The sequence below is a fragment of the Equus quagga genome, chromosome 2 (assembly GCF_021613505.1).
Source record: "Equus quagga isolate Etosha38 chromosome 2, UCLA_HA_Equagga_1.0, whole genome shotgun sequence".
NCBI lineage: Eukaryota > Metazoa > Chordata > Mammalia > Perissodactyla > Equidae > Equus > Equus quagga.
Genome location: NC_060268.1, coordinates 32,968,693 through 33,029,640, shown reverse-complemented (window position 1 = coordinate 33,029,640; position 60,948 = coordinate 32,968,693). Strand labels below are relative to the sequence as shown.

At 42.7% G+C, this 60,948-nt stretch overlaps 1 protein-coding gene and 1 long non-coding RNA gene across 2 annotated transcripts; one reads left to right on the top strand and one right to left on the bottom strand.

Annotated features, from left to right (window-relative positions):
• Positions 1-2,595: 2,595 nt before the first annotated feature.
• Positions 2,596-29,695, bottom strand: LOC124235969 (uncharacterized). Its single transcript, XR_006887614.1, has 4 exons — positions 28,759-29,695; positions 5,135-5,228; positions 3,647-3,791; positions 2,596-2,826 (listed from the first exon to the last, which is right to left on the bottom strand). It is a non-coding gene; the product is annotated as an uncharacterized LOC124235969 (long non-coding RNA).
• On the top strand, positions 27,667-33,246 carry ACTC1 (actin alpha cardiac muscle 1). The gene is made up of 7 exons (XM_046654544.1): positions 27,667-27,819; positions 28,401-28,551; positions 29,705-30,029; positions 30,690-30,851; positions 30,981-31,172; positions 32,205-32,386; positions 32,921-33,246. The coding sequence occupies exons 2-7, from the start codon at positions 28,423-28,425 to the stop codon at positions 33,062-33,064; spliced, it is 1,134 nt and encodes a 377-aa protein (XP_046510500.1). The 5' UTR covers positions 27,667-27,819; positions 28,401-28,422; the 3' UTR covers positions 33,065-33,246.
• The last annotated feature ends 27,702 nt before the right edge of the window (positions 33,247-60,948 follow it).

Genomic DNA, 60,948 nt, shown 5'->3' with positions numbered 1-60,948 from the left:
TGTCAAAAAAGAATCATTTCAGGGGCTGGCCTGGTGGCTCAGTGGTTAACTTCATACGTTCCGCTTTGGCAGCCAGGGGTTAGCCGGTTCGTATCCTGGGTACGAACATGGCACTGCTTGGCAAGCCATGCTGTGGCAGGCATCCCACATATAAAGTGGAGGAAGATGGCCATGGATGTTAGCTCAGGGCCAGTCTTCCTCAGCAAAAAGAAGAGGATTGGCAGCAGATGTTAGCTCAGGGCTAATCTTCTTGTTCTTCTTCAAAAAAGAATAATTTCAATATTTCAATGGAAAAAAAATCAGTCTGCAATGCTAATAACTTGCTTGGTGCAGATATGATCTGAGATGCTTTTTCTAATATCTTCTCTTCATATTATTGGCTGTTACATTAAAGTGCAGATAGCGCCGAAAATTCTGGAATGCGTGCACAACGAGAAATGCATTTGGAATACCTAAGACTTGGCCCCTTATCTGAGATTCATTTCTTCCTCTCTAGTTAGAAAGGACTGATTACTGAGCTGCTGAAATCATGAGCAATGTTGTTTTTTTAATACAAACTTTGTAAGTTGATTCAGTAAAGTGATACTAGGACAATATAAAATAAAAGTTGATCAAAATGAAGTGTGGGCAATTTGAAAACACTAGTAGAATGTGGGTAGTGGCTTTTCTTATTTCAATTTTTAGTTCTAACTGCCCAAAATATCTACCAAAATTAGTGTATCAGAAATAAGACCACATGCTAAAATAACATCACTTTAGACCTCACTGCTTTATACGTAAATGTGAGGACTTTTTTAGCTGGAATGCTTAATAGAAGAAAAGAATGGTCTGTTAAATTTCCGGCAGTGATCCGTCTGACTATTACAAGACTATAGAAAAAGTCTGCCTAAATCCAGCGATCTTTCCTAGTCTGTTGCTCATAAAGCTGTGCATTCTCCAGTTCAATTGAATTCAGTTCAATTCATTCGGTTCCTGTCACACTTTAAAAACTTTTTAATGAGAAGATAACAATTAGCTTTGATTCCTGCCCCACTTCCGCACAATCTTTTTGGTTTTGTGGTTTTGTTTTATTTCTGAAATATTAAAAAAAAAACAAGTCCGAAATGCATCTGATTCTCTATTTTAGAAAGAATTAGGTTTCTAGAGATATTTCATAGTCATATCTTTTACTAGAATTTGTCTTTTTGCCAGTTTTCTCGTTTATATTATGAAAATATTACCCTTATCTATTTCTGGTTTGATGGTCTGTAGCATATGCTGCAGAAACAGCATATGTCTTTCTCTTTTCTTTTATCCTAAACAAATGTTCCCTGCTGTGTGACTATCCACATAACCATGGATTTCCATACAACTTAAATATTTTTTAAAAATGCAGTTCTAGTAAAATTCAATAGCAAGAAACCCCAAAAAAATCCTATTAAAAAGTGCAGAGAGGGACTAGATAGACTTTTTTCCAAAGGAAACGTACAAATGACCAACAGGTACATGAAAAGGTCCTCAACATCACTAATCATCAGGGAAATGCAAATCAAAACCACAGTGAGTTATCCCCTCACACTTGTTAGAATGGCCATCATCAGGAAGACAAGAGATAACAATCCTTGGTGAGGATTCGGAGGAAAGGGAACCCTTGTGCACTGGTGGTGGGAATGTAAATTGTGCAGCCACTATGGAAAACAGCAGGGAGGTTCCTCAAAAAATTTAAAATAGACATACTATATGATCCAACAATTCTACTTCTGGGTATATATCTGAAGGAAACAAAATGACTATCTTGAAGAGATATCTGCACCCCCATGTTCATTGCAGCATTATTGACAATAGCCAAGACGTGGAAACAAGCTGTGTCCACCGATGGATGAATGGTACAAATATATACATATATACAATGGAACGTTATTCCGCCATACCAAAGAAGGTATTGTGACAACATGGATGGACCTTGAGGGCATTATGCCAAGTGAAATAAGTCAGACAGAGAAAGACAAATACTGCATGATCTTATTTATATGTGGAATCTAAAAAAACTGAACTCATAGAAACAGAGAACAGATTGGTGGTTGCCAGAGGCAGGGGGTAGGGGATGGGGGAAATGGGTAAAGGTGGTCAAAAGCACAAACTTCCAGCTATACAATAAATAAGCTCTGTGGATGTAATGTACAGCATGTACGTTACTTTCAAATCTACAATATTTAACCATATTATTTTCTATAGTTAACAATATTGGAGATTTGAAAGTTGCAAGAGAGTAGACCTCAAAAGTTCTCATCACAAGAAAAAAAATTTGTAACTATGTGAAGTGATGGATGTTTAAACTTATTGTGGTAATCGCTTTGCAATATATACATACATCAAATCATCATGTTGTACACCTTAAACTAATACATATTATATGTCAATTATAACTCAATAAAACTTGGAAAAATATAAAAATGCAATTCTATTCCCCTCAGATCAATTTCGACAAGTTCTAGTTATGAGTTTCATTTCACCAAGTCCACAACACCTAGGAGATAACTCCAAGATCATTGAGTTTATTGTCCACTATTGTGTGGAAATTAATGAAGACCACACAAATGAGAACAAAAGGAGGCTATATATTCAGAGCTGGCTATAGCAAGGGAATCACCCACCTTCACTGGCATTTGCCCGAGACTCAGAGGCAGGCAGGGGAAGGGAAAAGCTTTATAGTATAAGAAAAGAGATGGCTTCAGGAGTGCTCTGATTAAAGGCTGTTGGCACGGGGAAGCTGGTAGCAGGCTAACCGGAAACACGGCATCTTATGTGATCGGTTTGGGGAGCATATTTGGCTTTCTCTGGTTGGTCCTGAGTTGGAAGAAGGGGAAAAAAATAGGGAAGCTGGCAGTCATTGACCAAGTCCTGATCATTCCGGGCTGATTGCTACAGAAGTCGAGATTTGGCCTCCTGGGTTGGTTGTTGCAGACCTTGTGGGTTAGCTTCATATTGTCATATGTGGTCTTACCATTATCTGTTTGCAGGTTCAGTCTCTCAAGTGTCAGAATTTTGGCTTAATAGCAGTTTGAACCAAACTCAGGGATGGCTAGATATGGGCTGGACTTACCGGGACATGGCATAGGAATTGGGGCAGCTAACAGAGCATCCTGACGTCTGGCAGCTAAATTCTACACAGTAGACAATAGGCAAAGTAGAGTGGGTGGAGAAGTAGATGGAATGACCCCAAAGACCTCCTTCAACACTAAGAATCTCAAAATTCTGTGAGCTAGTTGTTGAGAAATGCAGTCATGTGTGCCCAGTCTTTCACCTCCTGCATCGTCACCTAAGAATGGGCCTTGGCCCTGCAAGACTTCCTTACCGAGAGACAAAGAGCCCTCACGGCCTGTGCTGGCCTGATTGCTGTGTGTGGGAATACTTTTTCCTGTTTTAGACTTAACGTGTACTCCTTTGTTCTACATAAGCCTCTGTATCATATGGCACCTGGTCATCCCCCCTACTGTATCTATTCCTGGTGGGGAGGGAACAGGGTGCTTCTTTTGCAGCACAAGAGGAATGCATGCAGACCATCGCCCTCTGAGACTGGCTGGCTGTGGGGGACCAACACCCCCTACTGAAGCTGATCTTGTTCTGTCTCTTCTCTGTGTGAGTAAAGTGTTGTTCCATCCAGTACCTGTGTGAGTAGTGTCTTTCTTGGTGACCTCAAACCATGGAGTGTGTTGACATCCCAGGACTGCTGCTCCTGGCGGAGTGAGACTCCCCCACTGGAAGTGATAAAAGGCGTCACTTGCTTGACATTTGTCATCAAGGAAATCTGGCTGTAGAAAGAGGAGATCCAGACATGAGAACAGAATTCAAGAGGAGGATTTAAACCCTAGATTCTAGAATGCTACCAGGTACATAGTATGTAGAAGAATGAATGGGAGGACTGAGACGAAAACAACCTTATCCTGCAATGTATGAGGATAAAAACCAGTTCTGTGTCTGGAGATAAGGTTACAAGGATCAAGCCAGAACCCACACACTATTAATAGAGCAATGATATGAAATCCTACTTGATGCTGAGCTACTCTAAATTCCTCATGGTTAGAAATAAAATGGCCCCCAACCACTGTATCTGAGACGAAAGCTGCCTGGCAGACAACATCCTAAGCCACAAAGTCTCCTTTACGCCTAGTGCCCACCTGCCTGCAGGAGACCATGGGGATTGGATTTTTCATGCTGTTTTTCTTCCAATCGCTCCCCCCTCTCTCTCCTATATACACACCTTTGCCTCCTCTTCAGTCTTCCTGTGCCTCCAGGACAACAGCCAGTCCTCCAGTCCCCTCAAACCTCTTCTTCAAATGCCTCCTCCTTCCACCCACCTTGGTCCTTAGCTCCACCTAGTTTCTCCCTGAGGTCTTCTGCCCCCAGCTCCTCAGAGGTCATGTGCTCCTCCTCTCACACTCTCCCAGAGGCCTCTTTTTCCTCTTGTCACCATTGCTGCCCTTCCTCTTATAACAAAACTCCTCTGTTGAAGCCGTAGCATCCTGTATCCTTCCTCTAAACCTGTCATTTCACTGTTTAAACCCTTTGACATCTTCCAATTTCTCTTAAGATAAAGACCAACATCCTCAACAAGGCCATGTAAGGCCCTAAGTGAGCTGATCCTTGCCAACAGCATCAACTGGGGATAAATCAATTTCCACAATGCATATGGATTTATGTTGTAGAGAGTTTATCTTTAACCGAAATGAATATGCTTCCTACCTCCAGGTATAGAGAGCTCCACCCCAGATTCCTGGGCCATATCCTCATTCATCCAACAAGTACTTATCAAGTGTATACCTCACATGGGATGCTGAGGCAGACACTGAGGATATTACAGTAAAAAAAAGTAGGTGTAATCCTTGTCCCTTAAGGAATTCAGATTCTAGTCTAGTGACTCTCAAACTTCAGTGTGAATCAGAATCAACCTGAGGGCTGGTTAAAACCCAAAATGCTGGGCCTCACACCCAGAGTTTCTGCTCCTAGGTCTAGGGTAGGGCTGGGGAATTTGCATTCCTAACAATTTCCCAGGTGATGCTGATGCTGTCAGTCAATGGACCACACTTTGAGAACTACCTTCTACCAAGGCATACTGGTAAAACACAACTAATTGCACAATACATTATTTACTTACTGCAGATGTTGAGGAGAAGCAGAGAGCACTACAGTCTAGGTTAGCAAAGGTTTTCTTGAGAAATCCTTAAGCTCAGCCTTGGGAATGAGCTAGACTTGGATGCAGGAAAAAGGAGAGGGAGTAAGATCATTCTAGGCAGAGGCAGAGGGCCTCTGTGAAGGTTTGACACATTTGGGGGATTGAAAAGAAGGACTTGGCTGGAGCACAGAACAAGAGTGGGAGCACGCTCTCAGCTAAAGTTGGACTCTTTTATCTTCCTTTACCAATCTCCTTAACAGGCAGTGTTTACTCTTGGTCAACTAACAGAGCTTCTCCACCCAGGGTGCACATTGGGATCACCTGGGGAAGCTTATAAAAATAGTCATGTCCAGAAATTCTGATTTAATTGGTCTAGGACGGGACCTGGACTTAGGTAATTTATAAAATCTCCCCAAGTGATTCCACTTTGCAGGCAGGGTTGAGAAATCCAAGATGATTGCAAATTCCATCTTTTGTATCCCTCCTCCAAAGGACTTGTTTCTTGGGATTTTCTTCTTTTCTGGTGAGTTGACATATTCCTGCATACTAATTCCTCGCCCCTCCCCCACTTTTAAAATATACCCTCTGGGGTCCATTGTAAGATGAGAGAAAGCAAGACAAAATTCACAAGTGTTTTCTTCTTTTGAGCAGCCATCAAAGTAAAAATTGAAACAGGAGAGAAAGAGAAAGACTGATTTTAGTCAGCTGGGTAGTACTCACCCCGCAAAATCATTCTAATTTTAAGCTGGGGCCATTGACTTTTTAGGCTATAGAATTTCTACTTTAGGTTGTTTTTTTTTTTAAAGATTTTAATTTTTTTCCTTTTGCTCCCCAAAGTCCCCCGGTACATAGTTGTATATTCTTAGGTGTGGGTCCTTCTAGTTGTGGTATGTGGGACGCCGCCTCAGCATGGCTCAATGAGTGGTGCCATGTCCGTGCCCAGGATTTGAACTGACGAAACACTGGGCTGCCTACAGCAGAGCGCGTGAACTTAACCACTCTGCCAAGGGGCTGGCCCCTTTAGGTTGAATTTTTTTACAATGTAATCTTACTTAAGGTAAGTTGGGTTTTTTTGTTCATATTTGTGGAATTATAAGTATGTAGAGAGAAGGACTATGGTCTTATATAGTCGGATAGTTCCCAAAGAGCCTGGTTTTCAACGACTGAATGAGGAGCTAACGTAGAACTGGTCATTATTGTGTATTTTTATCCCCAGTTACCTGTAGGTTCATGGTCTTTTGCCATCACACTCCTTTAAGGGAGACCAACAATATTATTCATTCTCCCCTCACAGTGTCATTTGAGTCAAAGAATTCTTATTCAGGGAAAGGAGAGAAGGAAGAAAGCCTGAGAGAATGGGAGCAGCCAGAGGAGAGAAAAAGCATCAAGAGCAAGCCTGACTGCAGGAATTCTGCCTGTATGGGAAGAAAAGAGAACCAAAAGGGGGCATCTGTGGGTTGAGTATTGAGGCACTCCACGCATGCTTTTCCTTTTATCCTCACAAATATCCTGTATGACAGATACTATTATTCCTATTTCGCCCACAATGAATCAAGACTCAGAGAATTTACATGACTTTCTTAAAGTCACACATCTTCACTCCATGCTAGACACTGTGTCAAGAGCTTTCCATGAATTATTTTATCAAACCCTTACAACTGCTTGAGTTTGGCACCACTATGGCTTTTTGACAAAGAAACAGTTTTAAAGAGGCAGAATCACTTACCTGAACATACATACCTAATAAGAGGTGAAAGTGGGATTTGAGCTCAGGCAGGACCTTCTCGTCCCAAATTCTGGGTTCCCAACACTATGCCGCCCCACATGCTGAAGCTGGGATGGACTTGGTTCTATATGACTCAAAGCCCCGGCTCTTTCAGTGATACCACACTGCAGAGCAAGAGGGACACATTTGCAGAATAGCGAAAGGAGGGTCAGTCAAGGAAGGACTTAGGAACAAGGAAGATGAGACACTGGAAGACATTGGTTGACACTAATAAATGTTGTCTCCTTGAGGCAACCTATGTCATCCATGCCTGGCTTGGAGCAGAGGGAAAAAGGGAGAAAAGTCACAGCTATTGTTCTTGAAGACTCAAGAGTTGATGTAAATAGATATCACGGGCATGAGAACACAAATGGAAAAGTGACACCATATAAACAGACCCAATTAAAAATGCGCACGTGCTCAGGGCACTGCTAAAACTGGATCAGGGACCTGGAGCCAAGGAGTGTTAGCCTGGGAAGTGAGTATGAGCTGGGGATGGAGGTGGGTTGGTGTGAAAGAAGGGGTGGGCAGGAGAAATGCCTTGAAGATGACTGTGTGAGGAGCAGAGGATGTCGGCTTTGCCAGGATGGGATGCAGTCGAGAACTGAGTCAAGATATGGCAAAAGATGAAGGCAGTGGATGCACAGAGTTGAAAGGGTAGCAGGCCTTGCTGGAGCTCTCAGAACTGTTAAATGTAGATAAAAAACCCTGCATAAGAGGCAGAGGATCAACATTCTGCGAGGGATGAGCAACCACATTCTCCAACCAGAGTTGGAAATGACCTTAGCGGTCACCTAGTCTGATGCCACTCAATGTGTAGTCCTGGGAGCTTGTTAAACATGCGGACTCTCAGTGCCCTCCCACCTCTGAATTAGGATCTACATTTTAACAAGATGCTCAGGTAATTGTATAAACATTGAAGTTTATCAAACTCAGAAGGGGAGTGGGTGTGATAAGAGTTTTTGCCTCTTGTCAAGTGTGCAAAAGACCTATGCTTAGAATGCTAAGAAACTAGAATTTGTTTGAAGAGGGAAGAGGCTTTTTAATGCTTCTTGTTGTGTTTCCTTAACATTGCCAGGTCCCGCCAGAACATTGAGCTTCATGAAGATGAAAGGTGAGCCCTAACACATGGAACAGTAGAATATGTGGCTTAGCATCCTACAGGGCTGACGACAGTGATTTAAGGATACTTCAGCCAGCTGATCCTGGTGGCTGTGACATTATCAAGCAGGAAGTCCCTACACAGTCCATAGAGTAGAGGCCCATGGGAGGAGCTGTCTGAGGAATGAGAAGGGAGCATAGGCCCACGCATTTGTCCCAAGGAGCGAGACCCAACTCCCAAGCTCATGGTGGTTGGTGAATATTTCAACCTGGTGATGGCTTGAAATCAGCTGTGGTGGGAGTATTTAGACCACAGAAATCAACAAACACTGCAAATCCAGGCTTTCTATTTTTCAGAGAGCCAGTTTACCAGCACGCCACCGTGGGAGAGTAGACAGGTCAGAGGAGAGAAAGCCCTGGAATTAGTATGTTATAAAGTGCGGAAGGAGAAGTTCAGGAAAGGAAGGGACAAGTAGAGTCCTCGAAAATGATGCTACTAGAGATATCTCATTCCAAATTCCTGGTAGTGACTGGGGTTCATCCACTAGCCTCATTTCTAAAATTCCTTTTCACAAGCCTGTCTCAAGAATGGGAATTCAAGGAGAATGAAGATTCTAAGAGAACGGGAAAGGTATGAAATAATGTGGAGAATAAAATCATGAACTGACTAGAGAAACATAAAGATGACTGGGCAGGTGTTGCTCTGTGGGATAAAATGTCCCCACAAGTTTTCATCTGCTGGGGTATAAGCCTGGAGAAGGCAGATGGTGGGTTCATCTAAGGTGGGGGCTTTTGTCAATCTCACGAATATTGTGTTTATCATGTTTGCACCCAAGCCAGCCTTTTCTGGTGCCTTAGATTTACCCTTGTGCTCCTGATATTATCATTACCTCTGGTTAAAAACAAGTTCCTGATAAAGAAGTGTGTCATTGGAATGCAGCTTTCTCCCTCTCTCCTTTTTAATTAACTGTTAAATGCATTTAATAAGGTACGTCCCTGAACATCTCTGCTTCAGCCAGCCCACTTTTCTGAGTTTCTATTGAAAATATCTTGAACTTTCCCACCTCTATGGTTTTGCTTTTTCTATGCCTCTTGTTCTGGATGCCATTCTCTTTTCTGTCCTAGTAAACTCTACGCAGACCCCAAGACCAAATACCACCTCCTCCAGGAAGCCTTCACTGACCACTACAGCCGCAGTACCGCTTTCTCCATTCAACAAAGACTGTCCGGACAAAGTCCTTGGGGATTGTGTCTTATACTTTTTTCAAATGAATATTAGGGGGTGTGGTCTATCCATTACAGAGTTCCAGCTATGGAGACTTACAACAGTGAATGGTCGTCTTCAGAAGGGCACTTACTAAAAATAATACCCAATTTGCCCTTCACAAATTGTCTCTCCGCAAATGTCAAGTTCCCCATTAGTCGTCTCAGTATGCCTCCCCTGTGCCAGTTAGCATCCTGCTCTGTCTCTGTTGTTCTAAAACTAGACATTGTGACGACAGCAATGGCCCCACTGCCCCTCCTTTCATCATGATGGTCAGCTCAAGCCAGACTGACTTTGGTTCCAATCTAAATCTTTGCTTCTAGGTGATCAAATTGCGTAAAACCTAATTTAAGTAACCAAGAATAATGTGTATTTATAATACAATAGGCTTACCCTTAGTAGAGTAGAGGGGAAAAAATAAACATCTTGTTAATTCCAAATGAGTCTCTAATTAACTGAACAGAAAGGAAGGTAGTTTTGAGAATAGAGGAAAAGGGAGCAGGGCAATATTCTCCAAGACCCTTCCCGGTACTCTGGGACACCCAGGGGAGCACGGTTGGGTAGCAGGGTGACCAGATCATGTGGGCATTTTTCTTACACGTGTGGGCTTTTTTCTTGAAGAGAGGATTTTTTGCCTCCTGGTGCCTCATGAAATGCTCAGACCATATCACATTACACATGAACGTGACCAGATCTCTAGAAGAGCTTCTAATTATAAACATGGTGTTTATTTTCCTGGCCTCGTGTCATCTGATTTTCTTTTCATTTATGTGAAATAGGAGACATCAGCTTTGAAGACTCGCTGACACTTTAACGAAAATAACTTTGGTTGCGAGTTGGTCGCTTTTTATTTCTGTTTCCACGGATTCCCTAAATCAAAGATCTTAAATTCACGTTGGAGGTGAGATTCGCATCCTACTTTCGACTAGAGAAAATCCATAAATTAGCATAGGATAGAAATCTGGCCCTGACTATGAAGACAGGGGCGAGCCACAAGGCCAGCATAGGTCTCTGATACTCAAGATTTTTCCTTCCTTTGTTGGGCCAAGGTTAAATGGTTTTCCACTGTTTTGACACAGTTATATGTAAGCACCCGAAGCTATATATCCCTTCCTTTCCTTCTCCCAATTTACACATACTTTCATTTTTTTTCAGTGTAACTCAACAGAATCTGGAAATGATTTGTCACAGGATGAGAATCGTTTCTCAGAGCATTGCTCAGAAAATTTATAATCCTCTGGTTGTTTTTCAAGACTGTCAAAGAAGTAACTTGAAAATAAGCAATAACAAAGGCAACTAATTCTTAGACTTTTTTTTTTTTTTGCATCCGAACACTCTTAATAATCAAATACAGAATAAACATTCCTTTTTAAAACAGATAAAAATGAAAATTTCAAGGACTATTTCATTTTTCTTAGCTTCACTGAATCAAAATGGTAACTCATTAGTAGGCTGTGAGGGAGATACAGACACTGGCTCCTGGCCTTCGGAAGCCTAAAAGTCAAAAGGAGAAAAGCACAAAGAAGATATGAAAGACATCTGCCTGAAGCTCATGTGTTTATGACCTTCAATATACATAGAATAAGCAACCTCTATCTGCTTGGAAGATGGGAGCTGGGGAGAGCAGGGCCTGGCTGGGGGGTGAAGGCACAAGAGGGAGTTTATTTTTATGTTGGGAATCAAGTTGGCTCGGCGTTATGCTGGAAAGATTTTTTGAAAGGGAATGGCTTCAGAGATTAGAAGAAAAGGAGAGACAAGATTTGGCAGGAAAGAGTAGAGATGATAGTTTGGGCAGAGGTCTAACTGTGTGATTGGAGAGAGAGAGAACGAGAAAGGGAGCAACAGCCATAGAGATTAGACTGGTAGGATCATCTGGCTAAAGAGGAAAAAATCTTGAAGTTAAGGGATGGAGAACAGCCAGGCAAAGATTATGTTAAGAGGGTCTGTAATGGCAGCTCATTTTAATTTTAATTTGCATTTCCCTATTGCTGTAGAGATTGGGTGCCCTTTTATGTGTTTATTGACTGCTTGGCTATCGTCTTTTGTGTAGTGCCTATCTATCTTTCCCCCGTTTTCATATTGGCTTGTCTTTTTCTCACTGACTTACAAGAATTCCTTTTATAACCTGAATCTATGCCCTTTGTTGGATGTATGTACTGCAAATTTTTTCTCCCACAATGTTGCTTATCTTTTCATTCTCCTAGTAGAATCTTTGCTGCAGCAAAGTTGTTGTCCAATTTATCATTATTTTGCTTTATGGTTAGTGTTTTCTGTTTAAGAAATCTCCATTCCAAAGTAATCAATATATTACCTATTGTTGACGAAAATAATCCATAATGAATCTATAAATCAAAATTGGGGAGAGTATATTATGAGCCAGACCTGAGGACTAGCTTAACCAGGGACTCTTTCCTTCCCCAAGGAAAGAAGGACACCAAAGAAGTGGGGGTGTACAGAGTGGTTGTATGCCATCAAAGAGCATGTATCACATATGATTGAAATGTCCCTTTTACAATAGTCACGAGATTGCCCTTTCAGCATGGTGATTGATGGACACAGCAGGTAGTAGGCCTATTGTCTGGAGCTGGGTGGTCACCGAGTGGGTGCAGCAATCAATCCCTAGCCTAGAGAGAGATATTTATCCTTAAGGAAATGCCAATGTGGACAAAGTTGCATCTTTATCTTAAGGCCCTTTTTTCTTGTCTTTGGGACATAGCCAATGCTTAAAGCAAATAAATAATGCATGTTCAACAGCCACGTTAGTCCCTTTTCGAAAAACAAGGTCAGGGTGAATTAGGTTTACACCAAATGGCTTCCTCATATACTCCAATATATCCTATCACTTGCCATTTGTTTATCACTATGTTATATTTTAGGAACTTAATTTTTTGAACTTGCCCATTTAGATCTATGATTTTCTTAGCATTGATTTTTGTATATGTGTGAGATGGAGTCAAGATTCTTTTATATTTCATATGGTTATCCGGTTGATCCAGCACCATTTATTAAAAAGATCATCATGAGGCTGCCCCAATTGCATAGTGGTTAAGTTCACGGGTTCTGCTTTAGTGGCCTGGGGTTCACAGGTTTGGATCCTGGGCACAGACTTACACACTTCTCATCAAGCCATGCTTAGCGGTGTCCCACATACAAAATAGAGGAAGATTGGCACAGATGGCTCAGTGACAATCTTGCTCAAGCAAAAAGAGGAAGATTGGCAACAGACAGTAGCTCAGGGTCAAACATCCTCACCAAAAAAAAAAAAAAGATCATCACTTCCTTAATATTGTTCAAGGTGGCATTTGTCAAAATCAATTATATCCGTATGTGTGGGTCAGTTTCTGAACTCTCTATTTGTCTAAACTTGCATCAATTATTATAGCTTTGTAATAAATCTTGATATCCAGTAGGGTAAGTCTTTCAGCTTTGTTGTTCTTTAAGGTTATCTTAGCCATCCATAACCCTTTGCATTTCTACATAATTTTAGAATCAGCATTTCCACACACACATACACACTGTCAGTAATTTGATGGGATTGCATTGAATCTAAAAACCAATCTAGGTCAAACTGACAGCATTATAATGTAGAGTCTTCCAGCTCACGAACATGACATATATCTCCATCTATTTAGGTCTTCTTTAACTGAATGCACTAACGTTTTGTAGTTTTACAAGTAGAAGTCTTATACATCTTTAATTGGATTTAATCCTAAGCATTGATGTTTTTTGATGCTATCTTAAACGGTATATTTCAAATGTTATTTTTTCACTTGTTCATTGCCGGCATGTAGAGAAAGTGTTGATTTTTATATATTGTCCTTAATTTACTGACTTCGTTATATTCAATTATTAAGTTAAATAGTTCAACTATGAATCATTTTGTATTTTTTACATTCACTTTGAAGACAGCTTTGTTTCTTTCTTTCCAATTCTTAAATGTTTTATTTATATTTCTTGCCTTCCTGCATTGTTTAGGAGCACCAGTATAACGTAGAATAGAAGTGATATTAGCAGGCATCTTTGTCTCATTCATAGTCTCATGGAACAAGAGATAAAACATGATGCTTACTGTAGGTTTATTCTAACACTATTAGATTAAAAATTTTCTTTCTGGTCCTAGCTTGCTAAGAGTTTTTATTATGAATGAGTATTAACTTTTGTCATATGTGTTTTCTGCATATATTGGACAGATCATATGATTATTCTCTTGTATTCTGTTAATGTGCTGAATTACATGAACTGATTTTTAACTGTTGAACCAACCTTGCATTCTTTTGTTCTCTATGCTTTAGTCTGGAGATATTCTACTGACACACCTTAAAGCTCACTAATCCCTCTTCAGTTGTGTCAATCTGCTTTTAAATTCAACTATCGAGTTATTAATTTGTTATTACATTTTTAGTTTTAGAATTTCATGTGATTCTTTTTAATGGACTCTAATTCTTTGATGAAATTATTTTGCCATTTACTTTCTTAAGCATATTCATCAGCTTTTTAAAAACAAATCTAGCACAGATGTCAGATAACTTCGGTATCTGGATCTCCTGATGGTCTCTTTCCATTGTCAAACTTTTTCTTGTGGGTTTTCAATGATTTGGTCTTGCCAAATACTCCTTTATTATATACCAGACATTCTGTGTGAAAAACTGTAGAGATCATTTAAAGCTCTTGGGTGTTATCCTCCTCCAGAGGGTATTTACTTGTGATTTTGACAGACAGGGTAAGGCCAATCACTTTAAACTATCCTGGGACTGAGCTGGCTCAACGTCTGTTAACTCTCAGTCTGTCTGAACTTCTAAGGTGTAAACTTCTGGGTTTCGGCTGAAAGCCTGGACTGTTTATCAGGGCCACTCTTCCTTGCAGCCCCCACCCCAGCCCCATGAGATTGTTAGTCTCTGCTCAGTTTCTCAGCTTTTGGCTGCCACTTTCTTCTCAGCTTCTGGTCTAGCTGTGCCCCACCTCTACCCTTACAATGGCAAATGCCTCAAGGGGAGAAGAAGCAGCAAATATTGGGCTCAACTCTTTGTTTCCCTCCTTTCTGATATCTTGGTCCCTACTGTCCTCCCTGCCTTGACAGTTCTTCAGTGCCTTCCAAGAAATGTGTTAAAAATGCTTTTCCCAACTTTTCTAGTGATTCTGGATGGGAATATGTTAGCCCATCATAGCCAGAGTGTTTATGCCCTTCTCAGATAAGTGTTCATTGACAATACGGAATCAGAGGAATTCTTCAAGTAGAAATGGTTTTCTATGACACATCACTGTGTCAATAAATCTTAGATTAAAAAGTCTTAACTATTTAGCTGTTTAAATTGAGGAAGTACAACAGGGAGGTCAGAGATGTAGCTATACTTTAATTTTTTTTCTTTGAAATGAAATGATTTGATTACCTTATTTGGCAAGTTGGTTTCTTGAGCTACCATATATTATAATGGTTTAGGTTTTAAACCAGATACCTAATACATTATTTTATCTGTATACTTATGAAAGCTTAAATGGTAGATTTTTTTTTTCTCAAACTATAGACCATTCTACTTGAGCTTCTCCAAATAGTATATTATAAATTCATAAAAAGTAACATTAAGAGGAACACTAGACCAGTCTAAGAAATACGAGAAGAGTAATTACAAAATATGTTCAATTTATATGCATGTGACTCAGACCCCTGCCCCCAAGAGATTGTGATTCCATAGGTCTGAGGTAGAGATTTCCAGATGATTCCTTTGCAGGCAATCTGAAGACACATTTTGAGAAATACTCGTTTATAGAGTTGAAGTTAGATTTAATTCTAGCAATTCCCAATGTCTACTGTTACTCAACTATGTTATATTTCTGTTTCATGAAAACAAGAAACTGATCTGAAGTGTTTAGGATTCCATGTACATTTAATTCTTAATATGACTAGTATCCAAAATAGCTCATATTTATTGCACTAGTATAATAGTTAAATATATAGGTTTTGGAATCAGATTTCACATGTTCAAATTCTAGGCCCATCCTAACTAGCTGTGTGACTTTGGACACACAGTCCAAAGAAGTAATTTAACATCTCTGAACTCCAGCTTCGTGGGAAGAGAAATCATACTTTACAGGCTTGGCTGGGAATTAAATTGTTGTAATATAGGTAATTTGTTTATCAGTGATAAAAGCACTTTCTAAATATTAAATATTGCAACAACCATATGAGTATATGTCATAATTTTTCTTTGCTTTACTGATGGGCAAAGTTAAGTCTAGAAAGTTTGAGTAAATTATTCAAGATCATAGATTTAGTAAGTGGCAGAGGAAGCAACAAGACTCAGGTCTTTATGAACCTATTCATTGGCTCTTAGTCTAAACTCCTTCTTACTATTCAAATATCCCCAGCACCCAACCACGTGGTGGATAGAAATGTCATCTCAATAAACATTTACCTTAGGTCTGTGCCACTCAGAGTATATTGCACAGACCTTCAGCATTAGCATCATGTGGGAGCTTTTCAGAAATACAAATTCTCATGCCCCACTTCAGACTTACTAAATCAGAAACTCAAGGGGTGGGGCCCCGCAATCTGCAGTTGACCAGGCTCTGTGGGCAATTCTGATATAAGTTTAAGTTTGAGAAGCACACAATTAGATCAATGGATCTCGACTTTGGCTAAACATTAGAATTACCTGGGGAGCTTTAAAAAATTTCCCAAATCTCAGGTGCACCCAGATCAATTAAATCAGAATCTATGGAGGCAAGCCAGGTACCAGCTCCCCAGGTGATTATGTGTGGCCAAGATTGAGAATAATGGGCCTAGATTTTTTCTGCTTGATAACCCATATCTGCAAAACGGAGCATCATTGTTTCCTTCCCCATCCCTCACACACTCCTGCCTTTTTTAAGTTCCCACCTCTTCTACATTTCCAAGAGTCCCTTTGGGTATCTCACAGATGCTCAGAGTAAAGTGTAGATTGCTACTCTGGCCACTGCCATGCATTCCACTCTGGCCATCAGTTACACAGCCTTTGTCACTTGGTCCTGCTTGCCAATATCCAGGACTCACAGAGGCCTTTTCCTGGTGCTGCATCTCTGGCTAAACATCATTCGCTTGGCTACGGATCTGGACCAGAGCAGAAAGCTAACTTCCCATTTTCTAAGTCCTGCTCTTTTACTGAGTGCTCCCAGCAGAGGCCCTCAGAGAGGGGACAGCTCTCTTTGTTTTCAAAATAGGCCTTTCAGGTTCAAGGTGTTCACTGCTCCTGGGGTAGCTCAGTTGGGATGTTTTAAATAGATAAGAAGCATCACTTCCCTCCGAGCTTCAGGTCCTCTTGCTGAGTCTGCTTATTGTGCCAGATTCTACCTCAAGTAGGTATAAATTCTCCTTCTGGGGCTCTCCCATCACACTGCAGCTTGCCTACTGTCATCAGCATCCAATTGATCAAACACCCATGAACGTTGACACCAGTTCAGCCTCAATGGCACCCAAATCCACATGCCAGACCTACACTGGGCAAGCCAGTACTCTTGCTATAAATGTAGGGAATGCAATATATTTAGTATAGCTATTTAAATTTTGTAAACAATGGTCACCTGAACATAAGAACTAATTCATTCAGAATCAAACTGATTGCAAAACTGAAAAAACTGGATCTTTCACATACCTTATACTTGATTGTGACACTTTTATATTTTGAGATAATTGTAGCGTTACATACAATTGTTAGAAAACAACCCAGAGATCCCATCCAGTTTCTCCCAGTGGTACCATCTTGTATAACTACAGTACAATATCACAACTAGCACATTGACGCTGATACAATCCATCAATCACACTCAGACAGCGGTTTCAGTTTTACCTGCACTCATGTGTGTGTCTGTGTGTGTATTTAGTGCTACGCAATTTTTTCACATACATAGATTCATATGGCTGCCAAAATACAGAACAGTTTCATCACAAGGCTCCCTCATGCCACCCTGGTGGGAGAATAGGAGCACCACCTGCTTTCAACTGGGCAGGAAATGGGAGATCAGCTCCCCATCAGCCCCAACAACACCGCTGGGCAGGAGGAGTGGAGTACCACCACCTGATCCTGCAAGATAGGTGTTGGGCAGGAAGATCAGCTCCCCATTCCACCCCACTGAAACGGGAGTCGGGGGGAGAGGCAGTTTTCCCATTAGTGTTTGGCTCGGTAGAGCAGATATTGCCATAAAGGCTTTCCATTATGAGGGCACTCTTTTGTTGGTTCTTGTGAGTAGGAGGAACAGACTTTTCTTAGAGTTTGCTTTAGCTATGCCTGTTGGCAATTCCAGGATGGAGGCTGCCATAGCACTCTGTCTGGGATATGTGGGAGGCAATAAGGAAACCTAAAGAATCATCACCATGTTCTCTCTCCAGTCCCAAAGTCCCTAGGCAGTCTACCTTCATCTTTCCTGTTTTGAGTCTTCCTGTGTTTGCTCGTTGTGTTACGTCCACAACGGCAAGAGGGGGACATGGGAGGAATAGGTGCTCCATCTTGGCAAGAACCAGAAGTCTGATCTATACTTGATTTTTAAGAGAAATAAATAGGTATCAGGTACGTTGATACCAGCAATTAATTCATATAAGCAACTTTTCAAAATGTTATAATTTTCATTTAGCTCAATATTCTACACCTGTCATATAATTATGCTGAGATACATGACAAGAATTCGTTTTCAAAATGAGAATATTCTATAAATAGCTTCTGAAGCATCAAAGGAAATTCAATTTTCTCTGTAGTTTTGTGTGAGTGTTTTTAGATGAATTTTTTCCTTCAATGTTTGTTTTACACTTAACCAGAAACACACTACCTAACCAATTTGGCTAAGAGATTTTATTGCACATGGAAAACTTCGAGCAGAGTTAGGTTACTAACCAAATATGAAGACAGCTTTAAAAATAGTACCGCTGTGAAAAAGATCCTAAACAACTCTCAGAGATGCAATGTCTTTCTTCAAGGATGTGGACGTTATCATGTTGAAATCTCCACTGGGTAAGCAAGACAAAAACATGCCAGACTTTCAGTAAGAAGACGTTAAATTAGATTGTTTACTTTCTTTCTTAAATTTATAAAAGTAGTTTATGCTTCTGGAAAAGTATTCAAACAAAACATAAATACCAAATGGAACATGTAACAAATCCCTTTCTCCTTTGGCCTTCAACACTCCCCTCTCTGTTAACAGTTTCAGTGTGTTTGATTAGATTTTGGAAACAGCCTTCAGCAGTTAAAGGTTTCTATGTCCAGGTGAACTCAAAACCTCTCAGTCCCTGGAGACTCTTACGATCAGTCACTGGGAGGTGCCTCGGGTAAGTGGGGAAGAGCTCTCTCTCAGCTCTGTGCCAGCTTGCAATTCATGGAGAATAAGATGTGGCTACCCTTTAAAACACACACGCGCATGTGCACACAACACACACTTGCTGACACATGTACATTTCATATACTTGTTATTTGAAAAGACCCTTTCAGTGGCACCTTCAGTCGTGTGCTTATTCCTGACTTTATATGGAAACCTCGAAGTCGTCTCTACGGAAGAACAGAATGTGGTATGTAGGGGGCATTCAATGAATGCCTATTGAACAAACTAATTATTCCAAGGGGCAATAATATATCTGTGTTTGTGTTCTTCATTTTTTAAAAAACGATTACCATAGCAAATAATTTCACAAATAGAGCACAATATACAAAAGCCTGCTGATTATTATCCCCCAATATTTTCTTAGGAAGCTTCTCTGGCCTTAAGTTGTCCAGTCCCACTCTCTAACTCATGGACAAAATTATGCCAAATTTGTGTGGGTGGGGTACCAGGGAAACTATGAATCAATTAGTCCTTACAGGCTCAGCTCAAAATGCATGGACTGTGAAGCCTTGCCCGAGTGTCCTGATGAGAAGGACTTGCTCCCTTTTTCCAACCTGCCAGCCTTTGTTCAGTACCTCTTTTATGCTGTTTAGCACAGACCTTTGTGGTGGATGGTGGGGTTTGCTAATATTGAACACGGTGTCAACATTTTCTTGGTGTGCAGGCACTGTCTCATTCATTCTAATATTCCTTGCTCTACTGGGTACAATGCCTTCCCCAGAGAAGGCAGTTAACAAATATGGATTGAATAAACCACATCTTGATTTCAAGGAAACCCCAATTAGCTACAAAATTGGATTTTTCCTCTTGTTCATGTATCTACATTTTCACAATAAGCATCACTATTTTGATTCTATTTGGTTAGAAATAATGCTTTTTCAAATCAAAGAGTTTATTAATCTGAAATATTTTGGTAAGTGATTTGTAAAATGAGAGATTAAGGGCACAGCTGCTTTCCCACATAGGTGAACCAAGCCTGAATCTCCCAGAGAAATTGTCTGAAGCTCTTTGTTCAAGATCAGCCGCTGAGAACCGGATTTCTTCTTGGTTGATGCTGAGAATTTAAATAATGTTCAGAGACACTAGGAGGGTAAATGGTAGCTTATTGGAAAGGACACAAGCTCTGACAGTAGGGTACTATGTTTTCCTGGCATCCACATTTCTTTGTAAAGGTCTATTTGCATGTATCACCATCTCACTGTGATGACATTATGAAATGTTCCCTAGACCTTATACACATACCTATATCTAAGGAAACATCCATTCATTCTTAGCTGCTGCCGAAAACCAACTTTAAGGTTTTTAAAACCCTGTCTCCGTGATTGTGGCTGGCTCAGATGCTTTGGAAAAGTGTACTTGATCTGTCCATGTGATGTCTCTATGAAATATAGGAAATAGAAGCAATAAATCTTTTACCCATGGCTGATTCTCTCAGACTCCACACACATGTTCCAGGTGAGAAAGTAGGCTAGCTTAACATTTAACTTTTCATATTGAGTCAGAATAAGGATTAGTTTCCAGAGAGATCAAAGAAACATCTGGCTATGTAAAATTATTAGTTATAGAATAATATTTCAGGGTTGGTATTTAGGCCTGAGGTATGGGCACTTCTAGAACACTGGACCTATTCTACTAAACTAGGCTTTCTGCCTTTCCCATTCCCACTTTTGGTGTCCACATCCCTAAGTTGGGCAAAATGAGCACAGTTTACCTAAGGTGTTCCATTACCTGGTGTGACAGCCAACTCTCGGCCCTGATAACAGTATGTATATGTATTTCTGAGTTATCCTTTTCGGTTTTCTATTCAGATAAAAACTCACAGGAAGGGTAGGGGGGTTGTAGGTCGCTCCCCTCCTCACCATCTCCTTACCCCCTCTCCTCCTCCCCACCCACCACCTTGGGCCAGCAGCTTAGTGATGTGATCCTTGGCTGCACACCAGAAATGACTGATTCTGCCAGTCTAAGGGACCAGTTTGGTTTAGGGTTTCAGGGCTTCCTTTCTGCACCCTCAGGAGTAGGGCTCAGGACTCTCCTGTCATTGGGCAGAGGTCGCAGAGAGCACATGGCTCTACCCATTGGTGGAGAGAGGAACCCAGCGCGAATCTTTTGTCGCAGTTATAATTATTGAGCTATAACATTAAACGGCAACTAGAACCTCTCCCTGGAAAATTGCATGTTTAAATTTGCAAAAGAGTTAACTGAACAGAGGACACTCTTCCTAGTCACCCGTAAAGAATGTTCTCACCTTACGTCTAGCCATCCTTGAAGGTGTTTCTTTGGTGATGTAACCCCTTACCCTGTTATATCCTTTGGGTCATGCTCAAGATGGTTCTGTTCATTTTTCAAAGCCACATCATGACTTAATGGCTCATTCTTTTCTCTTCTCTGTTCTCAAAAGCTGACTCTTCTCTTTGAAATGCCATAAGCACCCAGACCTACTTGTTTATGTGAGTGCCAGCATTTGCACTCAAGTAATGGCTTGAGAAGGCTTTCCAGTTGGTTTTATTTTGGAGGCACAATCTCCATTTCCTTCCTCTGGTTAACACAAGGGACTGCTTTAGGCAAAGCCTTTATTTTTGTTATTTTCTAATTTATGATATTAAATTAGAGAGTGTGAGGGTAAGATGAATTGGTTACTTGTAGTCCTAACCAAGAGGAGTTTGGAAATACTGATCACAAATTAGCTGTAAATACGTTCCAGAAAATAACTTTCAGACGACCCACATGGAGACAAAGCCTTCAGCAATATATTTATATGGTTTGGTTTTATGTTAGTGATAGATCTCTGTTTTTAGTTTGCAATTTTGAAAGAGTTCAACAGCTGAGTTGGAAACTAAAACCTGCCCTCTAAAATATACAAGTGAGATATGGGGTATAATCCCAAAGGCAGAGCCTGCTCCTAGTTTGGCATTCTTTGGTTCCAGTTGTTGACTAGAGAGAATTTAGAGTTTAATAATAAAACCAAGAAATGCTTTTAATGCAAATTCCTTGCATTACATTTGTCTCTTTGAAGAACAAGTGGACATTCTTGCAAACTACCAGAATAGGAGGCTATTTTTCTTTTCTCAGCCCAGCGGCTGTAAGTAGATATGGAAGCCAAGGCCTCATGAATTTTATGTCACATTTAATTTTATTTTAGGAAGGTTAAAATACAGGGCTTTAAACACTCAACCAGACATGTCGTTTTCTTTGTACTTTTCTGTACAGTGTTTCTTAGTTTACCACAATAAGCACATATTATTTTATAATGTGTAAAATGTTATTTTAGATTGCCAGTTATACTCACCATGATGCTAAGAGGAAAATAAACATGATACAAGACTTTACAGGCAATGGGTGCTTTCATTAAGCAATATACGCTTACACTGGGATGGAAGAAACCTACAGACATATGCAAATCATCTTGAGCTCTTGTCACCTGTACAGTGATCACCCCAATTTCAATTTCAAATATTCTCTCCATTGTCCCCATATGTTCATTCTTATCTATCTATCTATGCATCCATCCATCCATCCATCCATCCATCCAATCATCCATCCATCTATCCATTGTTTCCTCCCACAAAAGATTTATGGGAGCATACAAAGCTAGATAGACAAATAAAATTTAGAAGCAGGAGAAAAAGAAAAGTGAAAAATAGAGGTGAGTAAGTACGATAGATCATAATGATTTGTATTGGGCTACAATTCTAAGACTTTTCTTAGCCACCACCAAAAGAAAACTTGGTTGGTCACTAGATTCAAGATCAAAACAAACCAGTTGCTTGGTAGAAATGCTGTTGTTCTTGGTACTAAAGCCAGACAGGAAATTCTTCTAAGAGGCTCATAAAGAAGACTGTGTCTTATGATGAACACCCATGACAACATCCTTGCAACAGAGGTGGTGACTTATTTCTTACACAGCCCGTCAATATAGGCTGGTGACATCGTATCAAGGAGAAATTCTGTAAAAATGAGTTCTGCAGCCAGCAGTCAGTCCAGCTTCATCTAGAAGTTGACCCTGTTGACCACAGACACATATAAAGTCTCAGGATAGTGCATGGCCCTAGTAAGTGCTCAATAAATATTAGCGATTAGTGTTACTGCTCCTATTATTGCGTGTCAGATGTGTGCCTTCTCTTTAATGGGGAAGAGATGGGTCCACATCATGTAGGTGAGCAAAAGTGGCCAGGAGGAGCATCTCTGAGCTCACAGCTCTCACCTCCCACGTAGGCCCTCTGGCACTTTTGCAAGCACTAAACACACTCAGCCTTAGGTTGGGCAATGCCACGTTTGGGCTCTCCAGGAAAGGAAGGCTTGCTCCAGGTAACACTTGAAAACTGAAACTCCATAAATAGAGTTAACGCCAGTGTGGGGAGCAAGCCAAATCTGAGCTAAGAGGAATACCTTCCAAGCAGAGACCTGTGAGCATTTCTTTCTGGAAGGACAAACTCCTTTTAAGGAATTAAACAGGCTATTAGCAATCCTTTGTGATTTCCCAGACTTACCCCAGGATAGAAGAGTGAAAATTCGGCCTTTAGATCTTTAGGCCCACGTGACTCCAGGATCCAGAAGGACCTCCCTCTATGTTCTGCTCCCCCAACCCCCTTCTTTCTTGCCTTGTCCTCCTTTTCTAAATCTTATTAAATGGTTCATCACAGTTGGTCCTATCATGTCAGAAGGCGGTGACCGCCAGAATCTGCCAGAACAGAATCCATCTGGGGTTGAGATACCCTCCCCGGGTTAATCTCTTTGGTGGTTACATGTAAAACATGGGACAGCATGTGGCAGAGATTAAGCGGGCCTGGGTATTGAATTCCCAGCACCAGGATGTGTGGGGGCCTGCATCCCTCACAGTCACGTCACTTTCTTCTTTTAATGAAAACTGAAACCCAGCTCCAGCCAGAGGGCAGTGGGAGTGAACAAATGTTTAGGGAAAGAAAATAGAAATGTTTCAGAAGGCTGACTCCCCCCACCCTTGGTCTCTTCTAGAAAGAGCCTCTCCCTTCCTCCCAGCCTGTGGGATGCAGGAGGGGCTGCAGGAGGAGATGAGGAGGGCTCATGGGGAGGAATTAAGTGTGGCTCGGTCTGTTTCTGGCTTCTCTGTAAATACTGCGACACCTCCGAATGGAGGAACAGCTGAGATAAGTGACTGCTAATCCCCCAGTGCTGGGAGGAGGCCTGGCGCTCCCTTCCAGATCCCAGCAGATGGTGGATGAAACAGGCTTCCCTCGAGGCAAGGGCAGTGGGAACTGTCCCACCTTCTGTTCCTTCAGCTTGCCCCGCACGTCTCCCTCATGGCCTGTCCCTGCCCAGAAAGGCCTCGCTGGCCCTCAAGAGCCCTGGGGACACGCCCCTGCTTTGCCATCCCACCGGGATGCTCAAGGTCAGCCAAGCTGGACTCTGGCCAGCCCTGGCAGCTCGGGCAGCATTCAGCAAAGCTCTGTGGGCCTGAGGAAGAACAGCCGGGCAGTGCCGCCAAGTTTCTCCCTCTGAATCACCTGGGGAAGAGGAGCAATGACTTACAGAAAATGCAGATTCAATCTTACAGGGGGAAACCTGGGAATCTGCATTTCTATTAGGCAACTCCGGTAATTTGGCTGCAAGCGGTTCTAGCATTACACTCTGGGACACAGCAGTCCAAGCAGACTGGAAGGTGTTAGGGACAGGGCACAAAGTCAGGGCCGGGGTTTGAATCCTCACTCTTCCATTTGTTCATCTGTGTGACTGCGGGCAGAATAGGCACAATGGTTCCCCACCCCACAGGAGGTGACCCAGTCCTTCTCAACCTGCAGGACACAGCCATTCCTGCAGTCGGAAACCAACTTAGTCACAATTTGCATCAAGAAATCTAACTGGGGGGCCGGCCTGGTGGCATAGTGGTTAAGTTCGTGCCATACACTTCGGTGGCCCGGGGTTTGTGGATTTGTCTCCTGAGCACGGACCTACACACCACTCATCAAGCCATGCTTTGGTGACGTCCCAGAATACAAAATAGAGGAAGACTGGCATACGTGTTAGCTCAGCAACAATCTTCCTCAGGCAAAAAGAGGAAGACTGGCAACAGACGTTAGTTCAGGGCCAACCTGCCTCACCAAAAAAAAAAAAAAATGTAATTGGGAGATTGGTGGCACAACAATATGAATATAATTAACACTACTGAACTGTACAATTTTAAATGGGTAAGATGGTAAATTTTATGCTATGTGTACTTTACCACAATTTAAAAAAAGGAATATCTAGAATGCACCAGAGAGGATAAGCCATTTTTATACAGTTACATAGACACAGAAGTCAATCTCATTTTTCAAATTAAATGGATCCCTGAATAATTTTGTCAAATGAAAACCAGTCATTGAATTTTACTTTCACATTGATTTATATTTTGAAATATATGTAAAATAAATAGATAAAAACTATATAAAAAATAAGGTTTGGAGTTTTAAAATGTAGAAACTGAGCAATGTTACAATGAACAAATAGCAAACCGTCATAGATCTTTAAGTGAAAAAAGTGTTCCTTCTTACCATAAACATAAAGCCCATGAAAACACATTTGCTCTAAGTGGAAAAAATGAAATTGTTTTAAAAACCTTTTAAGGGTGAAGATTGTTTCATGAAACTGGTCTCAGTGCTCCCCTGACCCACCCACCCCCACCAGGGCAGACTGATCCCGAGGCGGGTGGGCTGGAAGGGGTCTCCTGAGCCTTGGAAGTATTTGCAAAGGATTCAGGTCAATAACATGGTGTCAGTGATAAGCTAGACTTTCTAGGAGTTCCCTTTGCATTTATGGCAGCCAACATGGGAATCTGCCATCAGCCGCTCCCCAGTAGAAACCGTCTTTCTTCCACACAACTGTTCATGAATTTCAGCCCTACTCTACTTTAAAAACAATGAAATAAACCTTCCTCGAGGACGCTTTCTCTGAATCATCTTTTGGATCCCTCTTCTTGTGACTACGCCAGTGATTCCCTCCCTTTCCTTCCCAGCATGTACCATAAGTATCTCTGACTTTTCTATAACTGCCCTAGAGGATGCGTCCTGCTCTATTTTGTTTATCACTACATCTGTGACTAGCACAGTTGTCGTCCCATAAATATTTGCTGAGTCAATAAATGAATGAAATTGACCCAATTCTTCAAAAGAGAGAGCTATGGCTGCCTCCAAAAGTATCATTATTACTGAATCATAATAGTTACAATGTGCTTTCTATCTTGTATGTGGCTGATATCACTTGTCTCAAATTATTACAATAATTGATAACTCCTCCCCCCCCCCCCCCCCCCCCCCCCCCCCCCCAGAAAAGAGTTACTGTGTCCTTCTTCAGAGGGGCAACTTGGGGCTCAGGAAAGTTAAGTGATTTGCCCAAGATCAAATGGACAGTAAGTGATAGAGGCAGGATTTGAACCCAGAGCTGTCTGGCTGTAACACCAGTCCCGTTTCTCCTTTGCCTTGGTTCTTCTGCCTCTGCCTGAGTGGAGGCAACTCTGCTCTTTGTATCCCTTCAATAGGCATCTTCACTGTAAAACGCCCGCTGTGTGGTGAGAGATGATCCCAGCCAGGGCCCTCAGTGGCCCCATCACCCTGCTGCCCCCACAGTTCCTTCTCCAGACCAACCCAAACATGGTTGGGGAGTTCAAGGGGGAGGGCTCAGCATTCCCCAGTCCAGACCACTATCTAATCAGCAGGCCTCCTCAGCATATCAACCCAAGACCACTCTAGCAATGGATGCCTGTGCCCAGTGTTCTATTTTTAACCGGTGTGAATGGGAAGAAAAACACAAGCACTAAAACCCAAAGCGCCAGTCAAGAACAGAGGATGCAGGGCACCCCAGGGCAAACTAGTGACCTGTGCCCTTCTTATGTCTCTCTGTTCCTTTCTCCCCTCCGCGATTTCGTGTCATCTTTCTGTTCCCTCCTCCAAAGTCCCAAGATCCTTCAAAATCTGTTTCCATGAAGGAGCTGATATCACTTAAACCAATGCTTCTCACACTTGAACATGCATACGAAGCAACTGGGCATCTTGCTCAAGTGCCCATTCCAATTCAGTAGTTCTAGGGCGGGGCCTGAACTCCTGCTTTCCTCACTCATTCCTAGTTGTGCCCATACTGCTCATCCACGGGATGTGTTCATATGGTTGAAGAGGCTGCTATCTTCTTGACAAGAAACATTTGCTCTTTTAGTCTTGTCTCCACCTGGAAGGCCTTTGCTCCCAGTTTACAGATGTCCATCCCTCCACCAGCAAGTGGATAAGCTACTTTTGGCATTTGTGCCTTCATTCGGTTTGGCAGCAGGGGATCCTTTTGGAGACTGAAGACCAGACAGAGTCTGAGTTTGGTTGGGCAAACTGGGCACAACATGGAGGAGCGCTTCCTGATAGCCCCCTGGGGTAAACTTGCCCCTTCTCCAGCAAGATTTGGCCAGGCTCTCACAGCAGCCCTCCTTAGCCTCTTCCCTGGCCAGACCCTGTGCCACGCATGGGCTGGGGACCAAGGTGGCCTTGGTTACTCTCAGCTTTCTACCCTAAAGGAGCACAGCTCAGCTTCCTGAGTAAAATCATCCAGGCTGGTGGGGACTAGGCCAGAAGGGTGCTGTGTGCCAGGTGCCCCTTTCCTGGCCACCCAAATGTGCTGCTGTGGTGCCCTTTAGGCCCAGGAGGACTGCCAGGGCTCTGCTCCTCCAGCTCCCAGGCCTGGAAGATGAGAAGCTGCTGTTGCTCCCCAGCTGCCCGCTGGCCCAGCTGTCGGGACCCCTCAGCAGAGGGCAGGGTGCCAAGCCTTCCCGCTCATATGTGGCTTATTGTCTCTTAGGCTGGCGGGGCTGCGGAGGAGAGCCCACAGCATACCCAGGGCGCACCCCCACCCAGGAAGGGGGAGCGGGTGGGCTGGCGTCACTTAGTCTTCCCCTGCCCCCTACCCTTCCCCGCCTGCCCCTCCCTAGTTCCCTATTTGGCCATCCCCCTGGTTGCCCCCTCCCCTTCCTTACATGGTCTGGGGGCCCCCTGGCTGATCCTATCCCCTGCCCTTGGCTCCATGAATGGCCTCGGCGCTCCTCAGTGGTGCGAAGGCGACCAAATAAGGCAAGGTGGCCGACCGGGCCCCCCACCCCTGCCCCCGGCCGCTCCAACTGACCCCGTCCATCAGCGCACTATAAAGCAGCGCGCCGTGCGCCCGGCACCCAGCGCCCGCCGCCCGAGCCGAGCCGAGCCCGCCCCGCCGACGGTGAGTCAGCGCCAAGCCCTGCGCCCTCCCTCCCGCGCAGCCATCGCCGGGGCCTGCGCTCCTGCCGCCCCGTCACTTTTTTTTTTTTTAAAGACCAAACTTTTCGATTTGGTTCTAAATTCTTTGTCCCGGGTCGAAACAGAAGAGGGGCGAGCGGAAGGGGAGCCTTGCGGCCCCCCACGGGGTGTATGGGGTCCCTCCTTGGCGTGCTTTTCCCTCCACCTGGGGCACTGGCAAGGGCGTGTGGATGGGGCCGAAGTGGGTTCCCAGTTGGTAAAAAGGTGAAAATGTAAAGGGTTGGGGAGGACCTGCTAAGGGCGGACGGTCCCTCCTTGCATTTGGGGCACAGGGTGAGCCTCCTGGCCAGGAAGCCTGGGTGGTTCTCTCCCCTTCTCTACGCACCCCCTTACCCCGGATCTCTGCAGCTTCTTCCTGCCTTTCTTTTTCTGCCCCGAGGGGAAGGGAGATGGCAGGCGCCCCACCCCCAAAACCCTCTCTGCTTGGTCCCCTCCTTTCGGGGCGCAAGAAGGCCAGCCCCGCAGGCACTGAGCGCAGGCTGCCCTACTCTCCTCAACCTGCAGACCCCGCCAAAGCTGTGCCAAGATGTGCGACGACGAGGAGACCACCGCCCTGGTGTGTGACAACGGCTCTGGGCTGGTGAAGGCCGGCTTCGCGGGCGATGATGCGCCCCGCGCTGTCTTCCCTTCCATCGTGGGCCGCCCACGCCACCAGGTAAACTTTCTTGCCCCTAGGGCCTGCTCTCTCCTGGAGCAGTCCCCAGCCCCACTCCACGCCCCTTCCTGCCCTCTCCTCAGCCCAGCAACCTAGGAATGTCTCACCTGACCCTCTTGTTTCCTTAACTCTTTATGTCAAATAAGGAAAAGATGGATTAGCTTCAAATCCAAGCCAAGACAAGCAATACACCACCCTCCAACATACCAGAAATGTACACCTTCCCCGGGGCCACTGCAGAGACACAGCTCTCCAAGGGTCCAACTCCCTGTGTGAAAAGGCAACAGCTTCTGTCCTCCGCTCTTGACCTGCCTTGTTAGTCTTCTGTGTCTTTCTCCACCTCTTAGACACTTCACTTTTTTCCTTGACGTCCCTTTTCAGCCCTGTTCAAAACTTAGAACTTCTCTCAACCAACTAGGACCAGCCCACACTCTTCCTTCTTATTCACAGCCAGTTTACAAGGCTCCCAAAAGATGTAATCCATCTGCTTCCTGGCTGTTGCATTTTTAGAAGCCAGGCGTGACAGAGGTAGTAAGTGACATGTTGAGAGTGACATGCCACCTTGTTTATTGACAGAAATGCCACGCTCTCGGGCTTTGCCACCTGCCTGGCCAGCCAGGCTGCCAGGGAGAAGAGCTGTGGTCCTCAGTGTTGGTGATTGATGGGTACTCCAGGACAGCTCGAGCCGGCTGGATTTCACGGGCAGGGTGATAATGGCATACCAGCCCATCTTTTTATGTTCACTTGATGAATGTCAAAATCTTTTCTTAGGAGAAATACAGTGTGTCATTAATTCAGTCATTCCACAATGTAGTCATTTATAATCCCGGTTGACATGGGTGATGAGCTTAATAATTTCATGAAGGCATTATGCTATTTTTAAAATGAGATGAGGTTCTACTTCTTCCATGAAATAGCTTCATTCCCCTCCCCCTAGTTATAATCTAAACAATAGAATTATACCTCTTGGGGGAGGGAAGGGAAGAAGGTACTAGATTGGTTTTAAATGATATTTCTAAATTGGGGTAAAATCCTATTGTTTCTTATTTCTGGTATTTATAAGACTTGGGCAGTTAGGTGTAAATTTATAAGGCATCAATTATATTTCTGGGCATGGTAGGAGCTTGATTTTCCCATCTTTTTCTTTTTATAGGGAGTCATGGTGGGTATGGGTCAGAAGGATTCCTACGTAGGTGATGAGGCACAGAGCAAGCGAGGTATCCTGACTCTCAAGTACCCCATTGAGCACGGCATCATCACCAACTGGGACGACATGGAGAAGATCTGGCACCATACCTTTTACAATGAGCTCCGTGTGGCCCCTGAGGAGCACCCCACTCTACTCACTGAGGCCCCCCTGAACCCCAAGGCCAACCGAGAGAAGATGACCCAGATCATGTTTGAGACCTTCAATGTCCCTGCCATGTATGTGGCCATCCAGGCAGTGCTGTCCCTGTATGCTTCTGGCCGTACCACAGGTATGTTTGGGCTGTGGGGACAGTCACTGATGAATCTCATTCTCCAGTCATTGACCTTGCTGTGAATCAATTTCCCCAAATGAAAAAGGAATGATCCCACTCCCCAGGAAGGTGTCTGTGCTAAGAGAGCTAACAATAGTACCCTGAGGCTAGTTTCAGGGAACACTTATTTGTGAGAGCTGGATGTTCTTTTAGCCAAAGTATGTGATGCCACATATTGAGGCTCTGCACAATGTATCAGCCTGGATTACAGCAGGCACTGGTATGTGTTCATACCATCACAGCCCGTGGGCAAAAATCCCTGAAGAAAGCCCATATTCCCACCAGGGTCTGAGTCAAAAAAAAAAAAAGAGAAACGTGTAAGTTAGATGGGAGGACAGAAAAACACACGTGGATGCTTACATAATGTGCTAATGGCTGATAAGAGGATGGTCATTTGAAAGTGTCCCGGGGAAATTTTTCTACTACAATATTTTAAAGGATGAACTATTGTGGCTCCACTATGCTCATTTTTATTCTTTGTGTGTAAGGAATCTAATTTTATTTGGACCCTCGCCCAGTGCTAGTTTCTCTTAGCCAAGATTCCATATAGGCTTCGACCTGGCTGAAGCGGCGGTATCCTCAGGGATTTACCTTGTTCTCGTCTATTTCCTCTGACAGGCATTGTTCTGGACTCTGGGGATGGTGTAACTCACAATGTCCCCATCTATGAGGGCTATGCTTTGCCCCATGCCATCATGCGTCTAGATCTAGCTGGTCGGGATCTCACTGACTACCTCATGAAGATCCTCACTGAGCGTGGCTACTCCTTTGTCACCACTGGTGAGTGTGTAATGTGTGTCTCATGTGCCACAGAGTGTCTGCTTTTTCCTTCTGCCAGCGAATCCACCTCCCTCCCCACAGCTGACTACATTCTTCAGAGCTTGACTGTGATACCCTTTATATCTGCAGCTGAACGTGAAATTGTTCGTGACATTAAAGAGAAGCTGTGCTATGTCGCCCTGGATTTTGAGAATGAGATGGCCACGGCTGCTTCTTCCTCCTCCCTGGAGAAGAGTTATGAACTGCCTGATGGCCAAGTCATCACTATTGGCAACGAGCGCTTCCGCTGCCCTGAGACACTCTTCCAGCCCTCCTTCATCGGTGAGTTGTAGGGTCTGGTATGGAGGCACAGCCTGTCCCTGGAAATCTAGGGGTCTCCCAGAGTAAAGTCTATTAAAATCAAGAAGGATTAAGGGGCTCTTGAGTTAAAAGAAGTCATAGCTTGGAGTCCCACACAGCTCACCCTCAGGTCTTGATGGCTCATTAAAGGGACGGTCATCACTGTTCTGTTGCAGTAATATGATAATGGATGACTCATTGACTTCATCTCAAAATAAAGGATGAGACAGAGTAGTAACCGAATAATCCATATCTGCAGGAAAGGGACGATTACCCAAGAGTGCTGACTTATTCCACTAAGTTCTAGCACCAAGTAGCTGGACTTTCCTTTTAAGTTACTTGTTGAATGCAACAACAATCCCTCTCATACTAATAACCGGACACTTACATGTCACCAAACATCCTTCCTAAGGAATGATTTCCAGGAGGAAGCTTGTCAGGATCTTATTTTAGTCCATAAATAAAAATTGCATTAATTTGACTTAAGTGTGTGTCTTATCGTTTTCCAATACATCTCCATACATCTGACGGATATAGCAAGTGTTCACTGCAAACAGGTGCTAAACACAGTTGCTCATTTCTTGGCAGTCTGTTGTGGAGTAACTGTCAGCACTTTTAGAGACACCTGTTCCACAAATGCCCTGCAGTGTATCTTATAGAGGAACATATGTTTCAGAGACAAATGGTGACAGTTTACCAACACAGAGGAGTCCTGTTCTCTTCTCTCTACCGTGGCCCCCTGGCCTGAGTGCACTGTGATTTTTTTTTTTTAAGATTTTATTTTTTTCCTTTTTCTCCCCAAAGCTCCCCGGTACATAGTTGCATATTCTTCGTTGTGGGTCCTTCCAGTTGTGGCATGTGGAACACTGCCTCAGCGTGGCTTGATGAGCAGTGCCATGTCAGTGCCCAGGATTCGAACCAACGAAACACTGGGCCGCCTGCAGCGGAGCACGCGAACTTAACCACTCGGCCACGGGGCCAGCCCCTGTGATTTTTTCTTTAACTTGTTCCTAGGTATGGAATCTGCTGGCATCCATGAAACGACTTATAATAGCATCATGAAGTGTGACATTGATATCCGCAAGGACCTGTATGCCAACAATGTCTTATCTGGAGGTACTACCATGTACCCTGGTATCGCTGATCGCATGCAGAAGGAAATCACTGCCCTGGCTCCCAGCACCATGAAGATTAAGGTAAGAGCTTCTGTGGCTGGGGGGAGCCATGGCAGGTCTTGGTATTCCAGGCGGACCTGCATGCCTGTTTTCTTTCTCCTCACGCTTTGCTCCCTGTCTCCTATAAACTTTACCTTTTAGCTTTTCTAGCACTTTTTCTGATTTTTCTATCACTTTTCCCAAGATAGGAGACTTTAAAAACATTTTCAAGCAGTGGATAAAAATAAACCTTTAAAGGAACAAAACAATCTTTGAGCACATTTTAAAAGTCCCCATCTTTTGAGCTAACCTCCACCATGCATTTAGCTTGTTGCCACATTATACTCCAGTTCAGAAAAGTGTGGAAATTCTAGAGTCTCTGATAATGAAAATGATGAAATAGAGGAAAGTTCGTAAAACTTGACTCAGCCATATTAATTTGTGGCATGATGTAGCTCACAGTACAGTGAATTAAAATCTAATATTTTTTTTCTGTGACTCTCCCCAACATCTTGTCGCTTGCCCTGCTGCTTGGAATGTCAGCGTTCACTGGAAGTTTTTGTTTTCTTCTTGCAGATTATTGCTCCCCCTGAGCGCAAGTACTCTGTCTGGATCGGGGGCTCCATCCTGGCCTCGCTGTCCACCTTCCAGCAGATGTGGATCAGCAAGCAGGAGTACGATGAGGCAGGCCCGTCCATCGTCCACCGCAAATGCTTCTAAGGTGCCTTGTCTCTCAGTCCACCTTACATTCAGGATGACAGTATCATGCTTCTTGGAGTCTTCTGAATCACCCTCCCTCATCTCTCATCCATCATTGTACAGTTTGTTTACACACGTGCAATTTCTTTGTGCTTCTAATATTTATTGCTTTATAAATAAACCAGACCAGGACTTGCAACCGACAAAAGCCTTTCATTTCTTTTTGGGGTAGGCATGGGGTGGGGCCAGTGATGGCTTCCTTCAGTCTGCGAACTCGTGTATTGGTAGCTTGGACACCATGTGCATTGTAATGTTACTGCACCACGAAGTTCACCAGATGAATTAGTGTGACGTTTAGCTGGGAGTTACAATACTAAATTTTGATTTTATGCTTTGGGACAGAATCATGAGTATATTTCACATCTGAAAAGTAGATTAGGTTTAGCTCCACATAAGCAAGAAACAGCCTCGGTTAACACAGTTCTTTAAGATTCGTTGCTACGGATGACACTGAAAATTGTTTTAGCGTATGTTCCAGTTGTTTTTGTAGCTTTGTGGAAACCACATATATATTGGTAGTGAGAAAGTCAAGGATTATTTTCAATAAATTAGCTTCAATTCTCACTTCTTGGACTGTTCAGTTGTCTTCCTCAGGGCTCTGCATGTTAATGGTGAAACACTGAAGCCAGCTGACAGTTAAGCACAGCCATGTCCTATTCCAAATGCCCCCTACACAGATCAAGACCACTGTGTGCGTTCAACACAAATGAGAGGAAACAGCTGCCAGATACTTCTACCTACCCGCCTAACTTGTGGGACAGAGGTCTTTAATCTTTTCACTTCTTTGAAATCTTGGGATCGTGGGCTGAGTGAGGTAAAGGCTCTGAAGTCCTGAGGGGTCAAGGGGAACAGAAAGCTACAATATTCCTTTTACTCCATGCTGGACCTCCTGCAAAGTGTGGTGGGGGCAGAGCTGTGGGCAGCATCCCAAAGAATAAGTCATGCTGTGTCTTTGAGGGGCTCACATACACTACACACAAACCCCAGTGTGCGTGGCCTGGGAGGCTTCAAGGAGACGGACACGGGTCTGGGTCTTGAAGAATAATTAAGAATTAGAGAGGTGAGGAGAGCAGGGAGGAACTCTCAGCAGAAGGATGTGGGGCAGCAGCCGGTATACAAGGCACAGAGCAGGCTGGTGGATGCTGATGGATTTTAGGAAATCAATTTGCAAATGTAGATTTCAACCTGATTGCAGACACTTTAAAATTTTTCATTTTCAAATTAATTGTTCATGAACTGTTGGTGCATTTAAATGGACTTAATTAAACTTTCGTCTATTGATGAAGGAATCGAGACACAGTGAGATTAAGCAATGGTGCAATGTGATACAGCTTGTTTGCGGAATAACCAAGATAGGAACCCAGATTTTCTGACATCAAATCTAATGATGCTTCTAAAACCATCTTTTCTAACTTTAGTCGTAGTCTATCAAGAGTAACCCCATTCTATCACACACCCTTTCTGAGTCTGGGTTCAAAATCTGGAGTACTTTGGGTTCATCAGGCATCTTTAATAAGTTGCCACTGTCATTATCATTCAAGGTCGTAATTGTGCTTTCACATTAATTCTTTCAAAAAACATCTCTTGACCCCTGAGTTCATGCCAGTTACAGTAGTAGGTGCAGGGGACACGAGGATGGGTCAGAGCACATTTTCTGTGCTGAAGGAGTTCAGAGTTTAGAGTTTCATATTTAGCATAGCTGAATGGAAGTCCTTCTCTACATTAAGGGTTAATAATAAATAAATGTGGCGGCATCTTCTTTAGACGAGGATATAAACTTCATTGTGGATTTTCCTTTTTCCCCCCCAGTTATATCCTATAGCACAGATAGATTGGTTCAAAAGCTAGGCATCAACCAAGGAGACAGATTTGGGGCATATATAAGGAGATATGATTTAGCCAGTCTCTCTGTCTCTTTTTTCTCATCTCTCAAATTGAGTACATAGGTTTTATGAATTTTATCTTTTGAATACAGTATTAATACTTTAAGTTTAGACAACTGGCTGGGGTATCAACTGTGGTTCTTTCTATGTATGAATGGAAATGAAATGTGTATTGTTAGTTTTACTTAAAAGTAGGTTTCAGAATCAGCTTCTGATATTTGCATCAGAAGTGGTAAGCATACCAATTCTTGTTGAGTTCTGACATTTTCTCATCTCTGCTTGATGATAGGGTATAAGATATTAGGATAGCTGAATCTTCTAACAATTTTGCTTAAGGAAGGTACTAAGGCAATAGAGTTTTTCTTAAGGCCACCATCAAACGTGTAAAATAATTGAGATGTCTACAGTGACTATGTCTTTGCTTAAGATGCAATGTAAAAAACCCCTTTCTAGATCATAATATTTCTTCTCAATTTATAATGAAAAGAGCATTCTTGTTCATTTCTAACACAAAAACACCATTTCTTCATTTTCTTAACAATGGTCATCTCTAAGCAATGGTCATTATGTAGATGTGTTTAAATAATCAAGAGAGTAGAGTTACAGAGAAAAGGAAAATTACTGAAGAAAATGGAATATTTAGAAGGGTAGAGTTGTTTTACTGTACCCCAGGCCTAAAACGATGTCACTGGGGCGCTCCCTTTCTCTCCATCTCTTCTACGGGATCTGTTATAGACTAAATTGTGCCTCCCCTCGCCCTGAATTCATATGTTGAAACCCTAACTCCTCAGTGTAACTCTATTTGGAGATAGGGCTTTAAGGAGGTAATTAAGGTTAAATGAGGTAACAGGGTTGGGGCCCTAACCCAATAGGACCGGTGCTCTTATAAGAAAAAGAGATACCAGGAGTCTGCAAACGTACAGAGCAAAGAGGAGGTAAGGACACAGTAAGAAGGTGGCCATCTGCAAACCAGGTAGAAAGGCCTCACCAGAAACCAATCCCATTGGCACCTTGATCTTGGACTTCCAGCTTCCAGAACTGTGAGAAAATAAATTTTTATTGATTAAGCCATCCAGTCTGCATTATGATATTATGGCAGCCCAAGCTGACTAATATAAGATTTTTCCACAAATTGGACATGATTGCCCAAGATTTTTCATCTGAATTTATCAGCCTCTGGAGCAAAAGAGTGTTTTCCCCTATAATTCTGGCAAAAGTCCCAGGGAAGTCTCAATCTGGTCAGCTTGAGGACCCAGTCTTACCATCCCCACTACAGGGACTGATCAATATTATTGAGTGGAGGAAGGGTAATTCTCCAAGTGAGGGGGACAAAATGGCATAAGCACCATTTCCAACGAGGTAGACCAGGAAGAAAAATCATGGTCGTTTGTAGGGGAGGGGCCAATTGTTGGAGGACTCCAACTTCCTGTTCAGGAGTTTCATTTGATTTAACAGGCCCTGAGAAAGACTTGAGAAGAGCAAAGGCTGCACTCAAACAAAACTGGGGGCAAGACTGAGAAGCTTTGCATAGTGGTATGTGGGATTGATCAGATTTTTTCTAGACGCCAGTATGGCCCAGGGACCCAGGAACTCAATGTTTTCTGTATGACCAGATTAACCAGGTGTTTAAAAGAAAATAATAGAGGTGAGCCTGTAGCTTAGTGGTTAAGTTCAACATGCTCTGCTTCAGCAGCCTCAGTTCACAGGTTCAGATCCCAGGCATGGACCTATACCACCCGCTAGCCATGCTGTGGCGGTGACCTATATACAAAAAAGTGGAGGTTTGGCAATGGATGTTAGCTCAGGACAAATCTTCCTCAGAGAAAAAAGGAAAAAAAAGTTTATAAAAGAAAATAATAAATCAGATTTATTTTATGACTAACATGATTAAATACTATAAATATTTCCCAGTACCTGATAGGTAGGGAAGAAATTTTGAGTCTTTTAGGCCTAAACCAGCAAACATTGTCTATATTCAACTTAAGGTCTTCCAGGCTCATTATATAAGGAATCTTTCCTTGAGGCAGAGCTTGGCTATTGCTATGGCAACCAACTTTCCATCAGGAAGATACAGGAAAAAGCTCTTGGGGAGATTGCAAAAGTACACCTTTGGTCACTGGTGAGCCTGATGCTAGAAGATGTTCCTTACAGTTCAGTCATTAGCTCTGTGTGCAACAGATGCAAGAAAGATTGATTAGGAAGACAAAGAGCTTCAGCTGAAGGACAGCTCCCTGTGTCCTTGTGATTCTAGGCCCTCTCCCCTGCCTGGGAAGGGGAGCTGAGTCAGGTGCGAGTTAAGCAGGGGTGGTCTGCACATCCCTCAGCAGTGTTGTTTGCTTATTGCTCTGCACTGTTTTACTGCGGCTTCCATGGAAATCAGGGTTGGGGAGAGGAAACAGAAAGAAAACAGACCCAAGGGAAGTTTGCAGTAAAGCCGAATTAAAATGTGGCATTAATCGTAGATGAGAAAGCAGACTTTGGAGTCAAGTGTAAGCAAGGAACTAGGTCAACAGGTTTAGTGTTTAACTCAGAATGATGAAGAATTTTGGAAATACTACTGGTTAGTGACAGGGTGGGCATCATGCAGGCTAGGCATGACAGAGAAGGCATTGTGTAGAAAATTTCAAAGCAAAGCTGCCTTGGGCAAAATAAGGAAATTTTCCCAAAGCATCTTTAACTCTAGGATCTACCCTTGGACTTTTTTTCCAGTGTCTTTCACCCAATGCTGGTACCCAGGACGTTCTCCCTACCACTAGTATCTCGATGACAATTATCTATCCTTTACTTGCATTCCTTGAGAGCAGCCTATGCTTATTAGGGTATCAGTTACCTAATCTATGTTCCTGGGAAAAATCAGAATGTATTTTCCCACTAGAGAACACACTCATAATTTCACAGCAGTTTTCTGTGTATAATTTTGTTATTATACTAACCTGAAGTATTGATGTTGCATGGGCTTTCGGTCACAAAGATTTGAATTGAAATCCTAGTTCTGCCACTGACAGTTGAGTGGCCTTTAAGTAAGTTACTTAGCCTCTCTGAACCTCAAAACAGAGGGGCTGACTAAAATCGTGTTCCCAGAGTTGTCATGAGAATGGGATGATATCAGGCACTTAAGGCACTAGGCAGAGTGCCCAGCACAAGGGCACTTGTGCTCCTAGTAAATGTCAACAAAGTTTATTTCTCTTCTCTCCTCCTTTCTTTCTTTCTAGCGTGGACTTTGGAGGCTGGCTTGGGAGGGGTGGGTAGAGGGAGAAGCGAGCTGTAAAGTTCCCTTTGGATCACACTGCAATGGTCTCTACAGATCCTGAGATTTTCCTGAGCCCAAGAACCAGAGTAGGAAAAATGGAGTAGAAAGCTCAGGAGAGAGAAAACAGTTAAAGGGTATTTGTATGGGGAAGTGAAGGAAGGCAAAGAGGAAACCAAAGCTCTTCCTTGGAGATCTGAAAGATAAATTGAACAGCATTGTGGTGGGGGCAGGAGGAGCAGAGGCTGTACGAGTGTGTGTGCGTGTGTGTGTATGTGTGCGTCCATGTGAGTGTGTGTACTCCCCTACAGAACACAGGTGAGAGCAATCAACAGAGAGCAGGGCTGCTGGCCATGTGAAGAGGATTTCCTTTCAGTTCTTCTGTGCTCTTTGATTCCTACCATCCTCCCCGCTGCCTCTCTTCTTATCCCCGTTCAAGAACCTGGGTTTCCAGTCTTCACTTTGCATCTACAGAATCAGCATAGATGGACAAACAGATGCACAATTGTTTCAAGCAAAGTTGACATGAGAGAATTTGGTTCCACAAGCCAAGTCTTCCAGCTAACTTCTTTCTCACCATCTGGACCCTTGCAAGAGTGGGCACTTAGGGAGAAACATTGTCCCCATCCCACTCCTAGTGAGCTTCCTGGCTCTGTGCCACGTGTCAGCCTCACCAGTTTTGTCTTGTCTTCATTAGGGCGCTGGGTTCTATGTTCTTTGGTCCCAGCTTCTGGTTAATGCTCTTCCAGCCTCAAGGAACAGAACCTCCCTCAAACTAGCTCAAAGTAGGAAGGGATTTTATTACCAATGTTTAGAGGAACTCCTAGAACCTGAGAACGTAAAGCAGGGCAGGGCCCCATAGGAAGTGGGAACTTACAGCTGGAGAGCCATCAGGAGCTGCGGGCATTCTCTATCCCTTCCGTGATCTTATCAATGAACTTAACCATCTCTTACACAACCCATCCCAAAGGAAAGGCCCTCGGCAGACAGGTGTGTTTCACGCACGGCCCACAAGGCTAATGGGATGGAGGGATACGTCTGACATGAGGACTTGTACATCTAAGGGCCAGCAACCAATCAGATATTTTCATCTCTCTAGTTTGAAGTAAGAGGCACAGATAGTGCTGTTAGTTGTTTGCAGCCTTTGAAACTGACACGAATCACATGGTGGCCACGATGGATGGAGAAAGCTACAACCTGCAGAGAGGAATAAGAAAACAGTGTTGTTACAGATTAAGGAATAAACATGAATGCTTAAACGTATCTCTTATGTTTACGGATTATGGGTAGGGGTTGTACATGTGTATGGGTGAGGTGGTTCCTTTATTATGAGAGGGTTTGGGGGGGAACAATACTCCCCATAGGTCTTACACCCTTGTCAGAAATTTAACTCAAGAAAAGATTAGAAACATCTTCGAACTAAAATTTGAATTGAGAGCAACTCTTGCATCACTGCTCCTGGAGAATTGGCACCCGACTCCAAATGAATAAAACAATTATGGTAGGATGTCAGATATCTCTAACCTAGTGGGAAGAATTAGGATAGAAGGTAAGAGTGTGGGCTGGGCTTCTGAAAAATTATTCTATTTCTCAGTAAGTCTGATTCAATATTTTTTTTTCCTGAGGAAGATTGGCCTTAAGCTAACATCTGTTGCCGATCTTCCTCTTTTTCTTGAGGAAGATTGTCCCTGAGCTAACATCTGTGCCAGTCTTCCTCTATTTCGTATGTGAGTCACTACCAGAGCAGGGCTGACAAGTGGTGTAGGTCCGGGCCCAGGGTCCAAACCTGTGAACCCAGGCCGCCAAAGTGGAACATGCCACATTTAACCACTATGCCATTGGGCCAGTGCTCTGACTCAATATTTTAACTGTATCGCTCAGAGCTTTTCTTCATTTTTTTGCACCAGACTAGCTTCTGGGTTTCTGAAACTCAGACCCTGAATTGCCCAGATGCTCATTTATCCATTTTTGGAAACATATCAGTCATAGAGAAAGCACAGATGTCAGGAGTCCCTCCTCAGTGTTCCCATGGTACCCCACGTCTGATGTTGCCAAACCCTTACCACATGCGATCGTAACCACTGGTGCATGTGTGAATCTCCCCAGACCGGGAGCTTTGTGGGGGCAGGGGTCTTTCTTATTCACACGGGTACCCAGTACTATGTGATCAAAGAGTGTTTGTTGATGATGAAGATATTGAAGTTATCATTACATTAAAGATGTTCAAAGGTACATTTACACATTATTCTCAGCTACTCAGCCTAATTAACCAAAAAAGTGAAAAATACGTTGTTTTTTAGTAAACAATAAATTTGGCCCTGCGCCCTCATCCATACTTTTGGGTAAGTAGGAAGTGACTCCATTCCCAAAGCTTATTGAGAGGCTGGCTGGACCTAGTGAATATTTGCCCCCTGGACAGTTGCAAATATAAAGAGCTGGAGTCAGTCATTGGCAGTGTGATGGCCAGATTGGAATGTCCTTTGACCCCAGGCTTTTGGGGAAAGATTTACTTCTCTAGTGTCAGATACTTGGTACATTTTTCTCCCTTGTTCCTCCCTACTACGCCTGACACGCTCACTTACTAGTTCCCACGGGTTGTAAGAAGAGAGTCAGAATGGATGAGAAAGAAAGCAACTTAGGGGCAGTAATTGCATCCCATTGCTCTTTCCAGACCCCTTCCCCAAACAATTCCTTATACGTCTACTTTCTGCAGCCAGTTGATGTCTTCATCAGCACAGAGGCTGGTGTACAGGATATACTTACATTTTGTTGAACTAAATTTAGTCAGAAATAAAATGCTCACATAGAGGGTATTCTATTGCTTCTAGGAGTGAAGTAGACATAGCTTCTTCTTTTAGGAGCTTGTTTCAGGATCTTTGTGCTTCTCACATTGGCTTCCTTAGACCTGAGCAACCTGACCTGGCCAATGGGCTGGGTGCCTGAAATAATACTGATTGTGATGCCAACACTAATATTTAACAATGATCAAGTGCTTGCTATGTGTCCATGCTGCACTGAACCCTTCAAATACATTAGCTAATTTAACAAAACAATGAAGTGGGGTCTACCACCATCCTGATTTTGTTGACAAAAACTGAGATCTGAAGACGCTGTTGGCCTTAGGTCACACTGCTGGTAAGTGGCAGAGCCCCACGTCGGCACTCTTGGGGCTGCTCCACATCCCTGTCAGCAGCCCGGTGGATCTCGTTAGCAGCGAGCATAGCTGGAAACCAGCGGATGTGTTTGCAGCATGAATGCAACCCACTATTAAGGAGTCTCTGAGTTCCTCTCATATTTTCAGTGTTTAGAAAGCAGCTTTAAGAAAATGAAAAAAACAATGATCCTGTCAGAAGGTTTAAATCTAGTTGGGGGAACCAATTGTTTGACTGACTGATTGATTAAGACAATGTTGACTCATTGATGTCTTTCTACTGGGTTCTGAGGACAAAACAGACATGGCCACTGTACTCACGTCGCTTATAGTCCTGTGGTCCATTGTGTATGTGTGAGGGGAGGCAATAGCCAAATGTACAAATACACAGATAGAACTTGATCTCAGCCCATGGAAGGAATGACAGAGGAGAGGAGGATTCTAGTTAGATAAGGATGTCAGGAAAAGCCTCTTTGAAAACGTAACATTAAATCTGAGACCTGAAGAGTGGGAAAAGCAGGCAGTGGAAATAACACCTGCAGAGACCCAGACGTGAGACAGTCTATCATGTTCAAAGATGGGAGAGGAGCCAAGTGGATGGGCAGCGGTGGGGGTCTGAGCGGAAGTGGAGTAAGTGATGCTGGAGAGGTGGTCAGAAGACCCATCATACAGGGCCTTTAGATCATGATAAGAGTTTGGATTTTATTTTAAGTGTGACAGAATGATGCTAAAGGGTTTTAAGCTTGGAAATATAAAATATATATCTTAGAAGCTCATTCTGGGTACCATGTGGAGCTTGGATTGGAGAAAAAAGAGTGGAGGCAAGTAAACCACTGGGAGGCTCTTACATTGACGCAGGTGGGAGATGCTGGGACTTGGACCTGGAGGAAGCTGTGAAGACAGAGAGAAGCGTGGGCAGAGTCAAGATGATTTTCCTAAGCAGCAAAGATGGAGTATACTGGTGGGTTGGATAGGGGCAGGCAAGAAGAGGGAGGGCCCATGGAGGCTGCCCAGGCTGCTCGCTTGAGTTGACTGTGTTTTCGAGGAAATTAAAATGTCAAGGTAATTCAAATGCAGCTCCAGTCCTACATTGCAGAGAGGGCGTCACCCAAAGATGAGGTTTGCTCTGGGTCTTGAACCACGTTAAGGGTTTTCTGGGACAAAGGGAGGGAAACTGAATGAGCAGAGAGTGGTTTTGGGGAGGGGAAGGTGGTGGGGAGACCTGACTAGAGCAGGGAGTGGGTGCTGGGATGCAGAACCAGGTTGATCGGGACCGGGCAGGGTGAGGGTAGAGCATGCGTTTTGAAGACACAGGGGGGTGTGTTCTTGCCTATAAAACACAAATCATCATAAAGCTGTCCTTCAAAGTCGCTGTGAGGATTCAACAGGATAAAGTCGATACTATGCTTACGCCTTGACATGTAGTAGGGCTTTAATTAATGCTCTATAACATAGTTATATGTACATATATTTATATATAGTATATATAATACATATTATACACTATACACACACACACGTGTGTGTATATATTGTGGAGGAGCTGAAAGACAAGTGTGGGAATTTGGATTTGATATGAGAGAACATGTGTTTTTTGCTGATGATGTTTCCTGAGAAGAGAAGTGGCCCATTGAATGATATTTAAAGGAGATGAATTCTGGCATTAGGGTCCTGTATGATCTAGTGAGCAGAGATCCTTACTGAGCGACTCAACAGTCCAAGAGCAACTAGAGGATACAGGGAGCACATACTCCAGAGGCTGAGAACGTAGAGCTTTGTGCCGAAGGAGAGATGGACCGAAATAGCTTCGTGAAGAAAGGAAAAGTATGACTTCATGATACAGCGTTTAAAGAGTTTGATTAAAAATCACCAAGCCCTTACATGACAGGGCCTCTTAAAAAAATCAAAATCAGCTTCCTGAGTTCTCAGTGTACAAAGCACTTTTCACACCACTTTGAGCCTCCTCTCAAGTTGAAGGAACTTATTTTAAAACTGGTTAAATCTTACAGTAAAGGGAGCCATATTCTCCTTTATACCCATTACCCTGGAGTGTCAATTCCATTGTGTTATAAGAACTGGTTTGATTTTAGTACATAAAAGGGAGCTCCGTCACTGAAATATAGTATGAGGATTCCAGTTTTTAAAAAGAAAACCGTAGGTTGGTAGGGATGAGGGATTTAGCAGGAAGAACTTGATGAGTGTTTACTCCAAACATAAATCTTAAAAGGGAGGATATAAAATATTAAATATATATCCAAACTTTAAGAGAATAAAGCATGATATAAGAAGTCAAAAATCTGCTATGATACTCACACGTTGAATTGAAGCCTCCATCAGCCTGGCTCCCCACAGGATTAGAACGAGCAGTGCCCCCTGCAGACATGAAGCATGAATGAGAAATAGTCACCTTAACCACAGAGGTCTTGTTTGTTACCACTGCACAACCTAGCCTATTCAGGCTGTTATCTCCAGCTTTGGACACTCGCTTCCCCAGGATTCCATTTTCTGAGAGTGGGAGGGAGAGTTTTGTTTTTGTTTGGCACATGAACGAAATAGAAAATCTATCTGAAGTTACCGCAGTGACATCTTATTGGTTCAATCTGTGAATAGGGTGCTAAGAAAGTAAAATTGAAGGGTTTCATTCAGGTAACTTTGCTTTAGTCTACGTCCAAAGTTTGCACCTGAACTTGCCTCATCATGGAATTATGTTACCTTATTTTTTTAGAAAAAGCTTCAAGATATAATTTACATACCAGACAACTGACTCATTTACAACGTACAATTCAGCTGTTTTTCAGTAGATTCACAGATAAGTGCAACCAGCACCACAGTCATTTTGAGAACGCTTTCATCACCTTAAAAAGAAAACTCATACCCCCTCGCTCTCCCTGCCCTGTAACCCCATCTAGAAGGACTTTGGTGCATATACCTTCTGATTGCATATATCTTCTCACCAGGGAAGAGTCAAGTTACGACTTTGGTCTTAATAAAGTCCTCTATTGCAAGAAAAATAAGGAAAACAATCAGGGCCTTTGCTCACGGGATTCCTTCTGCACAGGCCTCTTTCCTCCTCGTGGCAGAGAACCTCATCTGCACACAGAAGTGTTCCTGAGACACCTCATGCAAGTTAGACTCCTGCCTCGCCTCCACTATTGGTTTGTTTCCTTCATATTGCATATTATATTATTCTTTGTTTTAGCTGAACTTGATTGAGGTGTAATTTGTATGCAACAAAATGTGGCCATTTTCAGCATGTCATTCAATCAATTTTGACAAATGTAAATGTCCAGTAACCGCCACCCCAATCAAAGTATGGACATTCCATCACCCCCAAGTTCCTTCTTGCTCCTCCAAATTCAGTCCTCTCCACTTCAGCCCTGGGCAACTTTTCTGTCACCACAGATTAGTTTTGTCTGTTCTAGACTTCCATACTAATCACAATTTAAATCGTTTATCTATTCCTTTTCTGTCTCCACAACCAGACTTCTTTTTAACCATGACTTTCTAGCACAGAGTGTCTAGCACAGAGCCAGACAGTGCCAGAATGAATGAACCCCAAATCATCCTATTTACCAGCTTTGATTTTAAAAATTGAACCATCTAAGCATTTGACAGTAACAGTGTGGACTTTATTGTGAGGGTTAAAAACAGGCCTGGTGGCGTAATGGTTAAGTTTGCATGCTCTGTTCGCAGGTTCGGATCCCCAGCATGGACTAATGCACTGCACTCATCAAGCCATGCTGTGGCGGCATCCCACATGCAAAATAGAGGAAGATGGACACAGATGTTAGCTAAGGGCTAATTTTCTTCAGGAAAAAGAGGAAGGTTGGCAATGGATGTTAGCTCAGGGCCAATCTTCCTCAACAAAACCCTCCAAAACACGCAGGAATCTCTTACTCATCTCTTTTGCTTTCTTTCCTTCCCTGCCCTCACCTTTTTCATCAATAGTGTCAAAAGTAGCCTTGAAAAGGGGAGAAGGCCATGATAGGGGTCACATTCCTTTGCCTTTTGGCAAAATGTATTATCATTTTGAATGAATAGATAGGAATAGTTTCATTTATTTGTAATGTTTTGTAACTTTCAACTTTCAGCTTTGTCAGTGAAGATATTTCCAGGAGCATGTTGCAAACCCATGCACTTGATGACAGGATATGAGCTCAACTCCAACCATATCTTTACTTCTGAAAATACACTTGAGATTAGTGTCCTACCAGCAATGTCATAGCAGGTCTGTTGATTTTTGACAAAATATTTTTTCCTCTAATATAATCAAGCCTTGAATCGCATACCTGTGAACTGACATCTCTCATTCATGCACAGAGGAGGAAGGAGTCAAGGTGAGCATCTCTACCTTATAGATGGAGGAGCTGAGGGACAGAGACCCTTTTGTGGGGGTGCTTTTCCTTACTTCCTTTGCATGCATTAATTTCCGGTTTGGCAGCGTGTGCATCCCCCTTCAGCTGAAGTTCTAAATCTCTTTCTCTCTCAACTATCTAGGACACATGAGAATTAACCTACTCATGTAGATTACAGGGCCCCAGCCCTCATTAACCTTAATATTGAAAGAAATACAGCTTTTGCTGTAGGAGAAGTGGAAATGCCTTTCCACTCAGTCCAAATAGCAACATTTGCACGAGCTGAGGAGATGGGTTTTTTAGGGGGAAGTTCATCCATGGCAAACATTCGCTTCCAGTCAGTGAAAATTTCACATACACCATACCCTGGGTTTGTGGGCCCTTTATAAAGCATTGAAAAATTGCATCCCTGAAGTTATTTTATGGTAGATTAAGGTGCTGCCTATTCGGTATTTCTTAATGCCTTTTGAATTAACGATTCCGTCCTGAAATTCTCACCTTCTTCTCTAGCAGGTGATTGATTTGTTGAAGGACTGAACTGCTGACACTTCGTCCTGAATACTGAAGTTGAACATACCCTAGACATCCTCTTTTCCAGACATCAGGCTCTCTGTCTGTCCCCTGCTTACCGGGCCCAACCTTTGCTTTAATAAGATTTAAGGGCTGAGCAAATCTCACCCATGTCCTCATCTGCCCTCTTTAGAAGATGTTGCTTTTGTCCATGACATTGAGTTTAAGGGGACAGCCAACATTGGGGAGATGGGGAAAGGGGGTAGAGATGACAAGATATAAGTTCACAACTGTGGGTAAATTAGAGAAATACCTGAGGACCGGCTTGAGCCTCAGAGAAGGCAAAAACAGGAGGCAGATGGGGAAGAAAAGCTGCTCAGAGCAGTCCAGGCCATGACCTCTTGCTGGCAGTTCAGTTTTTAGAAGCAAATAAACCTGTGTAAGAAAAATTGGCTAACTGGGCCACGTACACAGAATTGGTGGCTTGTAAAGCTCTCTCATTTTGCTAAGCCCTGATGATACCCCACCCAGGCCAAACAAGGGTCAGACTTTCCAAGAAGGCTGGGCAAATTTCCATGACTATTTGTTCTCTTCCATCCCTCCAAAAATAGTCATTATTCTTCTCTTGACCCAGGCCAACAGGCAAATGTTCAATTGCCCGCCAGAACGATTTGACACTATTTAGAACTGTGTTTTTCAAACTGTGGGTTATGATCCATTAAATGAGCTTTGAAATCAATTAAATAGGTTCCAACCAGCATCTAAAAAAAATAACCATGCAGGATAGAGGACAAAAAACATTACAGGATATTGTATATAGTGAGAGTAAATGTTTTGTGAACCTCTGTTTTAGCTTATAGGTATATGTACTAGGTTGTAACATAAAATGCTTTTTTTGTGGATCATGGTGAAAAAAAGTTAGAAAATCACTGGTTTACAGCAATCAATTTTCAGATAGTCCTTAAAAAACATTTTATTAGGGAAAATTTCAACTATACAGAAAAGTCATGACAATACTAAAATAGACCCTGCTTATTGTCTGCTTTCCAAGTCGTCTTTTGTAGATAGTACAATCCTATTCATTTCCTTCAGTAATTTATTTTTATTTCTTTGCTCCATCCTACCACATGCAGGGGCGATTTCAGGCAGAATTGAAGTCATCCTTCCTGATGATTTGAGTTGTGAATATTTCGGGTCAGTTGGGAGCATTCCCGAGAGGCCTCAGGAATCACCTGGGAGAAAGAAGTTTGGAAGGAGAACTGAGGCAAACCCCACAGACGCTGCTTACACAGCCTCTGTGCCTTTTCTGGAAGAGACAGTCATGTCCATCACCCTGTTTAGTTCAAAAATTCCCCTACCCTGTTCCCCGCTTGGAGAATAGAGAGAGGCAGAGCTGGGAGGGACCTGAGAACATCCAGTCCAACCCTATAGATGAAGACACTGAACTTTGGGGGTGGGAACTGAGTTACCCAAGAGAGCCTCTCATTTAACACCGTCTCTCACAGACCCCACAGGCTGCCAGGAGCCTGGCATCAGGGTCACTCTCACAGACAGGAAACCAGGATACAAGAAAGTCAAGTATCTTGCCCAGAGCCTCTGACAATATCATTAGTGATTCAGGAATAAATCTGAAGGCTCCTCCTTTCCTCTGAGTACTTTGCTTCTTAGGGTTGGACCAAGTGAGTCATCATTTGGATGGAATGTGTGTATAGGTGGGAGGGATAGAAAAGGAGGGGAGAGTCATCAATTTCTGATGCCGTCCTGTCCCTTTCCCCAAGGCCACTTCAACCAGCAGTGGCCCAGCTGCATTCTCAATATTGTCCCATCCACTTCTGCATGCTCAGGGCTTTTTTTGCTCCACTAGACCACACCGCTCAGCACGTTCTCAAGAATGGCTCTAGATGGTTCCAGTGGTTACATACAGGACTTGGCCATCATTTCATAAGTTCCAGCTCCATGTGCAGTGTGGAATTTGAACTACAGAATGGGATCCTAAAGAGAAAAAAATTAAACTGAATTAAACAAAAATCTCACAACACTGGAGAAATCACTTGTACCCCTATGTAGAGAGACAAAGCACATAAGGCTAAAGATTAGTGCAGTGAATATTCGATAACTGGTAGCCATTTTAAACTTTCTTTCTTAAGCTTTGGAACAATTACCCTCACTGCTCTCCCTTCCTCTTTGTCCTTCATGACTTGCCCCTGCCAACTTCAAAAAGAAAACAGAAGCCAGAGACTGAAACTCCTTCAATTTCTCATATCAACCATGCAGGTCCAAGTCTTTCCATTAGAAATCAGTCTACCTAAACCCCATATCCCATTCTAGCTATTACTCTCTTTCTCTTTTCATAATCAAACTCCTCAAAAGCGCTGCCTCGTCGCCTTTCCACCCACTCATTTCTCAGCCCACTGCAGTTTGTCACTTCCCTCCACTGACGCATCTCTTGTGAAAGTCTCTGATGACCTCCATGGTGCCTAATTCAGAGAAACTTTTTAACCTCTCACAGCTGACCATTGTCCTTGTTGAAACATCCTCTTTCCAGGCTCTACTCTCTTGGTTTTTCTCCAACTTCTAGCTTTTCTGTAGCCTTTGCAGGTTCATCTTCTACCCACCAGCCATCAGGGAACTTGTCAGGACTGACTTAGGCCATCTTCCCATGCTGTAATCTCTCCCTCAATTACTTGGTCCCTGGTCTTGATTCCCACTTTTATGTTTCAAACTCTTATTTTCAACTCTCTCCTTGAATCTCTACTCACATGTCTCAAAGGCACTTTAAATTCAACTTGCCCAAAACCAAACTCATAATCTTCTCCTCCCAAGCTGGTCTTCTCCCAGGGCTCTTCTCTCTGAAATGGAAACTGTCTGTACAGCTGTGTAAGAGACTCATCTTTACCACTTCTTTCTCCCTCACTTCTCATGGCCAATCTATGACCTGTCCTTCTGAATATAATGCTAAAAATCTCTTGACTCTGTCAAATAAATTTTATCTCCTTCTCCTCAACTTCCTCCCTCACCTTCCCAGGCCCAGGCTTGCCCAGACTGCTGTAATAACTCCACATATCTCTTCTTGCCCCCCGCCCCCAATTCTGTCCCTACACTGTATCAAGAGTGATCTTTTAAAATTACACCTCTGATGAATCTCCCCCTACCATATCAAACCTTTCAATGGCTTTCTGCTCCTTGAAAGATAAAGACCGAACTCTCCATGTGGCCTACAAGACCCTGTCTCCTTCTCCAGCCCTAGCTCTCTCATCCTTTCCCCATCTGCAGCCCTACCACTTTGTACATGCCCACTCCCGCCGCCAGGCTTCTGCACATACTGGTCTCTCCATTTAGAGCTTTACCTTTCTCCCAACTCCTGCACGACCCTGCCACCACTCTTGAACTTATCAGAGTTATAATTTACGTTTTTGTGAATGATTATTTGGTAAATATCTAGCCTTCCTTCAGATCACTAGTTGTATGAGGACAGGAACCTCCTCTGTTTCTGCTCATTCTATCATCTTCAACACCTAACACTAGGCCTGCCATATAGAAGATGTTAAAAATCTTTTCAGATATAATGGAAGTTTCTTTGTACAGTCATGCAGCAGATAAGGACATTTCAGTCAATGACGGACTGCATATATGATGGTGGTCCCATAAGATGAGTACATATAGCCTAGGTGTGTAGCAGGCTATACCATCTAGGTTTGTGTAAGTACACTCTATGATGTTCGCACAATGACAAAATCGCGTAACACATTTCTCAGAACGTATCCCTGTCTTTAAGCAACACACTACTGCACTCCTCCTCAGCCTCCTTCCTTCTTTCCTCCACTCTCCTGAAATTCCTGCCTGTTCTTCTGGTCCATGAGTCTGTGTTTTTTATGCATTTACTCAATATCCATATTTACTAAATATCCATACAGAAAACAAAGGCTATTGTTTCCTGTGTTTAACATTTATACAAATGGAGTCATATTCCACTTATTATCCAGCATTTTGCTTTTTTCATTCAACATTTGGTTTTCAAGATCTATTCTTGCTGATACGTATATAGATTCATTTCATTCATTTTGACTACTAGATAGTATGCCACCAAATAAATCATTTTGATACTTCTATAGTTGAATTTCTGTTTTTTAAAATTTATTATGCTTTTGGTTTTGTTTGTTTTGTTTCCTTTTACTGATAATTATGGACTGAATGTTTGTGTCCCTCCAGAATTCATATGTTGAAGCCCTAACCTCCAATGTGATGGTATTTGGAGAAGCGGCCTTTGGGAGGTAATTAGGGTTAGATAAGGTCATGAGGGTGGGGCCCTCATGATGGGATTAGTGCCCTTATAAGAAGAGACACCTGAGAGCTTGCTTTCTCTCTTTTCCCTCCATTTGAGGACATAGTGAGAAGGTGGCCACTGCAATCCAGGACTAGAGCTCTCAGTAGGAACTCCGTCAGCTGGAATCTTGATCTTGGACTTCCTAGACTGTGAGAAAATAAATTTCTGGTTTTTAAGCTGTCCAGTCTATGGTATTTTGTTTTGGCAGTTTGAGCAGACTAAGACACCGACTTCTATTGAATTGATGTTTTCTCTACTAGTCTGGAAGTTTTATATTCCATTTCTATTCTTTTTATGTTTTCTCTTAAGCATTTAATACACATTTAACTCAACACAATCTAAAGTTAATTTCTAAGTCTTTCCTGTTATTGTTGCCTTGTTTTTATCCCCACTCTGCCCACATTAAATATTTACAGTAGATACTTACTTTTATAAACAAGACTATCTTTTTTTTTCCATACTTTTTTATCATGTCCAACTCTGGGTTTAATTTCCTTCTTGATTGAAAGTTCTTTTTAATTCTTTCAGTGAAGGACTATGAGTAGGAAATCCTTTCATTCTTCTTCTCAAAAAAAATTGCTCTCCCTTTTTAATACAGTTGCGTTACAGGCATAGCAAAATAAATGCAAGGCAGTGTTTACATCTGAATGGAAAAACTACTGGTAGTTTTCTTTAGTTACTTGCATATTCTAATTTTTCTAAGCTGAATATTATTTGTGCAATTTCTCAAAAGTTAAAAAATACACAACTAAACACAATAAGACATGAAATACTCTGATGACTGGCTTATCAAATCAATACCAAATTCTCACGTATTCTGACCATGTTTCTGCAAGATTTCCTTCAGGAGCACCATCAAAGGTGGTGCTGTTGCCATGGCACCATACAAGTAGCCCCCATAGATATTAAAATGGAGGAGTCACGTCATTCCAAGCTCAGGTTTCAGCTGCTCTGGGCTGCATTTATTTGCACAACTTCAATGCAAATGTGCCTTTAATCCTGATTTGTACTTGACATTAGAAATTCTCCTTCCCAGTGGTGGAATGTAATGTCTGACTTCATGCAAGACTTGAAGATAGAGTGTGAAGCAATCATAGCCAGCACCCACTGTACCTGGGAAGCGTGGCTACATCTCCTCTTCGCTTTCAAAGCATTTTTTTTTTAATGCAAATGATGCTTCAGTTGGCGTTGAGAGAAGCATCTGGGCATAGAATGGAAATCCAGAGCACAAGCCAGGTCCTCTCCAGAGTCACCAGATTTCAAAGGACAACAGTGAAAATTAAATTTCTAGGGAGAGATCACAGCCAGTGACATTGAGTTAACATCATTTTTGCAGCTGCTTGGGAAGCTGGTCAGCTGAAGAAATCTGAATTCTGTTCACACAGTACTTCAGTTAGTCAATTAGTCCACTCTGCTATTTTATTTTTAGCAGATTATGTTTGGATTCTTGTTTTCTCTTGGGTTTAGGTTAAAAAAAACTTTTTTCTGGTTCCTATCACACTGCATCCTGCAGATTATATGGGCTCCAAATTAGTTTCTCCTCATATTTGTAGTCAGTAGATTTCTCAAAGATAAAAAAAAAAAAAACAACCAAACCACTCCTGACATCAAAATCCATTTGATAACATGCACTTCCAAACTAGACATGAGAGATTCAACAGAACGCAGACATTTCACCTTGTATTCAGTACAGAAGCATTGTTTTCAGAATTCCCCTATTGGAGAATAGCAATGAATGCTTCAACATGAAAAATAAAACTGAGACCTCCACATAACAGACAGAGGAGCACATACATTTATTCTCATTCCCTTCAGAAATCTCACTATTAAGATAGTAAAGGGATTTTTAAGAAGACATAATCTATAAAGGCAAAGAGAATAGAAAAATGGAAAGCAGATAGACAAGTGATAAAAACTAAGCAGTCAGCTGTAGAAAAAGCTGAGCAGCAACTATTTTATTCAGCAGAAACTCGCCTCCCCTCATCATGTTGTAAAAGTTTAGGAACTGGGAGTGAAGAAGGGGTAAAGATGTAGCTAAAATCAAAATGATTGTTTAAAAGTCTACTTAAGAAGAAATTAAAATTTTGTGTCTCCTTTTCCACTCCATAGAGCCAAGCAGCTACCTTTCCTGTCCCCTGGCAGAAAACTAGATAGTTAGCTTCTGGAGATGGTCTCTAGACTGGGGGAACATTGATCACAGTTGACCATGGGGAGACAATATTGTCAACAGAGTGATTAAGTGACCTTTGCAGGATGATTTTTGAAACCACCAGCTCACTTCTCCCTACTGGCTCCCAGAATGTTGGAAGGCAGGCTGTACCCTCCAGGAAGGAGACTGGAGGATTCTCATCTGCAGATTCTGATCAGCCCAAGAAAAAGATAAAAACCACCAATATTAGGATTTCCTAAGTAAATGACCCAACGAGATACTCTATACCAGGATTTCTCAACCAAAACTACTGACATTTTGGGCAGGATAACTCTTTGTTATAGGGGGCTGTCCTGTGTATTGTAGGATGGTGAACAATATCCCTGACCTCCACCCACCAGATGCCAATAGCACTGCTCTACACTGAAAGCCCACAGTTAGCAGGCCCCTCTCATGCACTTGGAGTTTCCAATCAGTTTCGTGGAGCTTAATTCGCTCTTCAACATGAGTTGACAACCATTAGTCAGATGACACCTGAGGAAAAAAGCCTCTAACGTGAAATATAAAGATCAAAATAAACTTAAAAAAAAGTTTAGAAGAAACACAGACTATATAGGAAGAAGAAAAATCTCAAAAATTATAATTATTATCCTGAGAGAGAGAAAAGACAGTGCAAAAGAACTCTTGCAAATTAGAAATATGACTACAGAAATTTAAAAAATGCAGTGAAAGGGATGCAAGAAAAGTTAAGGAAATCTCCCAGAAAGCAGAGCAAAGAGATGGAGAAGTAAAGAGGAGGTCCAGAAGGACCAATATCCAAGTGACAAATTCTAGCAGGAGAGAACAGAGCCATGGGGTGAGGGTCAGAAGGAAACCGTCGACGACATAATTCAAGAACTTTTCCTACAACCAAGATGCGAGAGTAGACTGAAACAGCCCTCTGAATATCTAGCACAGTAAATGATACAAAGATCTACATGAGGCAAACTATTGAAAGATTTCAGAAAGCCAACAGTAAAGAGAAGATCTGAAAAAGATTCTAAAGAAAAATTTGCATACACTATTCAAGATTCAGGATGACTTTGTACTTCTCAGATGTAACACTGGAAGCTGGAAGACGATAGAGGAATACCTCTATGTTCTGAAGGAAACCATCATGTGACAGTAGATTGAAGTCAATCACAGATGTGAGCGGCCTTTAACATTTTCCTCTCATGTACTCTCAGAAAACTATTAGAGGAGGCGCTTCATCAATACAAGGGAGAACACCAAGAAACAAGAAAACATGATGCGAATGATTCCACACAGAAGAGAAAAACAAAGAATTCCCAGGATGATGGAGGAGTTACAACCCAGCACATCAGTTGTTCATTTCTCCAAGCAGTCCGGATTGGAGAACTTGGAATGTTCATATCAGGGAGAAAAAGTTTTGTACAAAAGGGAGAAATTACGGAATGCTAAATCACTAAGTTGGAAAGAATGTTTACATACCCATCATAATATAAACTCTATCTATTCAACAAAATTATAATATATTTATTTTAGGAAGATGGTACAACAAGAAGGATGAAGTATGTGATGGGGCAAAGTGGTAGTGATGGAGATAAGAGATAAATATAGAATCCTCTTCTTCCATTAGGGGGAGTTAGATGGTGCCTAATACTTGATCAGTCTTTGTGAGGATGTGCTGTGTAGATGTGCACAGATTCTATTTCATAGGTATACGTATACATTGATCTCCTGCAGTTGGACCAATCAAGCATCGGCTTAAGCATTAGATTTGTGTTGTGGCTCTTGGCTTGGCCATTTCCTAGCCTTATGATTTGAGCAGGTCATTTAATCTTTCTAGACCTCAAGTTGATAATCAATAACACAAGAGATTTTATTCAGTGAACAAACAATTATTGAGCAATTTCCATGGGTCCTGTGGGTACAGGGATAAAAGGGACAATCCTTGACGGTAGGGAGGCACTCAAGAAAGCTGATGGGATGTGTACAGAGTGCTGAGAGAGCACAAAAGAGGGATGGAGACTAGCATTTGTTGAGCACTTACCATGTGCCAGGTAACACGTTCTTGTAATGCTCCCAGCCACCCAGTGACAATATTGGCATTTTACAGGGGATGAAATCCATGCTCAGAGAGGCAAAATAATTAAGCCCCAGTTGTACAGCTAGAAACTAGCTACAAAGCAGAATGTAGGCCCAAATCTTTCCTGCTTCCATGTCATTCTCTCTTCAAAAACACGTGCCCCCTATGGGGCACCAAGCCTACACAAGAAAAAGCTTAAGGTCAGAAAGGATTCTTGAGAAGTGGCACCAGAGTGGAGAGCTGATGAGTGGATTCTGCTGGTCATGGCAAAACCTGGATACTACACCTCCCTCTTCTGGATCAGCACCCTGCTCTACTTATGAAGCTTCACTGAGCAAATATTGAAGTGCCTCTTTCATTCCATAGACTGTGTGAGGTACTGAAAGATATAAAGGTAAAAGCAAAACAAAATAAAACAGAAATAGAACCGTTCCTGTTCTGGATAAGCTTACAGCCTGTTGGTGAGGACGATTATCATACAGTAGGGAGAACCATATGCTGGAAATGCCAAACACAAAGGTGCAGGGGACGTGGTTGAGAAGTAGGGGTGTCTTCCTAGAGGGCGTAGCTGGACAGGGTCTGGGGGATCAAGCAAGGGTTAGGAGAAGGTTGCAGGAGAGGCCTTCTGGCAGAGGGCACGGCCTAAAGCATGCCTGAGGCATGAGTGCCATGGCAAATTTAGGAAACTGCAATGAGTTCAGTCTGGGGGCTGGAGTTTACGATTTAAGGAGAAGCTATAAAAGATGAAACTAAAGGGATAAGCAAGAGCTGGTTCATATAAGACCTCACATACCATGCTAAAGAGTCTGGACTCTTTAATTTTCTATTATTAGTGAAGTGTAGATAGGAGAGCAAGGATAAGACTTGCAACATAGGAAGATCACTCTGGTTGGCATTATTTAGGGTGAATAGACAGGGAGTGAGACTGGAGGCAGGGAGGATGATGAGGAGGCTAATGAATTATTCAAGGAAGAAATGTTAAGTGGCCTGAACTAGGGTAGTGGTGGAGAGATGAAGAAAGGCAGATGGATTTGAGAGCTATACAGAGGCGCTTAGCTTCCAAGGATGCTCGCTCTATTCCTGCTAAGGTTTCTGCCTAAATTCCCCTCACGAGAGCTGGTCTGGAGTTCCTGAGAGAAGGGAGGACTTATCTGCAGTACCATTTAGTCCATTATATGCCCTCATTCATGCCATAGCTCTCCTCTGGGGGTTACAGCAGGGAAGGAGGTTTGAGGCCAACGAGTTAGAGCCAACCAGTGGGAAAAGTGAGTGGCAGGCCTTCTCGGCACACCCGAAATGTGGGAGAGGATGGTGCATTGGGGAACTGCACGGAGATCTGTGTGGCTGGAGTGCAGGATTGTATGGGAAGAAGACAGGCCATTGAGGTAGAGAGGCAGGTACAGGCCAGACCTAATGAACTCCCCTTATGGGCTTGCTAAAGAGTGTGACCTACGCAGAAGGCTGTAGGAACCACCGAAGAATTACAGTAGGTTGGCCAGATTTCATTATGGAAAGGCCATTCCATAACAGTGTGAAGGATGATTTAGAAGATAAGTAGGGAGGCTCTTTGGAGGGCCTGGATCAAATAAGTTATGGAGGGAAGAGAGAAATGGAGAATGCTTTCAGAGATATCTAGGGGATAAACAGGTCATAATGATTTGATGCACGGGTGAGGAAGTAGGAATGGACTTCTATACTTCCAGCTTGAGCAAATAGGTTAGATTTTGTGCAACAAGGCTGATGTAAAAATAAATAAGGATGGGTGATGTATTAATTAGGGTCCCAGCAAGGAACACATGGCTCACTAAGCTGGGATTTTTGAAGGGATTTTTTCTTTTGGTGAGGAAGATTGGCCCTGAGCTAACATCTGTTGCCAATCTTCCTCCTTTTGCTTGAGGAGGATGGTCCCTGAGCTAACATCTGTGTCAATCTTCCTCTACTTTGTATGGGCAATGCTACCACAGCATGGCTTGATGAGTGGTGTGTAGGTCCAACCCTGGGATCTTTATCTGGGAACCCAGGGCCACCAAAGTGGAGGGCATTAACTTAACCACTACACCACTGGGCTGGCCCCTTGGAGGAACTTTTTATAGATGTGTGAGCAGGCTTAAGGGAACCAACAAGAGCTATTGAGACACTCAAGTTCCAGCAACAGTGAGAAGCTATTACTACCCTAAGGCTGGGGGCCATGAAAGAAACTGCAGTCAAGAAGAGATGCAGCCAAAACTTCGCAAAGCAGGGAGGAGTAAATACCCTGACCTCTTACCCCTTTCACTCTGCAGTCTTTTGGCAGGGCCTCCCACTGGCCAAACATAAATGGACCCCAAAGTTTCAATCTGCAGAGGTCAGCCTCCCCAGGCACAGAGGAGGCTTGAGAATGTCAGAGAATGGATCTAGGGGACAAACTGAAAAGGACAGGATTTGAGAGGAAATAACAAAGCCTACCATCAATATTTTGACTTCTAGGTGTCCAGAGGCCATCCATGTGGAGATACCCAATAGGTCGTGTGCTGCAGATGTCTGGAGCTCAGCAGAGAGCTCTGGGCTGCAGATAGATCTTTGAGAGTCATGTTCCAGGTTGGTGACAACAAATGCTTTCTACCCAAGGGTTGTTAGGAGGACTAGATATGATATCAGTGCTTTTAAAAGTGCTCTGGATTAGGGGCTGGCCCCGTGGCCGAGTGGTTAAGTTCGCGTGCTCCACTGCAGGTGGCCCAGTGTTTCGTTGGTTTGAATCCTGGGCGTGGACACGGCACTGCTCATCAAACCACGCTGAGGCAGCGTCTCACGTGCCACAACTAGAAGGACCCACAACGAAGAATATACAACTATGTACCAGGGGGCTTTGGGGAGAAAAAAGGAAAAAAAATAAAATCTTAAAAAAAAAAAGTGCTCTGGATTAATATGCATTTAGTGATACTCTGAGACATTACAGTAGTTCTTGTAGTTTTTGCATTTAACTAGTAGTAGCTTGGAAATTTCTTCAGTAGTTGACAAGATGTATAAAATTGTATGGAAGAGCAAGAAAAATAAACAAACTACCCTCTATCTTCACAATGTAGACCAACATATTAAATCTGTCTCTATCACATCCAGTATATACGTATATAACTTTCTTGCTTTAGGTAATTTATCTTTCTCATATCTGTCTTTTGAAACTTTAAAGACTGCACTAAGTGATAAATATAAAATATAAGTATACTTTAGAATATAGTTCCAAGTTCTTCTAAGTCAAATAATTTACATATTTTTATGTAAATAACATATCAGGAATTAAAAGGTTTTTTCCAGGGGTGGGTGATGGGGAAGTGCTCTTTAAAATGCTAAGATACCAAGATAAGAAGCAAACATAGGTGGCGATATTGTTAATGTTGTTATTGTAATAATATTGCCAGGAAACACACTTTGAGTGACAGGTGAACCTATCCTATATGACCTATTCATTCATCAAAAAAGCTATGTGCACTCCCACCCTATGCTACGAACATACACACACTTGACAGTGTGAATAACAATATATTTCAAAGTAGCTCCTCTTGTCTACCACTTGGAAGGTCACCCATGTGCACATTATAGCGTGCTGCCAGTGCACAGAACATTTTAGGAACTCGCCCACTGCTTGCTGTTATTTGCTCTGGGGCTGCAAATATGCTTATGAATATCCCCAGTGATGGCAAGCCCATCCTTTGAAGATGAATCTGATTTTGTCAACAGCCAAAATTTACTGGATATTAATGGACAACACCAGGAAACCTTCCAATTTGTATGCTGGAGAAACAGAAGGAACCTGAATCCTAGCTCACAGTTGCCAAGAAACTCTACAAGATGCAGGTGCAAATCATTTTTTCTTCCTCTTTTAAATTCAGACTCATCAAAATATGTATTTTTCAGATGCCACTAATGAAAATAAATTGGGTAATCAAGCTGGCTTATACAACTTGTAGTGAAAAACGAGGTGTGATTTTTCAAGTATTGAAGACTTTCTTAAAGCTAACCATGGGCTCTGAAGACAATTCCAAAAGAGGAACCTCAGAAACAGTTGGAGTTATGGCACCAGATTTGGAGTAAATTTACAGTCTCCTAGGGAGACAACTTTCACTTGTGTTCTGCTCGCCAGGATTTGTTCAGCAACAGCAGTGCTGATCTCCTTCGTTCTATTTGATAGCTGCACCATCTTTAAATAGTGTTGTTCAAAATGAATGCCCCAAATCTCAGGAAATTCTCAAATATTGATGGCTCAACACGCTTTTCCTTCTGCCAAGAAGCCCACCCTCCACCTGGATTTTGCTTGGGCTCCTGGAGAACTGTAGAACTCAGGCAAAACCTGGGTTTCGTAGGCAAAAAAAAAAAGGATGCACAGAAGCCCAGTCCTCCCTAATTGAGGGCCCCACTCTTACCATTTCTGTGAAATTGCTAAAGGGTTGCCCTCCACAATCTGTTTACTGTGCCCAGAGACGAACGCATTTGAAAGACGCATCCCAATTTGTAAGATGCAACTACTCACAGAAGTATTTATGCTGACCATTACAATCAGGGTCTATTTATTCCCTATATAAATAAAGAGGATTATGAGTTTGGGATGGTTCCTGAGAAATCATCCAGCTCATGTCCCTGAGAGGAGACAAGGTTAAATAATAGAGGCAGTTCCTTGGTGTAGCTGCAGAGCCCCAAGGGAAGGAAGGTAAGTGCCTATGGGTGTTACTTGAATGTAGCCCATCGGTAGCGGTAGTATCCTCACTAGTTTCCCTGCATCCACTCTTGCCCACTCCCTCCAATCTATTCTCCCCATAATGCAAATGGATTGAGCTTTGAAAAACAAGACTAATCATGCCACTCCCCTCTTACTAGCCTTCAAAAGCTGCACATTTCTTTAAGGAAAAATGCCAACATCTTTCCCCTGGCCTCTAGGGCTCTGATTGATCAGATCCCTGCCTGCCTCTCCAGGCTTGTCTCAAACCCTCCCCTCTTACGTTGTGAACCAGCCCTGGAGACCTTGCAGTTCTTCAAATGTGCAACTCTCTTCTTCCCCAGGGTCTGCTCATCGCTGTTCCCCCAGCTCAGAATGCTCCTCTTCCACCCCATTCACCTGATTTACTATTACTCTTCCTTTAGATCTCAGCTAAAGAATGCCCTTCATCCCCGACCCCTCCCCACAAAGTAGGTCAGCTCCTCCCTGCCCCACTATGTACTCAGGGCTGCTATCTCAGAGCTATCTACTGACAGCACTCATCACAGGTTTAAAATTGCACATTCACATTTGAGATTGTTTGATTAATTGGTATATATCTCTTGTACTAGATTTTAAACTCTACAAGATCAGGAACCACATTATTTTGCTCACTACTGTATGCCCCTGGCACATAGTAGGCAAGGAATAAATCTTCATTGAACAAACAAATGAATGAGAGGGCCAAGAAACTGTATGTGAAAAAATCAAATAATAAGTTGGTGGAATTTGGTTGCCACAATGCATGTATACACAGTAACTATCCATGCACCTCTATCAATTTTTTATTGTATACTCTAGGAAGGTAAAGGGGTAAGAGAGAAGATGACCAGTTGATAGAGTGAGTACCATGTTATTCATTCATTCATCCATCCTGCACTCAGTTTTATTCATTCAGATGTCGCAAGATGGAAAAATTTCCTTTTTATTTGAAGAGTTGGCACTATAATTTCCCCTAGGAGAGAACTGTCTTAGTTGCAACAACACAAAAGACTATGGTAAATATTTAGGTTAAGAAGTGGGTCCCTTTTCCCCCACTCCCCTACTCCACCAAGCAAAGGCAGAAAAATATAGTCTAGGCATGTGGCTTTCTGACCATCTGACCTGTTGCAGAGACAAAGCCTAGAGAAACTGGAGAAAAAAGCAACTAACCCAGACAGAGGTGCTCTTAGGTGATACCTCTTGTATACCAATTGTCAGAACTTCGTTATTAATAGGAACTTTATGATAGACACTTTAAAATGAAGACCACTAACAAGTATCTGACATGGGAAAGTTTATTCTTTTGACTGAAATATCTATATTATAGATACCATACAGCAAAACTGAAAATTTATTGTAAGCAATAACATATTTGATTTATACTCTTACCTTTATTGAAGACCATCCCACTTCTGCATGTAATAGAAAT

Coding starts and splice junctions, on each gene's coding strand:
- ACTC1 (XM_046654544.1), top strand. CDS start 28,423: ATGTGCGACGACGAGGAGACCACCGCCCTGGTGTGTGACAACGGCTCT. Junction 30,030..30,689: donor TGCTTCTGGCCGTACCACAG/GTATGTTTGGGC, acceptor TTCCTCTGACAG/GCATTGTTCTGGACTCTGGG. Junction 32,387..32,920: donor CCAGCACCATGAAGATTAAG/GTAAGAGCTTCT, acceptor TTCTTCTTGCAG/ATTATTGCTCCCCCTGAGCG.